We start from the raw sequence: 72,089 nt of genomic DNA, 5'->3' as shown, positions 1-72,089 counted from the left end.
GGATTTCTAAAGTATGAAAGTGCATAAATTTAGCCAAACACTCGATGTTGTGGGTTACATTCTATGATGAAGGTGTGACTGGAAAAATGGTGCGTCTATGCTAATGACCTGGGGTGGCGGTTTTCAACCATGCTTGCGCACATGGAGGGCAATAGTTAGTAAGCTGGTTGAGGCTCAACTCCGTTCCAGTGGTTAAAGGATACCAACATGTGTTTTTATTTGCATGGCTCCTGGTGTGCCCTGTGAGTGAGGAACAAAAAGGCACTGTGTGGTGCAGAGTTTAGACTAGCAGTGCAATTAACGGATATGCTATTCCGGTCCGGACCGGGTTAAAACTCAGTGAGCGCGATTACGAAGTGAATTGGTGAGGGGCAAGAAGGGTTACTCTGTGGTATGTGGTATGAGAGACCTGTGCAGAACAGAACAGTGACTCAGTGTGCCGGGATTTAAAGGCCATAACTTGTTGTAGAGGGCAGCAAAACAGGACTGCATAAGTTAAAAAGTGAAGTGTCATTTAAAATCAAAAAAAGTGAAGTCTCATTTAAAATTAGTGCTCGGGGATAATGCGATCGGCTGGCAAGACCGCATAAGATACCGGTGAATGGGCGTTTAAAATGCAATGAGGTGAAGGCTCCATGACCCTGCTAGCGTTTGCCAAATTGGTGCAGGAAACAGGTTGATGCATGACTCTGTGGGCCGGATGTCTATGCATAGGGGGACGCTCACCTTTCGAAGTTTTGTACTGTGTGGGACATGCAGACATCCGTCCTGCGTTGTGGCAGCATACAGTCAGTGAGTCTTAGTGCGGCTGGAAGACTTCTTATTAGAACAACGCGAGTGCAGTGTCTTTGTGCATGTATGGCAAGTTTGGTTGCTAGGAGATGGAGTGTCAGTCAGTCAATGTTTATTGTGTCAATTAATAAAAATTGTTACAAAATTTCAAACAAAATCTCACGTACTTCATTTCAATTAGTTCGTACCGAGGAAGTTGTGATATGTTATATCTTACTAAAACTGTCAAATATAATTTTTTCTGAACGGAGCAATTAAAAAACAGATGAAATCAGTGAAGTACAGGTGTAAACAATAAATTGGTTCAATCCTGTGGATTCCTTCCCCTTATATGCAGGCTTTGCCAGTCTTGCAGGGGAGAGTTTAGGGTAAAAGAGGCATGTATACGTTCAAACGTTTCTTTGGGATACTCGAACCAAATTTTAAATTAAGAGTTTCGATGTCATTATAAAATACATAGATCCGATGGTGTCATAAATAGGCTAAATGCTAAATATACATAGGAGTTTTCATTTAAATGAGGTGAGAGTTGTACAATCCTCTATAAACCATATGTTCTTCAGGCCTAATAAATACAATTACAAAGGTGCATTATGCTGTTCTTTTCCTAAAAGTTCTTTGGCTTTATATGCAAACTTAGCAAACCTTGCCAATTCCATTGGAATCTCCAGATTAAATAGCAGTTTCATGGCCTCAGTACAGGTTCGCACCCCATGTTTTAAAAACAAGGGCTTTAATAAAGTACTTCATGCATGCAACAAAAAAGGGCATTTGAAAACCAGATGAGCCAAGGATTCTTCATATTGGTGGCAAAGTCTGCAGGTTGTTATTGCTTCCAAGGTTTTCCAGCGCCTATTAATGTCTTTGATCGGCAAGGCCATCAGTCTCACCATAAAGATTTGTTTTAAAATCGCCTTATTTAATGCCGTAGTAAGGTATGGTTGTTGTAAATGGGCTTCATAGGAACTTGAAAGTATCCCAATATTGCTGCTGGAAGAGTTCAGTTTCTTCACGTCCCCTGCCTTTGATAGTAACCTGACTTGCTTTTTCAGTATGGACTTTAGGGTGCCGGGCTGGTGAGTAAAATCCTGCAATTTGGACATGTCAAGGTTCAGTTCATTACAGGCGGTATGCAGGCGGTCATGCCACGGATTGATCCCTTTAATGAAAATTGTCTTTAAAATTGCCTTCATTGTATGCGGGGGGGCTGTGCAGACCCCGCGATAAAACCCCACCATTGAGGCCCAGTGCTCATAACTCTGTTTGTTCAGCCCAAATTCCAGTCGCACCAAAGCGTTGCGAGCGTGGGCAGGAATTTGAAAGATGTGTTTTTTGCATGGCAATTAGCGTGTTTCATAGTGTTTATCACAATTTCTGGGAATGCTATCTGGCCATACATAATTGGCGGTAGTAATTTGGCATTTAAGACCTTTCTCATTGCCTTGGTCGTCGGGCTGTGTAGCTTAGAGTTCAGTTTACGAAGCGCAAATGTAACCGCTTTAATTTTTGTTTCGACTGAGGCGATGTGTGCTGTGGGTTTCCCATTGCTCATCAGCCATCAGAGATGGAGTGAGACCACCAGATCGATTACAGATGGGACGGATGCCTCTCACAATCATTTTCCATTGAAGGCTGGGACTGGAATACTGAGTCAGAGGTTACACAACAATTACCTCTTAGTAGAAAGCACTATTAAATACTAACATGTAAATTGTGCATCTCTCGGTTGAAAACACTATTATTATTACTCGGCAAGACATTCACAATTATCTACTAATCACATGCTCCGTAGTTTAGTGCTAACATTTGGATATGTAACATGTAAAACAAGTATCTCTTTCATCAAACAAATGTAGAGACATCCCTTAAATACAGACTCTGTAGTTGATATGTGACATGCACAACAAATAACTCTACGTTAAAAACACTAGTGTTGGACGAAAAAAGTTTTAAAATATCTCCTAATTACACACTCCGTTGGTGATAAGTGACATGCACACCTGTTAGTTACAAGCACTGTGATTGCATGGCACAACATTCACGACTATCACCTAGTTAGAGTTTATGGCAATTGATTGAGTTCATTCACTAGTGACATGACACATCTCATTATTACAAGCACTGTATGCATGATTATCACCTAGTTAAAAATTGATGTTGTTAAAATGCTAACATTTAGATATGAAACAAGTTCATAAGCAATTGTCCGGCCCCATCCGGGCTGTGGTGGCCGTGTTCTTTCACTAGGGTGAAGTTTTAAGGATAACGTGGGTAGATCAAAATCCAACAGTTATGGCCTGGCGTGGCTGGTCAGGCGTGTCCCATGTGAGATGGACCTGTGCGTGAATCACTAAGTTGGAAAGTGGAATGTCGGTTAGAGTAGCCCCATCTGCCTTGATTACTCTGAGTCTGCTCATGTGCTGGAGTATCCTAGGGCCAGATGTATGAAGCTGAAATGGGCTCGCAAAATTTCGGCGTTTGCGAACTCATTTGAGCAAAATGGTATGTATGTAGCAAATTTCAGTGCAAAATAAGGAATCGCAAATTTGCGATTCCTTATTTTGCGATTGCATTTAAGGAATCCCAAAATTTGAGATTCCTTAAATGCAATGTATGAAACAAAAAACTATTGCTGATTGTCCTTAAGGAATTGCAAATTACCACCAACTTCAAGTTGGTGGTAATTTGCGAATTTCTTGAAAAATTCCAATTTTTCACTTTTCAAAGTGCCATGTGATGCACTGACATGCCTTTAGGGCATGTATGCTCACCACATGTGCACCTATACTTATTTCCGGGGGGCAACAGGGTGTCCTTTGGACACCCCTGTACCCTTGAAATTATTCTCAATTTGCGAATAGCTAATTGCAAATCGCAAATTGAGAATAATTTCACATTAATTCCTATGGGCCTCCTGGCCCATAGAAATGAATGGGAAATTATTCCTTAAGTGCGATTAGCAATTTGCTAATCGCAATTAAGGAATTTTAAGAAATCGCAAACAAATAGCGAATTTCTACATACATACCATTTTGCAATTCTCAAATAGCAATTCCTTAAAAATCGCTATTTGAGAATCGCGAAAGTGTATCTTGATACATCTGGCCCCTAGTCTATAGCACCTGAGCAGAGTCAGATGCAAGGTACAGGGAGCCCCATTCATGGAACATTTCACTACCCAAAACCATTCCCCAGAAAGCATCAGATGGAGACTAATCGAGAAAATAAGCCTGCAGCCAAGAGGTGGGTCACTGTCCACTTCCCTGAACTACAAGGAGTGTAGATGGATTCATTCTTTCAATTCTGTGGTAGACGGCCTTAACGAACACAAATAGACAGCGAGGCAGATGGAGCTACTCTAACCTGCATTCAAGTCCCTGCCTCAATACAGCATGCCTCGCAGAGCAGCGCATGCGCTGCTTAGACTCAACCTCAATCAATCATTCAAAGACATTTATAGAGCGCACTACCTACCCGTAGGGTCTCAAGGCGCTTGGGGGGGGGGGGGGGGGGGTGCCGCTACTGCTCGAACAGCCAGGTCTTGAGCTTCTTCCTGAAGGAGAGGTGGTCTTGGGTCAGGCGCAGGTCGGCCGGGAGGGAGTTCCAGGTCTTGGTGGCCAGGTAGGAGAAGGACCTTCCTCCTGTAGTGGCTCTGCGGATACGTGGGACGACGGCGAGGGCGTGGCTGGCAGATCGGAGGTGGCGTTTGGGAGCGTAGAAGTTGATGCGGTTGTTGAGGTAGCTCGGGCCTTGATCGTGGAGAGCTTTGTGTGCGTGGGTAAGGAGGCGGAAGGTGATTCTCTTGTTGACCAGGAGCCAGTGCAGGTCTCTTAGGTGTCCGGAGATGTGGCTGTGTCGTGGGATGTTGAGGATGAGTCTGGCTGAGGCGTTCTGGATGCGCTGGAGTCTCTTCTGGGTCTTGGCGGTGGTTCCGGCGTAGAGTGCGTTGCCGTAGTCCAGTCGGCTGGTGAAGAGGGCCTGGGTGACGGTCTTCCTGGTCTCTGTGGGGATCCACCAGAAGATCTTCCGAAGCATGCGCAGGATGTTGAAGCACGACGAGGAGACAGCGTTGACTTGCCTGGTCATGGAGAGGGAGGAGTCCAGGATGAAACCCAGGTTGCGTGCGTGGTCCGTCGGTTTGGGTGCGGTGCCCAGGGCGGGGGGCCACCAGGAGTCGTCCCAGGCGGAGGGCGAGGAGCCCAGGATGAGGACCTCCGTCTTATCTGAGTTCAGTTTCAGGCGGCTCGTCGTCATCCACTCGGCTACCTCTTTCATCCCTTCGTGCAGGTTGGCTCTGGCGGCGGCGGGGTCGTTGGTCAGGGAGAGGATCAGCTGGGTGTCGTCGGCGTAGGAGATTATGTTGAGGTTGTGTTGGCGTGCGATGGCCGCGAGGGGGCTCATGTAGACGTTGAAGAGAGTAGGGCTCAGCGAGGATCCTTGAGGGACGCCGCAGATGACTTCGGTGGCCTCTGACTTGTACGGTGGTAGGCGGACTCTTTGTGTTCTTCCGTCGAGGAAGGAGACGATCCATTCCAGTGCCTTCTCCTGGATTCCGACGTTGCTGAGGCGCTGCACTAGGGTGCGGTGGCAGACCGTGTCGAAAGCCGCGGAGAGGTCTTGGAGGATGAGGGCCGCTGTTTCTCCGTTGTCCATCAGGGCTCGGATGTCATCAGTGGCGGCGATGAGGGCGGTCTCCGTGCTGTGGTTGGCACGGAATCCGGACTGCGATGGGTCGAGGGATCCATTCGTCTCAAGGAAGGCGGCCAGCTGTTTGTTGACGGTCTTCTCGATGACTTTGGCTGGAAATGGGAGTAGAGAGATGGGGCGGTAATTCTTGAGTTTGGTGGGATCTGCTGTAGGTTTCTTGAGTAGAGCGCTTAGTTCGGCGTGCTTCCAGCTCTCGGGGAAGGTGGCGGTGTCGAATGAGGTGTTGATGATGTCCCGCAGGTGGGGTGCGATGACAGCGTCGGCTTTGTTGAAGACGTGGTGAGGGCAGGGGTCGGTCGGAGATCCGGAGTGGACGGAGTTCATCATGTGGACGGTGTCTTCGGTGTTGACCGGGGTCCAGGCGCGGAGGGTGGTGGTGGGTGGCGTTGCTGCGGTCATGGCGTGCGTCGGTTGAGTGCTGAAGCTGTTGTGTATGTCCGCGATCTTGTTGTGGAAGTAGGAGGCTAGGGAGTTGCAGAGGTCTTGCGATGGGGTGATGTCGTTGTTTCCGGAGTCGGGGTTGGAGAGCTCTTTCACGATGTTGAAGAGTTCCTTGCAGTTGTGTGCGTTGTTGTCCAGACGGTTCTTGAAAGCCGTTTTCTTGGCGGATCAATTGGTGGTGTTTCCGGGTGGCGAGCTTGAGGGTGGTCCTGTTGTCCGGCGTGGGTTCCTTTCTCCAGGCTTTCTCGAGGGCTCGGCAGTTCTTCTTGGAGCTCTTGAGTTCGTCGGTGAACCATGGGGCTCTCTTACTGCCGGGTCTGCTGGGCGGGATCCTCAGAGGGGCGAGTTCGTCTGCGCATTTGCTGATCCACTTCGAGAGGTTGTCGGCGGCCTGGCTGGGGTTCGCTGAGCTGGCCGGAGGGTGCTGGCTCAGGGAAGCGGCGAGCTGGTCGGCTGTGATCTTGTTCCAGCTTCTTCGGGCAACCTGTTGCTGGTGGTGGTGGATCCACATCACACATGCCCCATAATCAAGTTGATAGAATAAGAAAGGAGAGGGTTTACCATTTTAGATTTTAAGGACAATTTAATATATCCCTGTGAATTGGATTTACTTTGATTTTCACACATCTATATCTTTGATAACATGGGAAGAGCTTCATGACTATAAAAGATGTTCAGTTCTGGTTAATGGATCATGGTCTATTGTCCTTTATCGATAAACTAGCAGCTAGTCCCGACGTTGCCTGTGTATGAATTGCTGCCGGCCAGTAGTATATTGTTTTGTAGGATTTCGTTTTGATAGCATTTCTTATCTGTGACAGGCCTGTGAAGCGCTCCGATTCACAGTACACTGCTGATGCACTTAAGAGTGCGCGTTCAGTAGTGTGTGAACGCGAGTTTCCCTACTTTATTTTTCCTTGCAATATTATATAGCGCAAACTCAACAATATGGTATGAGCACAATTTACATTACAGAAGAACACATTCATTTGTGGTAGGCACGGGGAGACAAAGCGATTTGCCTGGAATCACAGGATGTTGAGCTGATGCCGAGATTCGAACGTAGCTCCCCAGCTCTAAAGTTCGCAATCCTAGAACTTGTGGCGGGAGGTGTGTCTAAAAGTGTATGTCAGTGCTGGCCATCAATGAGAGAGACCTGTGCATTTTTCAAATGGGTGGTGAAAAAATATGAGTATGTTGCTGGAGATGTGGGCCGCCGTGCCACCAATGTACTTACCGGGGGAGGGTAAACACCCATTGTTCCGCAACTTTCTTTCCGCATACCATCACTCCGAATACTTTCATTACCAAAGTACCATGACTCCGCAATGCCATTATAACATATGGCATTACATTTTATATGCTTTTACCAAGCATACTTTTACAACGAAATTCGTTGTAAATGCATGAATGGTAAAAGCATGTTTTTTTTTAAATGTTTGGATAAGGTAAGTATGGGTATATGAGTATATGTTTTGGGGTACTGAGGTATATATTTTGGGGTGTTTGGGTATTTTAGGGGTTCAGATATAGTTTTGGGTTATGGGATACAGGAGTAGTTTTAGGGTTTAGGGATAGGTTTGGGTTTTGGGGTACGGGGTTTTTTTAGGGTTCAGGGCTAGGTTTGGGTTTTGGGGTATAGGGGTATTTTTAGGGTTCAGGGTTAGGTTTGGGTTTTTGGGTACAGGGGTATTTTAAGGGTTTAGGGATAGGTTTGGGTTTTGGGGTACAGGGTATATTTATAAGGTGAAGATGGGTTAGTGTTTAAGGGGGTTGGAGTATTTTAAGGAGTAAGGGTGGGTTATGATTATGGGGTGCAGGGGTATTTAAAGGGAGCAGGGTGGGATTAGCACACGATATGAGACATTGCATGAAGGGCAGAATATACCACACGCCCCTAGCATTTGTCACGCCCCCAGCACACGCCCACAGCACAACGCAGACACGCCCACAAGGGACTACTTTGCTGGCACGGTTCTTTTACCTTTTAAATGTATATGGTGTGCGTCTGCATAGCCTGTGTCCTTCTGCTGCAACTGCCCTTTCCAATGCTGTATTGGGTGGTGTGATTTGTGCTGTGGTTCCTGAGATTACCCGTCTCAAAGGTTTGGGTTCTCTCTTTATTATATTAGTATGGATGAACTTTTCCACTAGCATCATTATTTATATTGGGTCAAACTGGACGGACCTGCCTCAAAATACAACTTTCTCCATCTTCATCAAGTTGCGCTGGTGTGCAATGCATCTACTGTAGGTGAGTCGGTGTAGAAAATGCAACATTCTGCGGGCAAAGACAAAGAAGCATACACAACTGGAGCCAGATCAAAAAGACTCATTTGAAAAACTACAGAGGCGACCTAAATTCGTGTTGGGACATGTGTCTTTGGATGGAGTAACAACAAGTCGAAACATATCGTGCTAAACCCACACACACACACCTATTTCACACAGCGTTAAACTGTTGAATCTACTGAAACACATGCAAAGTCAGAAAGCTAATGTAGAAAGTGGTGAGGAGTATTGGACCCAGCCATAATAATTATAGCCTGGATAATCAATGTTGCTCTCTTTTTATTTGCTTTGTTTAACTTCGACTTCTTACCTATAGATGGATGCTCTAAATATACGTTGTAACTAATTAAGCTGCTTAATGCCATCATGTTAATTAGCTTATTAGCATAAATAAATATACTGTTCTTGGTCATTGGCTCCATGCACATTTTATTAGCGGAAATACGGTAAAAATATGTGAAGTACAATGATTTTGAAAGTAATTGCCTAACTGTGGATAGGCCTTTCCTCCCAGCCTCCTGCCTCACATATGTTCATAAAAAATAAACTATATTGCAACCGTTGCTCTGTTTCTGTGGATACGAGAACGTGTTTGATGCCAATACTTATTTTTCATGTTTCTACAAAAGGCCTTTGCTTTGACTCACTCTCAGGCATGAAATAAATATAAAACAAAAGCAATCCCTTCTCTGTTGAAAAATCTGAAAATAATTAATGCCCTGGTGAAGCAAAGGGAGGAGGGAAAGAATTCAGAAAGGAACTTACTTGCATGCAGACTTTTGTTAAAGGAAAGCACAGAGGGATAACATCTATTTTCAATCAAACGCGCCGTCTGTTTGCAATTCGTTCATGTAACATTTGCAATCTGCTTGATAAAGGATTAAAATGGATTATAGATGATCAGCGAAGCCCTGCAAATAGCAAATTGCTGACCTTTCATCTGCTGTACCTACTTTTTCGCATATTGGCTATCGGCACTTGGAACAAGTTCCCTTTGATGATAAAAGTAATTATACAGTAATTGTGGAGATTTAATCTATAGTAACCTTTATATGGATTATGGAGTTCATGGGACGCCATAAACAAGGAATCTTTCTCTGTGAACTAAGGGCCATATGTATCAAGCAAATTTGCGATCACAAACGCTGAAATTCGCAGAATTTCATCGTTTGCGATCGCAATTTTTCTTTGTGGTAAGTATGAAGCAAATCTGTGTGCAAAATAAGGAATCGCAAAATTTGCGATTCCTTATTTTGCAATTGCATTTAAGGAATCACAAATTTTGCGATTCCTTAAAAGCAATGTAGGTGACAAGATTACAAGCAGCCTTACCTGTAGGATGCCTGTAGATGATTTCGCAGAGACGTTATGGACCAACTTCCCCAAATTCTAGGCAACACCTAGTGACTGTAAATTCACACAAAGGTAATTAAATAGAAATCAGGGAGGTAGGCCGGATCGTGGACGCTACCTGCTTCCTTGATTGTCGACCTGCGAAGCAATAAGGAGAACTTTTGTAATTACTGATTACTACTCAATCTGTCTAGTCCTAACTGGTTTCTATGAGTGACTATGGGCTTTAACGAGTCCTACCTGCGACTGGTTAAGATTTGGCGTCGCGTCCGTGTTGTCGTCGTGAAGGGAGGGTTAGGCAAGATGTCGAGATGTGTAGAAGATGGCTTGTTCTGCGTTAGTTCTCTGTAAGGGGAATATTCAAAAGGGAATGATGAGTTACTGCTTTACTGTAATGTTTGCATTCTTCATACGTCCCTTCAAACTTTCTTTAACTTACTCTGAATTAACACCATGCTGTTCTTCACCTTCACTTCACTAATAAGAATCAAATTAAAACAAAAGACAAGAAAATGGCAAAGCAAACTTAAGTATAAAACATCTTCAACATTCTCTCTTTGATAATTCTCAAAGTCTCTATTACTTTTCCAAAGTCCTGGTAATTGTTCTTATCCTCGGGATTTCTATAAGTTCTAAGTCTTTCCAGGTAAGTCTTTAGCTTTTTCTGGATGCTTGCTTGCGTGGGGCGCCAATAATCCAAACAGAAAGAAAAAGACGGTAACTTAGCTTTAAATGTTTTCTTCTTTCTTCCAGGTGCTGTGCGCGGTGAAAGAAGACCTTCAAAAAGACAGCAGACCTTCAAGCTGAACGCTGTCCTATCCGGAATGCAGGCCGTCGTGGAGGGAGCCAAGAAACATCCTTCGGTGAAGCACGGAGACTGAAGGCAAAGCGTCAGTTTGCGCTGGGTGTGGCCTTTTATAGGGGAACCACACCCAGCCACACCCAAGGAAGGTTGACGCATCGCGCGCCAAATCCATGCGTGCCGTTTTTCAGCGTGCGCGCTGAAAACGGCAGCTCCACTCTCAGCTCTCTGTTCCTCCTGCGAGGCGAGTTCAAAACCCTTCCTGCAAAGATATCTACAATACCCTGGCAATCACGCTTCAATACGAGTATTAGGCTCACAACAAGAAACTCGTGCCATGAATCCAACAACCCTTGGTAAAGACAAATAACATTACAGTTAAATACACGAAAGAAAGACCTGAAATAAAGTATAATCAGTTCCTAAGTTCCTGCACAATCACACATTTACACATTGGCGTGCTGGCTGCACGGGACAGGGGTGGGTTTCAAGAATGGGAAGTCTACATTTGTATGTGTGTGCGTGTATGTTCAGGTGAGGGGGGTGTGCATGTATGTTCAGATGAGGGGGGTAGAATCATGACAGTACTCCCCTCTCAAGATCCCTCCCAAAACTTGTGGTACAGGTTTTGGTTTATTGGGATAACGTAGATGAAAGTTCTTGATCAATCGAGCAGAATTTTGAACGTTGGAAAGAGGTTCCCACGTCCGCTCTTCGGGGCCATAACCTTTCCAATGTATTAGATAAAAGAGTTTACCTCGGATTCTCTTTGCATCTAAGATCTTGTGAACCTCAAATTCAGGAACACCATCAACAAGGATGGGTGGTGGATTTTTAAGAAACCTAGTCTTAGAATTACAGGGTTTGATCAATGATACGTGAAATACTGGGTGGAACTTATACCTACCAGGTAGGGTGAGTTTGACACTGACAGGATTTATGACTTTTTCTATTACAAAAGGCCCGATATATTTGGGACGTAGTTTTTTGCAAATAGTCATTCTAAAATTTTTTGTAGATAACCAAACTTTATCTCCGATTGAGTATTCTGGTGATGGTTTTCTATGTAGATCTGCTGACTCTTTTTGACTCTCTTTTGCTTGAGCTAAATGAAATTGAGCTTGTTTTTGAACATGGACCAATTTAGTAATGTGTTCCTCTAGTGATGGTATGGCTGATGGGATGCTTGTATTTTCTGGGACATTCTTAGGGTGGAAACCATAAATGCAAAAGAAAGGTGATAGACTAGTGGAAGAATTGTCTAAATTATTGAAAGCGAATTCTAAAACCCACAAGATGTCTGACCACTCTTTTTCGTTCTCTGCTAAAGCACACCTAAGAAACTGTTCTATAGTTTGATTCGTCCTTTCGGTTAAACCGTCAGTCTGAGGGTGATAACCAGAGGACATGCGAATGTCCATGTTCAAAGTCTTTCCTAATTCTTGCCAGAAATGAGAAATAAACTGTGGACCTCTGTCAGAAATAATTACAGAGGGGATCCCATGTAACCTAATGATTTCCTTAGAGAAGGTGTGAGTCAATTCTCTAGCGGTAGGGATGCCTTTTAAAGGAATGAAATGAGCCATGCGAGAGAAATGATCTACCACAGTCAAAATGGTGTTGAAACCCTCTTTGGTCTCTGGAAGCTCCACGATAAAGTCCAGCGATATTGTGTGCCAAGGTTGAGGCGAAATTGGAAGTGGTAGCAAGAATCCACTAGGTGCTTGGTGTTGTGGTTTTTGTTGGATACAAATCACACAAGTTTCTACATAGTTCTTTACATCATTCAACAAGGTTGGCCACCAAAACCTTCTTTTGATTAACTGACTAGTTTTAACAACTCCTGGATGTGCACACATAAGAGGATCATGATGCAATTGTATTACTTTTTTTTGCAATTCTTGCGTTGGTACAACAATTTGCTCATTCAAATACAATAATCCTTCTCTATTTTGCATTAAAGGATACAAAGTTTTCCATTCTTGAAGGGTTTTATCCTGTATTTCTAGTTTAATGTCTTCTATAACATCAGTGACCACCACTCCTACCTTGAAGCAAGTTTCAGGTAATACTGGTTGAATTTCTTGGGGAGAATTCTCCTTCTCTTCAACAGTTCCCAATCGTGACAATGCATCTGCTTTTAAGTTCTCTCTTCCCGGACGATAAGTAATTACAAAATTGTAATCATTAAAAAACATTGTCCATCTAAGCTGTCTAGCTGTGAGAGCTTTTACAGAGCGTAAAAATTGTAAATTCCTGTGGTCAGTGTAAATGGTTATTGGATGTCTCGCCCCTAACAAGTAATGGCGCCATTCTTCGAAGACTGCTTTTATGGCTAACAATTCCTTGTCAGCTATGGCGTAATTCTGTTCGGTAAGGGTTAGCTTTCTAGAGTAGTATGCGATCGGGTGCATTTGACCAGTGTCTTTGTGCCTTTGCGATAAAATGCCCCCTATAGCAAACTGTGAAGCATCAGCCTCGACAATAAATGGATTTGAGGGATCAGGGTGCATTAACACAGGAGCTGAAGTGAACTGATTTTTTAGATTTTGAAAAGCTTCTTCAGCCTCAGTATTCCAATCAAATTTTGTGTTCTTCCTCAGTAACTTAGTAATTGGGGTCACTAATTGTGAAAAATTACGTATGAAACGTCTATAAAAGTTTGCGAACCCCAAGAAGCTTTGTACCTGTTTAACTGAAGAAGGGCTGGTCCAATCTAGAACTGCCTGAATCTTCTTAGGATCCATTTCAATACCATCAGGGCTCAGGACATATCCCAAGAAATCCACTTTGGTGGTGTGGAAGACGCTTTTTTCCAGTTTTATGTACAAGGAGTTATCAAGTAGTTTTCGGAGAATGGCTCTTACTTGTTGTACATGTTCTATGGTGTTTTTAGAATAGATGAGTATGTCATCTATGTACACAATGCAACAGATGTCCAAAAATTCCCTCAGAACTTCATTTATGAAAAACTGAAAAGCTGCGGGAGCATTACACAGTCCGAATGGCATGACTTGGTACTCGTATAAACCAAATTTAGTACGAAATGCTGTCTTCCATTCGTCGCCACTGCGGACTCTAACCAAATGATAAGCTCCCCGCAAATCTAACTTAGTGTATATTTTAGCATCTTTTAATTGATCCAGAAGTGTCGGAATCAGAGGGAGAGGGTATCTGTTTTTGATGGTGACATTGTTTAGGGCCCTATAGTCGATGCATGTTCTCAACTCTCCCCCCTTTTTCGGAATAAAAAAGAGGGGGGAGGATACAGGAGATTTCGAATGTCGGATAAACCCATTGGCCAGATATTCGTCCAAATATTCTCTCAAGTGCTCGTTCTCCTTTTCGGTTAGTGCATAAATTCTACTACACGGCAATGTAGCCCCCGGTACCAAATCTATCCGGCAATCGAAATCCCGGTGAGGGGGTAGAGTGTTAGCCTTCTTCTTGTCGAATACGTCATGGAGATCAGAATATTCTTCTGGGATCCCTTCCAATAAGAGTATACTCTTTGTAGTCAAAGGAAAATTATTTCCCAGAATTATCACTTGGGAGTCTGATGCGGTTAAACAGGAAGATACACAATGTTCCGAGTCAAATAACAAAGTTCTTTCTACCCAATCTATTTTAGGGTTATGTTTGACTAACCAAGGTATCCCTAAAATCAGGCAAAACTGAGGAGCATCTATGACGTCAAATGTGATGTTTTCCTTATGTTTTTGTAAACAAGTCATTGATAGTACTTCTGTGTGAAATTGAATTAGTCCTGATGATAATTCCTTACCATCTACAGCCTTAACCACTTCAGGATGTTGTTTGGCTTTAGTTTTGAACTCTAACTTCTGCAGAAACTTAGTATCTATGAAGTTGCCTGTAGCTCCCGAATCAATCAAAGCATCAACTGTCCATTCCTTCCCTTTATCAGTTTCAGATTGTAGGGTGACTGTAATACTAAGATGATGGGAAGTAAACTCAGGAGTTGTGGAGGCCAAGCTAGATACCTCACTCGACAATCTGACCTCTTGATTAGTCGAGCCGGTTAGTTTTCCGACTGTTGTACTAAAGCCACCTCCGAATTCTTGCTTTTAGGTTTATTTGGGCGTACTGGACATTCTTTAACGAAATGACCAGGTTTGCCACAATATAAACACTGATTCATTTTTCTTCTTTTGTCCTTCTCTTCCTTGCTCAAGGGCCCTTTAATAGTACCTATTTGCATTGGTTCGACTCCTGAATCACCCTTTGATGAACCTTCAGATCTCACTGAGTTGAACCTTTCCTTAAAAGTGAAGACCTTGACTTCTGTTTTACCTTTTTCTCCTCTACGTTCTAAGAGTCTATGATTAAGCTTTACTACTAAATCTATAAAGTCTTCGATGGTGTCTGGTGGATCTAGGATCTGAGTAACCATATCCTTTAACTCATCTCTAAGCCCTTTGTAAAAAAGAGAAACTCTTTTTTCCTCTGGCCAGCGAGCCTCAATGACTAGTCTATTGAACTGAGAAATGTAATGTAACAAGTCCGAAGACCCTTGTTTAAGATGCAATAATTCATGGTCTGCGGACTGGACAAAAACGTGTTTAGCAAATAACTTTTTCATAGTATTCTTAAAGAGTCTAAGGTTATATAACATCGGGTCATCGCGTTCTACAATCGGCACAGACCAAAGGGCTGCATCCCCCCCTAGATATGACAAAATAAAGGCTACCTTAGAGGAATCATCAGGGAAGGCAGTGGGCTTAGCGATGAAATGCAAATGACATTGATTTAAAAAGATCGAAAACTTATTACTATCTCCCAAAAATCGTTCAGGAGGTGCTAAGGGCACTGTAATAGGAGTAACTACCTGAATCTGAGTAGGAGCAGAGGAAGAACTGGAGCCTGAATGTAAGGTCTGAAGTCCTGGCTGAAATGAGGCTGGTTTCAGAACCGGTTTTTGAGTTGAGGGATACCCCCACTGACTAGAAGCAGCTTGCATATTGCTCTGAATGTCTGTGATATCTCTACGGAGGGCAGCGTTGTCGGCTTGAATAGCCGTTAACACATTTGCAATATCTTGCAAAGAACTTGTGATAGAAGGATCCATAACGTCTGGGCGAAAATATCGTCGTGGGCTTTGCCTTCTGACAAGATTACAAGCAGCCTTACCTGTAGGATGCCTGTAGATGATTTCGCAGAGACGTTATGGACCAACTTCCCCAAATTCTAGGCAACACCTAGTGACTGTAAATTCACACAAAGGTAATTAAATAGAAATCAGGGAGGTAGGCCGGATCGTGGACGCTACCTGCTTCCTTGATTGTCGACCTGCGAAGCAATAAGGAGAACTTTTGTAATTACTGATTACTACTCAATCTGTCTAGTCCTAACTGGTTTCTATGAGTGACTATGGGCTTTAACGAGTCCTACCTGCGACTGGTTAAGATTTGGCGTCGCGTCCGTGTTGTCGTCGTGAAGGGAGGGTTAGGCAAGATGTCGAGATGTGTAGAAGATGGCTTGTTCTGCGTTAGTTCTCTGTAAGGGGAATATTCAAAAGGGAATGATGAGTTACTGCTTTACTGTAATGTTTGCATTCTTCATACGTCCCTTCAAACTTTCTTTAACTTACTCTGAATTAACACCATGCTGTTCTTCACCTTCACTTCACTAATAAGAATCAAATTAAAACAAAAGACAAGAAAATGGCAAAGCAAACTTAAGTATAAAACATCTTCAACATTCTCTCTTTGATAATTCTCAAAGTCTCTATTACTTTTCCAAAGTCCTGGTAATTGTTCTTATCCTCGGGATTTCTATAAGTTCTAAGTCTTTCCAGGTAAGTCTTTAGCTTTTTCTGGATGCTTGCTTGCGTGGGGCGCCAATAATCCAAACAGAAAGAAAAAGACGGTAACTTAGCTTTAAATGTTTTCTTCTTTCTTCCAGGTGCTGTGCGCGGTGAAAGAAGACCTTCAAAAAGACAGCAGACCTTCAAGCTGAACGCTGTCCTATCCGGAATGCAGGCCGTCGTGGAGGGAGCCAAGAAACATCCTTCGGTGAAGCACGGAGACTGAAGGCAAAGCGTCAGTTTGCGCTGGGTGTGGCCTTTTATAGGGGAACCACACCCAGCCACACCCAAGGAAGGTTGACGCATCGCGCGCCAAATCCATGCGTGCCGTTTTTCAGCGTGCGCGCTGAAAACGGCAGCTCCACTCTCAGCTCTCTGTTCCTCCTGCGAGGCGAGTTCAAAACCCTTCCTGCAAAGATATCTACAATACCCTGGCAATCACGCTTCAATACGAGTATTAGGCTCACAACAAGAAACTCGTGCCATGAATCCAACAACCCTTGGTAAAGACAAATAACATTACAGTTAAATACACGAAAGAAAGACCTGAAATAAAGTATAATCAGTTCCTAAGTTCCTGCACAATCACACATTTACACATTGGCGTGCTGGCTGCACGGGACAGGGGTGGGTTTCAAGAATGGGAAGTCTACATTTGTATGTGTGTGCGTGTATGTTCAGGTGAGGGGGGTGTGCATGTATGTTCAGATGAGGGGGGTAGAATCATGACAGTAGGAAGCACAAGAAAAGTGCAATTTCGCCTTGAGGAATCGCAAATTACCACCAACTTCATGTTGGTGGTAATTTGCAATTTCTTTGAAAAATGCACTTAGGGCATGTATGTGTGCCACATGTGCACCCGTGCTTATTTCAGGGGTGCAACAGGGTGTCCTTTTGACACCCTTAAAAATTGCATTCTCAATTTGAGATTCTCTAATTGAGAATCACAAATTGAGAATGTCTTCCCAGTCATTCCTATGGGCCTCTAGGCCCTTAGGAATGAATTGGGATGTATTCCTTAATTGTGAATAGCAATTTGAGATTCGCAATTAAGGAATATGTAGGATTCTCAATTTTTTTTGCAAATCTTACGTACATAGCATTTTGCGATTCTCAAATAGCGATTCGCAAAAAATCGCTGTTTGAGAATCACAAAAGACGATTTTGATACATATGGCCCTAAGTCACGCTTAATGTCAACGGGATGTAGTCATGGTAATCCAAGTACACTTAGCGGCCCAGACCTGGTGGGTGCATAGGGCTGCCTTGAGGAATCATAAAGAGGGTGGACAGTGCAAGGGGTACAGAGAGGAAGGATCACGAGGATTGGTCTGGATGCCAACCAGTGCCCAGGGTGAAGGCACCACGCATTGTTTGGCAAGGAGAAAGAAACAGTGGTTGTGATCTTCAGCAAGAAGAAGCCGAGGCCCAATTGCAGAAGACTTTCAGGAAAAGTGATACCAAAGGATGAAAACAGAGGCTTCCCAATAAATAAGATGCACAAACAGACAGAGGTGTTGACTGGGGCAGAAAAAGTAAAGCTCCCCCTCCCCCCCAATGGATGCGAGGTCTGCTCCATCACCTTGACAGTATTGGGGGCACATTCATGACCTGCCCAGTGGTCTCCATGCAGGCCATTTACAAACAGAACAGACAAAGCACCATGCACCTCTGGTGTCTGTGCGTTTCTAATCACCCAGAATGGTTTACACCACCAGGGAGGTTGGAGAGAGTGGCGTTGGGTGCTCAAATCAGGAACTATCTCTGGAAGTTTGGTTTCCTAGACTTCCCACCACCAGTCTGAAATTCAATTCCCCCAGTTGCTCAATACTTGTGCTATTAATACGAACTGCAGTGAGACCCGGCCAGTCTGCGTTCTATGCCATGCTGTCACCGTCATAGCGCCCAGAAAGTCAGGTGGCGTTCAGGCTTCTTTCCTTGAATGCTCATCCCACATTTACACACGGGGGAATTCGGGGAATAACTACCACAAGGATTGGAGGTGTTGATTAGTTGGCTTCTTTTTTGTCCTCGAGCACAGAAGGCAATTTAACAAGGAGACATTTCTTTTACTCCAGGATAGCAGAGAGGAAAATCAATAAAGGACTGTGGTCATTTAATGGTGCACACGCATGTTGGTGGTAGGTGGAGAGGGTGCCATAGAAGTGTTTACTATAAAGTGGTTGTACAACAGAAGAACGCATTCCATTGTAACGCATGGCTTTATCATGCATGCGTTACAATGTGAATGCCTTTACTACGATTAACCTTTACCACTTGTGCTTTTACAATTTATTTTGTTGTTTAGGATGCATGTTAAAGGCCTATGCGTGAAAAACCTTTTCACCTTTAAAAAAAAGTACCGGACCCCTGCCCTAATCCCAAAATCTAGACCCCCGGTGCGACCCCTTCGTGAGCCCCAGCCATTTAAAAAAAACCTGGCCCTTGCTTTGAACCCTAAATCTGTACCCTGGTGCATCCTCCGACTTCCCACAGTTCCTTAAAAAAACCACATCCAGTCTCAAGCCCAAAATCCATACCCACCCCCACCCCAGGTCCAATCCCCCTTAACGAGGCAGGTTTTGTGAGGCGCGGCACCGGTCAAGAGGAAGCAGAAGGATCTCTTTGCTCCTCTAATGATGCTGATAGTCTTGACCACACAGGTAGGTGCCTTTACCACCTTTACAAGCATATGTACTCACGACATATACCAGCATATGCCATAACCACATACACCTGCATATACCTTACCACTTTTGTTGTAAAAGAATGTGTGGTGAAGGCTTTGCATGGGAATTGAAGTGGATTTATTTTACCCTGTAATGCTTATGGGATATGTTTTTAAGCGTTGCTCTTTTCTGGTCATACCTGTTCTGCTCATGTCATTGTTACAATTTTAAGTGAGATTTGCAAAATAAAATCTATCCTAACAAGCAGAAGGTGAAATTTGTGCTAGCTGGTCAGATCATTGTGGTGTGAGAGAGCACACATCTGAATCAGATATTTATAAAAAAAAATGGTTCTATTTCAGTAAGGGAGCAATCCATTTGCCACCCAATAATACCCATTCAGGGACCTCAGACTTGACACAGAAGTTCTTATTTACAAGCCTCTTTTGCCGCAGAGGGTCACATTTAATATAGGAAAAAGTGATGTACAGGCTATGCAAGAGGCTTGTAAAGAAGTCCCAAAGTGTTTTGAGATACTAATTTGTCATTTTCCATGTTCCTTTTCTGCCCTCTTATCCCATTCTTTTCATACATCCCCAACAAGGGCTGGTAGTTGGACCACTCCACTGCTGGAGATTCAGAATGTTGGTGTGTGGTAATTTTCCTAAGGAAGCTGAACTAAGCAGAGTGTGTTCCTCCTGTTTCTGTGTTTGATGGTGAATTATAAACCTTTGGACTTTTTATTAGGCCTGGGCGGTAAATTCCGTTCCGCTCGCGGAATTTGGGTGATTTCGCATTCTGCGGAAAACGCGAAATTGCCCAAAATTCTGCGTTCTGCGACTTTGCAACATTTTTTGCTTTTTCGCGTTCTCAAAATGCATGTTCGCAAGATATTTCCCCACGACCATTCAAACAGCAATTGCAAACAGTAAAAAAGCATCGCGAACAAGCATTTCCGCCTGTTCGCGGAATTTCTGCGTGTTTGCGGAGATTTTTTACTGTTTCGCGGAGATTTGCGTAACGCAAATTCCGCCCACCCCTACCTTTTATACTCTAGTCACTAGAGTCTAGTGTACTGGCCTTTGCTCTACAACACTGGATGCTATTGTTCTTCGTATAAAGGGTTTAGGAATTTCATTGTAATAATGTTGAGGTTTTGAAAACTCCTTTGTTGTTTTCAAAAGAGGAAACTGTGTCATATACTGTGGCCTCGATTCACAAACTGCACTTTTTTGTATGTTTTGCAGTACTACAAAACGTACTACAAAACATTCTTAAACATATATGTGAGAAGTTGGCCTGATATATGATGTTTCCAATTCTGGAACCACCTTGTATCAGTCCAAACAACCCGTATGATGATTGGTTGTAAGTCAACCTTATAGACCAGTTATCCTAGTGGTAACGTGGACAAAGCAGTATTAGGCTAAACTCTGAAAGGCATGTGAAGCCAGCTGTATTACCATACACAATCCCCTTGAATACCAAATGAAAGGACACCACACAGATATATATTGAAAATATATATAGATTTATTAACTACAAATATCCCCTGGACTCTTTAAAACTGAGAGCATTGAGGAGGAAGCAAAAATCTCCCTTCCACCAGACTTTAGGAAAGGATCAGCCTCCTCAGGGAACTGATCTTACCCCTGATGAAGGAACTGTCCCAGAGGTTGTCAGGCCTGGCCTGACAGAGCCTCTGATGGCAGGGGACCCTTCTCAGGTGGGACCCAGTCTGGAGCAGGTACCCTGCCCCTCTCTACCTTGCCTTAGTCAGCCCAGGGCTGCAGAGGACAAGAACGATAGTGAGCCCCAAAGGGCCCCCTGTCAAATAAAGCACCCCATCAACAGATTAGGGGCACCGAAACTAGTAGCCCTAGTGAGGTGAAAACTTTAAAAACTCCTGAGGGATCCCCCTTAAACTCTTCGATGCTCATGACAAGGTCAACTCGTCATGGGTTTTACCTGCGCTGTGCTTATGGCGAGTTGACCTTGTCATGAAGACTAGGATTTTAGGATTTTCAGCACCCAGCGGGAAAACCCCCTAGCAGCCAAGGTGTTAAAAGTAGTTAGGGACCTCCCCCAGATGGATATTGTTGGGCACAGCCAAACCTGGGACCCTAAGGGCCCAAACCTGAACTGTCCCTCCAGTAAGCCAAACAGAGGGACTCAGCCTCCAGCTTTAGGTAGCCAGAGGTTGACCCCGAGAGCACAGTGCAACTCAGTCAAAGAAAGAAAGGCACACATGGTGGAGAGTGATTGGAGGAAGCTGAGCCCTACAGAGGAAACTCACTTCAGTACTCCATCTCAACATCAGCCTTTGACTTTGCAAAGACACACCACAGGTAGAGATTCCCTATGGTGGAGACCCTCAGATACCCTTAGGGTGAGGGATTGCTTAGTGGGCCATGAGACAGGGGGTTACCAAGCCAGAGCTGGTACTTCCTTATATGGCCACTTTGGCAAAATAGGCTTACCTGGTCAAGGAGAGCCTTATCTCCTTTCGTTTGGGGGGGGGTTATGTAGGAAGGTGGATATCTGACTATGGTTACCCCCAAACTTTTTGCCTGGTGTTTAGCCGGTGTTTGACATAGTTGGCCTGGGATCCTGCTATTCAGGGCCCCAGGCTAATTGCTCTCTCCTTAAAATGGACTCCATGTACCTTAGGTGCATACACAATTGGAACTGGTTCACCTTATTGGCCCCTGTAACAGTGTACCCTAGGTACCCAGGGCATAGGTGTTTCCAAGGCCTACCAGAGGCTGAAGCATGTATTGTGCCACCCCTGGCCTGGCCTCCATATTCAACACAACTGGCTGATCTCTCAGCTGGGGTAAGTTGGTGTAATCACCTCTTTCTTAGGTGTAGTATCCCTATACCTAACCTAAACTGGACACATATGTTCCTATCAGCCACTCCTATGGAAGGCCTCATCAATCCTGGAGGCAGAGTGCTTGGAAATATGTGAGATGGTGCTCTAGCATGAGCTGAGCCTGTCTGCAGCTGTCGGGAACCACTCCCTTAGCTGTTCCGGGATATTGCCATGCCATATACTCTTAAGTACATTATAATCCTTGCGGTTATATGCTAACGTTGGTTTGGCTTTATCAAAACAGTCCAGTAAGGTGTCATACGATTTGGAATACTATCCCCTCTACAGTTATGTCGACAGGGATAGCATTCCACCCTTCTAGAGGGACACGACATGTACGTAGCCTTAACCCCGGTTAAAGTAAACCAGAGCCTCAGCATCACAAAATGGATGCTGCCACCACAGACACAAGTCTGACCTCCTGCTGCTGGGAGTCCTTCCAGCGAGGGAGGCTTGGACTAAGGGTTTCCTGCCTTGGGAGGTGCGAGCACCACCCCAGACAGGATTTTGTGTATTGGGTAGGACAGGGCTGAATAGATTGAGACATGCCCGGGGCACACAAGGTGTCCCCGTGCATAAGCCAGTCCAAACCGGTCCTGGGACTTTCCAGACCCAGGCCTGGCGAGGAGCTGGACAAAGGAAAGGGGGTGTAACCCCCCCCTTCCTGGTCCCACCCAGAGGAGGGACCTAGCAGGTGATCCACCCCTCAGATTGGGAATAAGAGTGGGAGCAGTGCCATTGCACCTCAGATCATCCTGAAATCAACTTTACACGAAGAAGACGACTGAACTTCGACATTCTGCTGCACAGAAGACTGAAGAGAATCTCCCTTGTGGCCTAGGAGTGGCCACCCTGTGAAAGCAGGTACCAACCAGTGAATCGACGTCTGCTTTGCCGCCGCCTCCCGCCAGAGCCCAAGCCCAGAGCCTGACAAGACCCAGACTCCTAAACTTCTCACAGCCCGATCCACAGTCCCTGCAAAGAAGGGACCCGTGGAGGCACAGAGAGACGTGGAACCGGACATCTTGGAAGACACTTGAAGAGCTGACTGCGCAGCATCAGAGGCATCCTTGACGTTGTGCTTTGGGGACTAAGAACCCCCACCACCGAGCAGCCTTTGCACCAAAGATCAGCCCTCCAGCATCTCCACGATCTGCGTGGGGCCCTTTTGCATTGTGCTACTTGACGCGCCATCCCGGCCATTAGCCACGAGGTCAGCGGCCATCTTGGCGACAAAACCGAAGAACTACACTGCGTTTCTCGTTGCTCCAGTAAAAAGGAGCACCCGCTCTGACCTTGCTGGTCCGAGTGATAAGCCTATTTCAACTCCTGCGTGGCTTGCATTAGCCAAGGCTTGTTTAGTCCGAACAAGTTGCCAATACCGCCAGCAGCGAGAAGCCTGCGTGGGACAGCTAGTGACCGACTCCTGGACGTTCTCAACCCCCGGTGTCCACGTGGCTGCAGAGAGAAGCTACACCTCAATGCCTGTTTGCACCCGACATCGCCTGGTTCCAATCTGGTTCCACGGTAGTCACTGGCTAGTGACTTCGAACATTGTCCCCTCTGCTTTCAGGTCTTCACATCTTCAGATCCACCCTTGGATCCACCGGAACTCTTCACATCGAGCCGCCTGCAGCATCTTCAGCTCCAAGCACCATCGACCAGCGTGACGAACCCCCACACTACTTCGACCCTGTGCACCCGCTTCCTGTGGGTGAGGTAAATCAGCAACGCCGGTGTTCCTACACTGGTACACACCTCTAGAGCCTGTCTCTCAGGTTTCAGCTTTCTAGGTCACTCGGAATGTTCCGAACTAACTAACTTTCTAACTGTTGGTGAGTGCGTGCACTTTAAACACTGCACCCGAGTCCCACGGGCCTTTCCCGACTTAGTCACTGCTAGTCCCGATCAGCTCCAGCGATTACCAAGGCCCTAGGCCTGTTTCCTTTCAGGTTGGTATCTCTTATACCACTTTCTTAGTATATGGTTTACTTTAAAAATATTAATTAAATATGTTGTCATTTAGAATGCTGAAACTTTTGCGAGTGAGACATCCAGGATTCCCAGAAATAATTAAGTCTCAGAATGAGAGATTATTTTTCAGAAAACAGTCATTTAAAAAATAGTAAGACGCGGGCAGGCTAATTTAATGACAGTAAATACAGTCTGTTGTTGTGAAGGGAAGTCAAACTTGAAATGGAGATCAGCAGTGAAAATGCAATTGAATTTAATATAGAATCAAGAACTGCAAATATCAGGAAAGGTATATTCAATGAATTAGAAATAAATAAATAGAGTGACTAGAAGGGCATTTGATAGGCAGGCAAGGGAGGCCTTAGTGAATATAGACATGTGAGGAGGTTTATTACAAAGGGGCTTAAGCAGCAGCGACCCACACAGGGAATAATGTTGGAGTCAGGTTGGGGGTATTCGACAGACTGCCACGAAGGAAAATTAAATAAATAATATTTTTTCTCTTTTCGTTGTTTGACGAAATCCCCCCGAAACCGGCCCGCCCTCCCACTCAGGGCGGGCTCTCAACAATGAGCAGTGCGGAGATTCTGCACAGAGGGCATTAATTCCGCCACAAGAGCTGAGACTCCACACTCATAAATTACTAGCCATAAGTCCCTTTTTGAATTGTGCCTTGGGTTGCTTGTCCCACATACTTTGAAACCCAGCATGAAAAATATATTTACAACCCCAATTTCAGTTAAAGGACAATCACAGGGTGGTATTTCAATCAACCGAAATTGAGAGAGTTTTTTTTCAGAACAACAATATCCTTTAAAATAAAACACGAACAGACTTTAAAGCAAGGATGGACAGAGTTGTGCACAACGGCATGCACCTGAAAGATTCAAAATAACACTTTTGTTTAAAATAATACACTTGGAAAAGTGCCCAAGCTTATGTGATGCAACAACATATTTGATACTGAAAGGGAATTGGACTAAGAAATCCCCCCAACTACAATACCATCTATTAACAGGGGAAGATTTACGAGTGTTACACCATTGCCTTTACTGCAAATTTGTAGTTATTGTGAGTGATATTGACTTTCATTTTCAAGCTACTCTCTGTGAAGCAACGACCAGTAGCATTTCGCAACTAGCACTACGATCAGGATGTTGAGCAAGTACAGAAACTGTTTTTGACACATGTACGGGCCTCTGGTTAGAAATGTACAATGATAAATGCACAGTTGTTCACAGCTGTGAAAGATGAATCTGTTTATTTGACTCAGAAGTATAATACTGTTGTAAGGAACCTGTGTAATTAGAACATTGGGTCTGTGGTTGGTTTATCTAGCTCCTACTGCCCCCTCCCTTCTCTCATTGCACTTTCCACCACCAGTGAGCGCTTAGGATATTGGCAATCTCATCTCAAATTCCTCTGAGGAACGCTTAGATGAAGTAAAGTTCTGCTGTAAATGAATCTAGGACCCTAATGTAATATTCCCGATTCATGCCCTTATATAGGTATACTTTATCATATCCTTAAATAGGCATGGAAATCACTACAATATTTGGCCTAAGCCATACAGCCCAAATAAGGCATTTATTTATTTATAGGTTTATATAGCGCTGTGAATAAACTCCCGGAGGAGTATCTCCGCGCTGATGACACCAGGTATAAAACAGGTATTAGGCTACAGTAGTGAAGAAAATATCCGGGGACTTATACAGATCCAACAGGATGCATATCAAAATGAGCTGAACAGAAAGGTTTTCAGACATTTTCTGAACTTGAGATGATTCCTGCATTGTTTTAAGAAGAGCGGAAGAGAGTTCCAGAGACTAGGGCTTACCACAGACAGAGCCCTGCCTCCTAGCCTAGCTTTAGTTATTTTAGGAATGTTAAGCAACAGCTGATCACTAGACCTGAGGCTACGGGTGGGAGCATATGGAACAAATTTAGTAGCCAGGTACTCTGGGCCCAATTCATTAAGGCCTTTGTGAATAATACAGCAGGCCTTAAACTTTATTCGTTGCCGAATAGGCAACCAGTGCAGTTTGTGAAGAAGTGGTTTCGAAGGGGACATAGGAGGTGCATTAAGCACTAACCTAGCTGCTGTATTTTGTACCACCTGTAGGCGGTCCAGAACCTCTTCGTTTGCTCCCATCAGAAGTCCATTACAGTAATCAAGACGGCTGATAACAAGAGCCTGGCATGGCTTCTTCCACTAAGTTCCGAGAATAAACAACAATTTCTTGGAAAAACCTGCCTTCAGCAGCTAGGGACTTCCCCCTGCTTGAATATTAAGGGCCCCATTACGATATCGGGCGGATTGCCTCCGCCAGGGTGGCGGTGGCCACCGCCACCCAGGCGGAGGCAATCCGCCGACAACCACTCTTGTGTTCCCCTCCGCCTGATTAGGATGGCGGAGGGGACAGCGGCGGACGGAAAGACCGTCCGCCACTTTACCGCCGCGGTCGGCTTGCGACCGCGGTGGTAATAGATTAATATGGTGGCGGTGTCCAATGGACACCGCCAGCCATATTACAATGGCACAAAGCAGAGGCCTTTCCGCGGCGGCAATGCCGCCACGGAAAGGTATGCGGTGATTGCTGCAGGGGCCCCCTGCAGGGCCCCCAGGTTGGCACCACTGTCTGGGGGGCACATGGGAGGTACCTATGGTACCCCCCACATTTGCATATGCAAAGCGGCAGGCACCGCGCGGTGCCTGCCGCTTTGCATATGCAAATGCAAAACAGCATTTTTTACATTGTGGCGGGCGGTGCAGAGTGCACCGCCCGGCACAATGCAAAAACTACAGGATGTGCCCGCCACTGTGGCGGGCACATCCTAATCCCCCCCACGGGACCCCCGCCCTTATGGCGGGCGGTCCCGTTCTACGATAGGGTGGCAGGCGGACAATGTCCGCCCATCATCCTAATGGGGCCCTAAGTTCTCCAAGAACTCCTGGCGTTTTCCAAGAATTTAACCTTTGAGTGACGTTATTAAGTCCAAATATGCGTCAAACTCGGCACCTTCAAAGTATAAATATGCCTAGGTTTGCCCAGACAAACACACGGTGGTTTTGAGCAGATTGACGATCTACTTGCCCAAGGCCCTGCAGCAGCAAGTGCCGAAGGAAGCCGTCCCTCCAACTGACGCACTGAGAAAGACGCTGTCTTTTCTCTTGCCGAGAAATCCAGCTCCAGTGTTTCCGGCTTACCCTTGCGGGTATCTGGGAAATCGAGTCCTGAGAGAGAGATACAAGACCTCCTTCATTCTAAAACCAAGGTACGGCTGGAAGACTAAGAGGTCTATTCCAAGACCTCTTAGCGAATTCTTGGAATAGATTCCTGGCAGAGAACTACTAAACTTAAGCTACTCCTCATTTACTTCTTCCCTTGTACTAGACTTAGGTTAGGTACACCGGGGTAGGCGTATTTTAGAAGCACCAGTTGAGTATTTTTAGTCATTATTTATTACTGTATTTATTTTATACATTTTATGCACTTTATGGCTTAGAAACCATATCATGCTTTTGCAGTACTACTTTATAATACTGTGTGTATTATATGCCTTGTACTTTATAACCAGTATTACGATTGTAGAAGTACATTTCTTATGCTTGAGAAAGAAGACTGTTCAATAAATACTTTTATTGAAAACGCCCGTCTCTCTATTTCTCTGCATCTCTGGTGAAACGAAGCATGTACGATTGCCTGAGTAAAATAGTTATCGATTGTTTCCGCGACACTAGAGATTTGATTTCTTATTCTTGGGAAACAAAGTTGTCATGTTTATGCAATTGTCAGAAATGAATCCCTTCTTGTTTATTCGAGAAAGTTTCTAGTGACCTCTGAGCTAGCTGGCACTCACTATTAAGTTTAATATATTCAGCAGAGACCTAGTCGACCTCAGTCCTACGTCTAAACTACAGTATATATTATTCCAATGCGCAGAGCCTATTGGGAATATAGAAACTACATTACAGTTCTTCTTACCTCTGTGTTTCTGGACTATAATAATAGTGCTAAGGATGTGTGAAACAGAATCATCTTCTACCTCGTTGACGCGGCGCCATGTCGCAATATCTCCAAACTCAGAACCCGATCCTACAGCGTCCCTGACAACCCAGGCTCCACCCCTCTGTCTTCCCTTACAGGAACCACCAATGGGGACAAGCGGAAGACCGGAAGCACCCTCCCGCGATCCCGGAAGTCCCTCCCTCCACCTGGGCCCGGAACCCGAAAAAGCCGACAGCGGAGAAGGAGGAGTGTTCGATGCGGTGGACTCGTGGCAGGAGACAGCGTGCGAAGAACCTTGGAAGGCGACCGAAGGAGACGAGAATGAAGGAGAAGTCGAGCGGAAGATCGGAGGGGAAGAAGAGGACGTCTGGACCGAGTACTGGTGGAGTCCCCAGGAAGTAGCTGGTGTGCGGCCGCAACTCGCGGAAGAGTTGCAGCAGGGCATGTGAGTACCCTCTCTCTCTGTCCCTTGGCAGACGTGTATATTGTTGTAAATAGTAAAGCACCCCACCTTGCCACCACTGTTTTCACTGTGTATATATATTTATTAGCAATATCACTTTACACGCGCACTGTTGTATAGAGATTCCCACACCTACCTCTCACCCCTACACCCCTCTTCCTTCCCACTCTTCGTGTCTCAGCCTATCCCCTACCATACCCTCCCCCCTCAGACTCGATTTTACCCTCCACACCCTGGTGTTGGTAACAGGACTCAGTCAGTCCAGATCTCGAGGACTAACAGCCCTCTTTTTCTCTCTCATTCACCATACCTCCGAGGACACCACCCGGACCGGCCTACGAGCGGGATCCTTCCCCGAGAAGACGACAAAGAGAACGAGAACAACCTCCCTTCCGACATCCCGACAAACCAACACCCAGGACCCTTATCCTTCTACTCGATCCTTTGGTTTCCTCGTTATCCAATACTACCTCTGTACCAACAATAAACAAAGCTATACCATAGCTCACTATATTCGGCCTCCACGACTGTTATTCTGGTCCGCCCTAACACCACGATCACAGGATGTTTATAGGATGTCCACCCATGTTGGCCTTTAACTCTTCTCTATGACAGCTGATTCCTGCACACTGCACTCTGTGGGGATGGCTTAATTATCTCACTACTACTGCTTTATAGTGTTCCCAAGAGCCCTTGTGAGTTCTTGCTGTTTCCTGAAAAGTAAGACTCTTTGAAGTAAATGAGGCAATTTTCCCATCAAAACTGCGATCAAGTGGTCGGCACCTGTTGCACTTTTGTTCCAGAAGCCGAAATGTATACCAATCCTGCATTAGTAGTAATGTGGGGAACCTTTATGCTCTAGAGATCTTACATGCAGGTGCGAACGCGCAGCGGTCACGCGCAGCGGGCGCGCCGATTGTGCGCCGAAGGCGCGCCAAAGGTAAGCCCGTCTGCGCCCGTCCGCGACCGGATCGCAACCAGCGCCAGGACCCCTGGCCCCCGAAGACCCCGACCGACACCCTCATCGCACTCAACTCCGGCCGACTCCCAGATTGCCATCAAGCCACTCCACGACGTACCCACGGACCTTTCAGCTGCCACGCCTGCAAATTCACCTGCATCCGGACCTGCCTCGCACCAGCTCCCGCCAAGTCGAACACCAGCAGCAGCCACCTCAAGTGCATCCTGCTCAACACCCGCTCCGTCCACAGACACGCCATCGAACTCTGGAACCTTCTAGACGCCACAGCCCCTGACGTTGCCTTCCTCACGGAGACCTGGATGAACGCCTCTTCAGCTCCCGACATCGCCATCGCAATCCCAGAGGGCTACAAGATCGTCCGGAGGGACCGCAACGCCAACCAGATGGGAGGAGGCATCGCCATCATCCACAGGAACACCATCCGCCTCACGACCAGCACCGACAACACCCTGACCACCGCCGAACACCTGCATTTCCAGATCCACACCAACCCGAACACCACCCTCAGAGGCACCCTGATCTACCGACCCCCTGGACCACGCACACAATTCAGCGAGGACATCGCCGACTTCGTCAGCCCGCATGCCCTCCCCTCCGCTGACTACATCCTCCTGGGGGACCTCAACTTCCATCTGGAGAACAACAACGACCGCAACACCAGCACCCTGCTCGACAACCTCGCCAATCTTGGACTCAAGCAACTGATGTCCACCCCCACCCACCTCGCTGGACACACACTCGACGCAGTCTTCTCTTCCAGCACAGACGTCGACTTCAGCCACGCCACAGAGCTTCAATGGACGGACCACAGCTGCGTCCACTTCACCTTCAAGAGAACAACGACCCACCACCACCAGCAACAGGCTGCCCGCAGAAGCTGGAACAAGATCACAGCAGACCAGCTCGCCACCTCCCTGAGCCAGCACCGTCCTGCCAGCTCAGCGAACCCCAGCCAGGCCGCCGACAACCTCACGAAGTGGATCAGCATCTGCGCGGATGAGCTCGCCCCGCTGAGGACCCCGCCCTGCAGACCCGGCAGCAAGAAAGCCCCGTGGTTCACCGACGAACTCAAGAGCTCCAAGAAGAACTGCCGAGCCCTCGAGAAAGTCTGGAGAAGGGAACCCACACCGGACAACAGGACCTCCCTCAAGCTTGCCACCCGGAAGCACCACCAGCTGATCCGCGCCACCAAGAAAACAGCATTCAAGGACCGGTTGGACAACAACGCACACAACTGCAAGGAACTCTTCAACATCGTGAAAGAGCTTTCCAACCCCAGCGCAGGAAACAACAACATCACCCCATCGCAAGACCTCTGCAACTCCCTCGCTTCATACTTCCACAACAAGATCGCGGACATACACAACAGCTTCAACAACCAACCAACGCACACCATGACCGAACAACCACCCCCCACCACCACCCTCAACGCCTGGACCCCGATCAGCACCGAAGCCACCATCCGCACGATGAACTCCATCCACTCCGGATCACCGACCGACCCCTGCCCTCACCACATCTTCATCAAGGCCGACGCTGTCATCGCACCCCACCTGCGAGACATCATCAACACATCCTTCGACACCGCCACCTTCCCTGAAAGCTGGAAACACGACGAACTCAGCGCTCTACTCAAGAAACCAACAGCGGACCCCACCGAACTCAAGAACTACCGCCCCATCTCGCTCCTCCCGTTTCCAGCCAAAGTCATCGAGAAGACCGTCAACAAGCAGATGGCCGCCTTCCTCGAGACGAACGGATCCCTCGACCCCTCACAGTCCGGCTTCCGAGCCAATCACAGCACCGAGACCGCCCTCATCGCCGCCACCGATGACATCCGAGCCCTGTTGGACAATGGAGAAACAGCGGCTCTCATCCTCCTAGACCTCTCCGCGGCATTCGACACGGTCTGCCACTGCACCCTAGTACAGCGCCTCAGCAACATCGGAATCCAGGACAAGGCGCTGGAATGGATCATCTCCTGCCTCGACGGAAGAACACAGAGAGTCCGCCTACCACCGTACAAGTCAGAGGCCTCCGAAGTCATCTGCGGCGTCCCTCAAGGTGCATCTCTGAGCCCCACCCTCTTCAACGTCTACATGAGCCCCCTCGCGGCCATCGTACGCAAACACAACCTCAGCATAATCTCCTACGCCGACGACACCCAGCTGATCCTCTCCCTGACCAACAACCCCGCCTCCGCCAGAGCCAACCTGCACGAAGGGATGAAAGAGGTAGCCGAGTGGATGACGACCACCCGCTGAAACTGAACTCTGACAAGACGGAGGTTCTCATCCTGGGCTCTTCACCCTCCGCCTGGGACGACTCCTGGTGGCCTCCCGCCCTGGGCACCGCACCCAAACCGACAGACCATGCACGCAACCTGGGCTTCATCCTGGACTCCTCCCTCTCCATGACCAGGCAAGTCAACAACGTCTCCTCGGCGTGCTTCAACATCCTACGCATGCTACGGAAGATCTTCTGGTGGATCCCCACCGAGACCAGGAAGACCGTCACCCAGGCCCTCGTCACCAGCCGACTGGACTACGGCAACGCCCTCTACGCCGGTACCACCGCCAAGCTCCTGAAGAGACTCCAGCGGATCCAGAACGCCTCAGCCAGACTCATCCTCGACATCCCACGAACCAGCCACATCACCGGACATCTGAGAGACCTTCACTGGCTCCCCGTCAACAAAAGAATCACCTTCCGCCTCCTCACCCACGCACACAAAGCCCTACACGACCAAGGCCCAAGCTACCTCAACAGCCGGATCAACTTCTACGCTCCCAAACGCCACCTCCGATCAGCCAACCACGCCCTCGCCGCCGTCCCCCGCATCCGAAGAGCGACTACAGGAGGAAGGTCCTTCTCCTACCTGGCCGCCAAGACCTGGAACTCCCTCCCTCCCGACCTGCGCCTGACCCAAGACCACCTCTCCTTCAGGAAGAAGCTGAAGACCTTGCTGTTCGAGCAGTAGCGGCACCCCCCCCCCACCCCTCCCCCCAGCGCCTTGAGACCCTACGGGTATGTAGCGCGCTATATAAGTGTCACTGATTGATTGATTGAAACAATTGCCTGTAGGCGTCTCGGTGCTAGAAACTGTGCATGGGTTCCCAAAGGCTGAGCCAGTAACTATTCTTGATCAAACAGCCAGGTCTTTATTTTTCTGCGGAATTGCATCAAGGACTATGCTGGTAGGGAGTTCCATAATCTGGGAGCTGCCACTAAGAAGCGTCTATCGCCCCAAGTGACTGTTTTAGTTCGTGGGATCAGCAGGAGTTTAAGGTTGTTGGATCGGAGCGATCTTGTGGAAGAATGGAACCTGAGTTGGGATTTCAGGAAGTGCAGACCATAGTTGTGCAGTGCTTTATAGACTATGCACAGCGCTTTAAACTTGATCCTATTCCGAATATTGAGCCAATGAAGGTCCCTTATTGTCTCAGAGATTGGTGAGAACTTCGGAGTTCCAGACAGGAGGCGAGCTGCAGCATTCTGGATAGTCTTCATTTTGTTGGTCACTCTGGCTTGGGCATTGATGAATAAGCCGTTACAGTAGTCAAGGGATGACAACACGAGGGAGCTTACCAGCGTCTTACCTGCTGCGGTTGGTAAGAACGGCATGATTTTCTTGATCATCCTGAGTTTATAGTGGGCCGTGGCTGCTATTTTGTTTGAGTGGGCCATAAAGTTTAGTTTATCGTCAAATGTCACCCCCAGACACCATCTCTTATGCGGATGATGCACAGCTCAACCTGGTGCTGGATGAGAATTCAACAGAAGCGGAAGAAAATTTAAAAAACGGCCTCTCAGCCATTTTCAAATGGATGAGTAATAATCACCTGAGGTGTAACTCAGGGAAAACCGAAATCCTGCCTTTTGGCCCATATAATTTTTTCAGCCCCAAGCAGTGGTGACCTAAAGATGCTACCGTGCCCCCTAATACAATAAATGTAGTCAAGAACCTAGGAGTCAAATTCGATGCTGCCCTGTCCTTCAAGCAACAGGCCCTGGCCGTGGCAGGTTCTTGTTTTAGCATCATCAAAGGCCAGAGGAAATTCTTAGATTTTTTACCACTCCCAGCCAGGCGTATGGTAGCAGTGGCTCTCATAACATCTCGGCTAGATTACTGCAACAGTCTATATGCAGGTACAATCAAAGCGGTCATGCACAAGCTGCAGATGGTGCAGCATGCAGCAGCCAGACTGGTGTTGAGATGGCCCAGGAAATCATCAGCCACTGCGGCGATGGATGCCCTCCACTGGCTACCAATCCACAAGCGAGTACTGTTTAAAGTCCTATTAATCCCGTTTAGGGCTTTTCTTTCACGAGGGCCTAAATATCTTCAAAAGAGTTATAAACAATACCTCCCATCACGAACTCTGAGATCCTCAAACGCAAACCTGCTGACCAATCCTTCCTTTAGACTGACCACCAGGGGAGGGAAAGCTCTGGCAGTTCTAGGGTCAAAGGCTTGGAATAAACTCCCCTTGCACCTTTGTCAAACCAGCTCTGAATCAGTGTTTAGGAAATTACTAAAGACCTGGATCTACAGCCTGCCCGATACACAGTGTAAAAGCCTAATCTGATTTGTTGGGTGCACCACGATGAGCAGTTGAACCAGCTCCTCCATCCGTCTGTTTTTTTCTTAGCGCCAAGATGCTCCTTGGAATGATAGTCGCGCTTTACAAAAAAAACCTTACATTACATTACATAATGGAGTTTACCTTAAGGATGTTGTACTCTGTCTATTAGATGATATGTTTTACTGGTTGCTAAACAAAGCTGCTCTTGCCATCTGAAGAAACAGAAAAAATACATTTTTTGAAGTTTATCTACTGCAAATTGTATGAACATTTATCTTGACCAGTTAAATTGCATGCTGACACAATATTGGGCAGTAAGCGATGCATTTCGCTCGAGACTTTGAATCTCATCTTGCATTTGACAAAAGGCAATTGCTTGGTTTCAATCAAAACCTAACAAAAGTTACAATTACAAAATATTGAAATGTTTAAAAGATGCAAGTGTTTTCACAGTGATGATGAGATATTGTTTGTGTTTGAAAATTAAGTATTGGAATTCAATTGGCCTAACACAGAGCATGTTCGGGGTTTGTTTTCACAATCAGCGCATTTAAACTATGTAGAACTGCAGCAAGGAGATAAGGCTGACCAATAATCAGACTCCTGAACTCACAAATAAGGATTGGCTTAATAATCAATTTTAGCTACTTCTAAAAGTCTTTAGTTACAGTGTAATTTACGCCTCCTCCCTTTCCCGTCCTTTGTGAGTTAAGCATCTCGGTGGAAGTACTTGAAACAGATTGTTATGAGAAGTGATTATTTTCTGAATCACTTTTTCTAACTACACACTGACTTCTCTGTGGAACAACTTAATATAATATGAACAACAAGCTACTCTGTCAATATGATGTACTGAAATCTATTGTACAACGTTTTTAATTTCGAAATACAATTATTGAATCAATTGATATGGGTATGTTTAGTGCTGTAGTCACACAGGGCCAGGTCTACAAAGCATTTTTGGGGTCACAAATGCTCTGATTCAGAGTTTGTGAACACTAAAGAGTTTTTTGTAATTTAGAAAGCCCATGTTGTTATTCAGTAACAGAGTAACAAATCAAAAAAAGGGTAAAAAGGGAATAATGAATAACTATTTGAAAGAGGCGTGTTTAGAGCATCACTTCCAAATAACAATTCATAATGGTAGTGGTGTGGCTCACTGGTTAGAGGCGGCAGACCCGAAAGCAGAGGACAGCCCGGGACCAGGGTTCAATTCCCGACGCGGCAGGGTCGTAGACCAGTGTCAGCGGACTCGATAATTCTCGCCTCGGTGCCTACTCTAACCAGGGATCGCACTCGGCAACTCTGGGCATTAGCTTGCCTCATCTGCACAACGGCCCCCCACATATGCCGAGGATGCCTGGTTTCACCTTGGAGATACCCAGTAGGGACCATCTCACAGGAAAAGCCAGGACGGGATCCCCAGCAGTCTACAGCGCAGAGATACCCCATGTGGGGTGATTCAGGCGCTTTACAAGACATCATTACATGTATCAATGATTTACGATGAAAACTTGCCTCAAAACTTTTACTGACTCACAACATGGTGTGGTAACTCATTCGCCAAAGTGAATGAACTCCCTTGGCTCCCCCTTACCTTTGTTAATATGAAAACAATATTTGGGGAGTAGGAAATGGTTCATCTGACAACTATTGTCTCTCAAATGAACTTTTCAGAAGTTACATACTTTTTTTTATACATAGTCCTGTTTCCTTTAAGGAAATTGGGCTGCATATGTTAAGGAAACATTTTTATTTAAAAAGTGATCACAGACATATTGGCCTGCTGACCTCAGTAGGCCACCATCCATATGATGACCAATAAGAGGAGTGAATTGCAATTTGTGACCTACTTCATCAATATTGATGAAGTAGTTCAGAATTGCAACTTATTATGACCCATAGGTTTGTCAACTGACCTACTAGAGCTGTTTGGTTCACAAAAATTCTATGGTCACAAAAATACTGGTCGCAATAAGGGATTAGTAATTGCACAAACAAACGTTTGTACATCTGGACCTATAAGTATTATTTACCTCCTTATGGGTTAGAGGCCATTTTGCTGGGCAGCAGAGATACTGCTTCCATGAGTCCACGATGATCAATCAATTGCATTTATAAAAAACGTATCATGACTGTTCCACAAAGGAATAAGGCCAGTGACAATGTCATTCAAGAGGTCACCTTAAGTAGGGTGGCCCTCTGATGTCATGATTGCTCGCGGCTGTGCAATGTTGAGGACTATTGGAAAGAGGATTATGAGTATAGATCGCCAGTATAGCTAAGTAGTGCCTAATCACCTATCACTAGTGTGAGAAAGTCATACTTTTGCCTTGTTCACCCCCATGTAATGCTGAATGATACTGGTGCTGAATGAATCTGACTGTACCCTGGGCTCCACTAACCATGCCTAGTGTGAATGCTATGTGTGAAAAGGTACAATTAATAGGGCATGGAAGTTTAGAGGCCCAGCAGATTTCCTGCACTTGCATGTGTGTTGCTGTCATTTTAAAGGCTTTGGAGACTGGTTTGAAATGGAACTTGTGTACAAACTCAACTTTGGTTGTATGGGCATTTTCAAAAGTGATAATCTATCTTATTGCTACATATTAGACACCCCCAGGTCACCCCTAGGTGTCCCAGGGGTGGAGGGCATGGTATGATAAGCAGGTACCCTATAAAATAGGTGTTATAAGCTGTGGTGAGGAAAACTGCCCATTTCATTTTCCCCATTGTAGACACTTAGCTCCATAGGTTAACATTGCCGTATTTTATTTAGATATAACTATTGCCTGGAAAGAACTGAAATTTCACCCATTCCAGGATGGGGACTTCTTGGTGGAGATGATGCAGGTGGGTTCAGTTAACATGCAGATTGCAGAGGGTACCCTCATTAATCCTTCTTCAAGCACAGCAAAGTCCTTGGGTCTGTAGTCCCAGATTATGCAGCAGGTGCAGTCCTCCAGAATGCAGTTGTTTGGGTGCAGATCCAGATTCCAGTTTGGAAGTCCTTATTGTTCTTGTAGTTTCAGGCAGCAGATATGAGGACCTATGCAGCTCTCCCATATTTATTAACAGTTTCTGGGTGTCGAGCAGGTGGGCATCACTGACCAATGGGATGCAGGGTGCCACCCAGCTGTAAGACCACTTACTCCAAAGTGTGGCATATTCTTGTCCCAGGAAGCATCATTCTTCTCAAAATCCAGCATGGAGAAAGTATCTCCTTTGGACTTAGGTCTAGCTAAGCCAACCCAATGGCGTGGCTAAGTTTAATTAACACACCCCTTCCAAACCCCTAACTAATCTAGTTAAAGAGGCTCTTGTGTGGCTGGGGATGCAGGATGCGGGGGTCAGTCTGTGTTGGTCCCAAGCAGTCTTGCTATCTTTGAAGACCAGTTTGGCTCCCCTACCCTCTTCCTGCTTTTTTAGCTTCTGCAGCTAAAGTTCTCCACCCACAGGGAATCAATTGCCTACTCTGAAAGGACACTTCACACCTCATCAAGCAACTCTGGCACACCTGGGAAAGACTGGCTAATCAGGAGGGGACAGCTGGAAAGCTGGATTTTTGCTCACAAAAAAGAAAGTAATTGTTATTATAAATCTAACAGTGACAAGTTGTCTGACATATAATAATTATCAATTAGATACATGTAAGTCTATTTTAAGGTGGCTCCTGTCTTCAGTCTTCATAAACTTTTATTCGATTATAAAAATTTGCATAATCATAAAAAGTACATTTTTATAAAAAAGCATCGGGTTCACACAAAAGTACACGTATTACAGTTTATAAAAACATGCCCTTGCGAATTTTTAGTACAGTTTTTAGAAAAGTCACTGTCATTTTAGCTTCATGCGGATTTGCCGGTGACTGGAGATATGCGAGAGCTGGGTACGTGTTTCTGAGGCCGCTTGACCGAAGGAGAGGAAGGATCCATTTTTTCCTGGCTTCTCTATAAAATTTGCAGAACAATGTGACATGGACCGTGGATTGTTTGGAGACTCCGTCACACGGACAACAGGTCATATCCCGAGACCAGTTGTGCTGTTCCGGGAATGAAACCAAGCGGAAGAAGAGATCGAACCGGAGCCTTGTCAATAAGTACTTTTCATAGTTCGAGAGAAAAAACGACAAATAGGGCTGTGCCAATTTTGCTGGTTGCAGTGGGCAGATCTTCCCGTTTTGTGCTTTTACGATTTCTGCCTGATTTCGGAGTTCTCTCAGGTGACCCATGCATAAATCTTTGAATTGTTTCTTTGAAATATCCTCTATTGAGGGCGGGTCTGAGAAGTACTGCTCCCGGTCAAGATCTTTGAAAAATTTGTAGATGTAATTAAGCCAGGGTATTTTTCTCCAGTGGGCAAGGCTGAGGCAATCGGTAATGAGAGAACGTGTTATATGGCTTTCTGGATTACACCATATACGGTGCCATAAGATGAGGGGCTGGCAGCGTAAGGTGTCTGTCACAAATTCCATCCCTAGCTCCCGATGTGATGCTAAAATAGGGGAGCTTTGGGGAAGAGCCAGAACGTACTTGATGAAGGCGTTCTCCGTTACCTGCAGTTGGTTAATGCTTCCATAGCCCCAGATGCCTGCTCCGTAGCTAGCCACGCTGTGGCATTTTGCATAGTACAGCTTTCGCAGTTCCGAGGGGGCTGGCTTGCCGAGTTTCCTGGAAAAGGCACATAGTGCTGATGTTGCTCGCCTAAAGTTAAGATTTCTGGCTTCGATGGCTTTGCGCCATGTCATTGAGTCGTCTACTAGTATGCCCAGGTAAGGATACACTGATGTTTTTTCCAACTTGGTATTGTTTATGTATATGGGTTTTAGGGTTCCGTGTTTGGGGCCTATGATCATCGTGAAAGTTTTCTTTGCGTTTACTTTTAGACCCAGGGAGTCCATGAATGTCACATATTTGTTCAGCTGATGCTGGAGTTGATTGGCTGTTCGGGCCAGAATGACCGAATCGTCGGCGTAGAGGAGGATGGGTATAGGGCGGCGTGCTATTTGAGGAAGGTCCTGACTCCCTGCCAACATGGCTTTTTCGATCCCATTGGTATATAAGTTGAATAGGAAGGGAGCCAGCACGCACCCTTGCCTTACTCCTCTTGTAATTTTGAAGGGACGTGATAGTTCGCCACCAGTGCCATAGCGCACTCGGCCTTCTGCATTGGTATATAGTCCCTGAAGAAAGGCCAGTATGGATGGATCTACTCCGAGATTGGTCATAATGTCCCACATCTTTGCGTGCTGGACACAATCAAAGGCCGCGCTTAGGTCCACGTATACCAGGTAGATTTTTCCTTCTTTTGCGCGTGTGTATTTCCCGACCAGAAGGGTAAGGTTTAAGGCCTGTTCCACCGTCCCGAGCCCCTTCTGAAAACCATATTGCAGGTCTGTGAGGATGTTGTTTTCCTGGGCCCAAGATTGTAATCGGTCCAGGAGTAATCGACCTGCAATTTTACCTGTGGAGTCCAGAAGGGAGATCGGTCGGTAGCACACGGGATCATTTCGGTCCCCTTTCTTAAATATTGGCACGAGGGTGGATGATGACCATGATGGGAGGAGTCCGATTTTGGTGACTGCGGTCATTACCCGAGTTATTATTAGTGACCAGTATTCGTTGTTGTATATGAACAGGTCCATGGGTACCCCGTCGGGGCCGGGAGCCTTGCCGGTTTTTGATGCTTTAATCGCTTTTCTAACCTCGTTGACCGTGAAGCGTAGATCGATGGGGAGAGGGCTTTTCTCTGTTTCATCCTCGCCTTCTTTTTGAGAAGTGTCTGTTGTCTGGCCGAAGATTTTTGTAAAATGTTGGACCCAGTCGTTCTCAGTTATGGCTACGTCGAGGTGATGTGTGTCAGTGTTGTTGTCTAGAAAAGGTGATCTAATAACCTGCCAAAAAGTGATACTGTCCTTTTTTAGTGCACTCTCATGCAATTGGGACCATAGATCTTTCTTTATCTGGAGCCTTCGGTTTTTCCTGGCATTGTTGTAAGTTTTTCTTCGGATCGAGATTAGTTGAACATCTCGCGGTTTTTGTCGTAGGGCTTCTTTTAAGGATGTGAGGGCCTTTCTGCAATCTGGGTTGAACCATCTCTTTGTTTGGGATTTTGGTTTGTTTGCCGTTTGCCTGAATAGTTCATCTCTTATTGCCCCTTGGATGTTATTGAAAGAGGCAATAATTTGTGCGGGGGAGGCCTCTGCTGACAAGCAGTCCCTTTGCCAGGGATACGTTTTTTCGAGTATCCTTTGCGAGATGACTTCGGGGTCGACTTTCGCCCATTTGATGGCGTATCCGTTCTTCTTTTTTAATGCTAAAGATTCTTGGTCTAAATGGCTGATTTGTGTTTTGTTGGGGCCTAATTCTTCTATGATGAACTCTACGCTTAGGGGATAGTGGTCGCTGATCGGGCTGGACCCTACTTTGTAATTGTTTAGCGATCCTTTGCAGGTGTTAGATGCTAAAATGAAGTCGATGGTAGACATGCAACCTCGCCCGTGGAAAGTGGATAAGAATTCCTGGGGCGGGTCGACTAATTCATTTACGAAGTCTAGGTCCAGAGAGAATATAGTTTCGTTGAGTTTGCTTCCACTTTGAGAGTGTACGAAGTGAGGGATGGAGTTTCCGGATTCCGATTGCAGGCCACAGATTCCGCTTTTATGGCTTGGGCATAGTGGGTGGTTGAAATCGCCTCCCCAAATAAGTTTCATTGTCGCGTTAGAATTCGTGCTTTGTAATGTAGATATGTGGGTCACCATTTCGTCTAAGTAGGTACAGCAGTCCTGAGTACCCATGTTATTGTAGTAGTTTATGAGTATGATTATGTTTCTCGTTGCTGTGATCTGGTGAGTGATTTGGATGATTTGGAAGATGGGTGTTTCTTTTGTTAGCTTTACGGTGGCTGCTATGGTATTAGAAAGGTAGATCATGAGCCTGCCTTTTGGTCTACCCATTGGGCTTGGCGTTGCTTTAGTAAAAAATTTCTTGTATCCTGCTAGATGGAGGGGGGATGTACGCCAAGTCTCTTGTAGGCACAAGATTTGGTAGCTGCCTACTACTTCCAGCCATTGAGGGCATGCATTTTTCCGGTTAGGCCTGCGACATTCCAGAAGACTATACCTATAGTCCTGGCCCTTTTTTCTATCGAGGTAGCGGGTGCTGTATTGGGGTTGATGGGGATTTCTGCAACTGACAATTTTTCGTTGGGTGGTCTTCCTCTCGTGGCCAGTGCGACAGGGGGAGTGCGGGTCAAAGGGTTATTTAAATGTATCTTTGGTGTCACTGAGGTATCATGCAAATTTGGTGGATCTATCAAGTGTATGTCAGAGGCAGAATAAAGTGGGGCATCTGCTGCTGTATGGTGGCTGGGTTCGACCATGAGTGGTCAATCAACCATATCGAGGCACTCGAATCGATTTTGGGTCGGAAAACCCTGCCAACCATCGTATGCCGTATGGGGTCTGTCCTGCCAGTATGGGACCTGGCCATCGGCGTACCTGTCTCTTGGTCCCCCCCTGTCTAGGTACTCAAATGTGTAATCCCTCTGGCTCCATGGTGTCTGACGCCAGGGGTCCTGATTGCGCTGGGCTTTGGGGTGATGGTGCCATTCCCAGGGTGGGAAGTTGTGGTGTTGTTTGGCTGGGGGGTAGAAGAAAGAGAGGTGCCGGGCATCTATTCCCCCTTTTTTCTCAAGTTGTGGCCAGGCACAGATGTGGTCTACCGTTGCGGGGTCCCTGCATGTTACAATTATGCAGTCGCCGCGTATTGTTTTCTTTGTCTTTCCTATCCAAGCTACCCTTCGTGCTGACGTGATCCCTCCCGATAGATGGGATTCGAGAGGTCTGTTTATGCTGAGCCACTGCATGGCCTTGTTTTTAAGTGACCATGCAGTTTCTGAGATGTCCTCTACTAGCTCAGGTACTCCTGTTAGGACTATTGTGAAGGGCGTGGCTTCGGGAGGCAGATGGGCTGGGCGTCTAACTGAGGGAAATATTTTCGGGGTTGCTTCCGGAGGATTTTTTGGTGTTTTTTGGGAGGGTAATGGTTTCGCAGACTGGGGATCGGGTTTCTCTGGAGGGACTCTGCTAGAATCTGTATTTTGCGTTGGACGTGGGATATGTGTGGTGACCTTGCCTGTAGTAACTGCTTGCTGTGCAATGTGTTGTACTGGTTTCTCTTGCTGAGGAAGGGACGTGCTTGCAGTTGATTTGGGTTTGGTGGACGGCGGATTTGAGTTCTTCTGTACTATAGATATTGCGTTTGGGATATTGACTGCCTTCTGCGTGTGTTTTTGATTTGCTTTTTTAGGTTGATTTGAGGCAATTCGCTGACCCTTTACATCTATCCTGGTGTTTGAGTCTAGGAGGGTGGCCGATATTATTGTCATTTGAGCTTCGAGGTTTCTGATGCTCAGTTGGATTGGCTTTAAATATTGATAAAGTAGATCTTTGGTGGTGGTGAGCACTTGTGATGTAATTCTACAGGTCTTACATTGCTCTGATACGTTACTGTTGGAAATTGCCTTATGTGGGAGGATAGGGTCGGGAATGTACAGTGTGGTGTTGGAAGATGGGGAATTTAAATGAATCGTGGGTGAGCTGTGTGTTTTTCCGCTAGATGTTAGGCAGGTCTCAGATATTGCCCCGTCCCTCTCACTAGGCTGGGGCCAATTTTCGATGGTTTCGGTGTTTCCTTGGGTGTGGCATCCCTCTAGATCGGGAGTTGCTTCCAAGTCTTCTGATGTTAACGAGGGGTCCGACTCAGAGTGCGTGACTGACAGGTCGACCACTGAGGGAACGGTGTTTGGTTCTGTCATTAATAGAGATACTGGGAGTGAGTTGTTTTGGGAAATCAGGTTAATTGGGGATGCCGCGCTCGCTATAGCGCCGAGTGATGAGCGCTTGGCGTTTGCGGCCAAGAGGTCCATTGAAACTCTCTTTTCTATTATGGCTATACTTTGGTTTATTGTTTCATTGACCCGTGATAGGAATAGGTCAATGGGACCTGTAACTTGTGCTACCTCCTGTGCGTGCTTGGATTTCAGTTTGGAGGCGCTTCTAGTTTTCGGCGGCATGCTTGTTTGTTACTGGATTTTCGTTCTTAGAGAGGTGGCCCGGTCCGGTCTCTACCGGGCACTAACGGGCAACAACGGGCCCGCCCTTGGCCCGGGCTTCGCCCCGGGCTCCGACCCGCGCGCGTCCCGCGATGCGCGTTGGTGATGCGGTTAAATGGTTATTGGGTGAGAGGGGGCGGGCACTGGGAGGGGGCGCGGCTCGCACGGGAAGAGGCAACAGCTGATGTAGCTGATAGCTGAGCCTCGCAGTCCCGGAGCCGCGCCTCGCGCCTCCTCTGCGGCCACGCAGGTGTTATTCCTCCTCTCCTCCTCCTCTCAGGCTGGAAACGGGTAAGACAACAAGCTACTCCTGTAGCGTCGTGGAATGAAATGCAACTAGCAAGGAACCTCACTGCGAGTGGCGCCCGCGTAGCGGGAGCCGCGAGAGGTTGTAGGCGATTTGGTGGGGGCGGGCACTGGGAGGGGGCGCGGCTCGCACGGGAAGAGGCAACAGCTGATGTAGCTGATAGCTGAGCCTCGCAGTCCCGGAGCCGCGCCTCGCGCCTCCTCTGCGGCCACGCAGGTGTTATTCCTCCTCTCCTCCTCCTCTCAGGCTGGAAACGGGTAAGACAACGAGCTACTCCTGTAGCGTCGTGGAATGAAATGCAACTAGCAAGGAACCTCACTGCGAGTGGCGCCCGCGTAGCGGGAGCCGCGAGAGGTTGTAGGCGATTTGGTGGGGGCGGGCACTGGGAGGGGGCGCGGCTCGCACGGGAAGAGGCAACAGCTGATGTAGCTGATAGCTGAGCCTCGCAGTCCCGGAGCCGCGCCTCGCGCCTCCTCTGCGGCCACGCAGGTGTTATTCCTCCTCTCCTCCTCCTCTCAGGCTGGAAACGGGTAAGACAACAAGCTACTCCTGTAGCGTCGTGGAATGAAATGCAACTAGCAAGGAACCTCACTGCGAGTGGCGCCCGCGTAGCGGGAGCCGCGAGAGGTTGTAGGCGATTTGGTGGGGGCGGGCACTGGGAGGGGGCGCGGCTCGCACGGGAAGAGGCAACAGCTGATGTAGCTGATAGCTGAGCCTCGCAGTCCCGGAGCCGCGCCTCGCGCCTCCTCTGCGGCCACGCAGGTGTTATTCCTCCTCTCCTCCTCCTCTCAGGCTGGAAACGGGTAAGACAACAAGCTACTCCTGTAGCGTCGTGGAATGAAATGCAACTAGCAAGGAACCTCACTGCGAGTGGCGCCCGCGTAGCGGGAGCCGCGAGAGGTTGTAGGCGATTTGGTGGGGGCGGGCACTGGGAGGGGGCGCGGCTCGCACGGGAAGAGGCAACAGCTGATGTAGCTGATAGCTGAGCCTCGCAGTCCCGGAGCCGCGCCTCGCGCCTCCTCTGCGGCCACGCAGGTGTTATTCCTCCTCTCCTCCTCCTCTCAGGCTGGAAACGGGTAAGACAACGAGCTACTCCTGTAGCGTCGTGGAATGAAATGCAACTAGCAAGGAACCTCACTGCGAGTGGCGCCCGCGTAGCGGGAGCCGCGAGAGGTTGTAGGCGATTTGGTGGGGGCGGGCACTGGGAGGGGGCGCAGCTCGCACGGGAAGAGGCAACAGCTGATGTAGCTGATAGCTGAGCCTCGCAGTCCCGGAGCCGCGCCTCGCGCCTCCTCTGCGGCCACGCAGGTGTTATTCCTCCTCTCCTCCTCCTCTCAGGCTGGAAACGGGTAAGACAACAAGCTACTCCTGTAGCGTCGTGGAATGAAATGCAACTAGCAAGGAACCTCACTGCGAGTGGCTCCTGTCAAAATTTCTACTTATTAAAATATTCCGATTTTAGCCTATGGAGCAAATTATCTACAATTGGGGAAAACAACATTGGCAGTCTTTCCCACACTTGGGCTTTTAAACATCTTTTATAATGTCCCTCTGTACAGTTTCATGGCACCCTACACATGGGGTACTAGGGGGAGACATAAGGGGGGACGTATATGTAAAAATAAGGTAGGTTACTTTGAAGTTACTTTCATTCCAAAGTCGAATTTGCATATAATTACAATTTAAAAGCTCCCTGAAAGGTACGGCTGGCTTCTAAAATGGCAGCAGGCAACACAGTAGTGCAAACTCTAGTGCATAAAATCTCCTGTACCTCTGAATCTTCCTGCCCTATTATATATTAGATCCTTGTACATAGTTTAAACCTCTTCCTTATTATATACTAGGGACTTACAGGGGTCTTTCACTGCTAAATATTGTTATACCTAACCATGTACTTTTAATCATTTAGCATAGCCCGGGGCACAGTCAGAGTCAGAAAAAAAGCACCAAGTTGTCAAAGTGGGGGCAAAAACAGGAGGGGGCACTGAAAACAAGTCCTGATTTTTCACAAGGATGCTTTCCGTGAAAAAGCCAGCAGCAGCTCCATTGTTGGAAACACGCCATACCCTAACCCTTGCCTCAGAGAGCAGGATAAAGCAATTGGTGTCATGAGCACAAGCCATTGTTGCCATGTCTTGTATTACCTGCCAAACTATATATGACCAACTATTACTTTTGAGACCTGTAGGTGCAAACTCTAGGCAAACCTGTTTACACCTCTTACCGAAGTGAATTTTCATTGAATAATTGTGAAAATCCTCAAGAAATATGAATCTAAAAATGGTGACTATATTGTATTATACCTTGGCAAATACTCCCAGTGATAATCCGTTATGTAGTCAGTCTTTGTACCAGCATTTCACCTTTACAACGAGGCAAAACTAAGATTGTTTTGGGGATGACTCGCTTATTTTTAAAAGATCATCGGAAAGATGACCTCTCTTTGATAGCTGCAGAATAACTATGAATGCAGCTACAAAACCTCACTTTAGGACCAAGATATGATACAAGAAAGTGAGCATGCTCCACCTGATCCTTGTTCTAAAAAATGTGGCTGAACTCTCAGATTTACAGACATAAATGGTTGAAGTATAGAAATGTAAAGGAATAAAAGGGTGAAATATTTGAAACATTATGCAAGATGAAAAGCAATCCTGTGTATGATGCAAGTGAAAGAGTTATCCATTAAAAGTGGCATCATTGAAGGAGAGACAGACTTCAATAATGCTTATATGAATTTTCTGATCACATTGTCCCAAATGTGCAGATCTCCACACACATATGCCTATGTTTTAGTAGCACAGGTGAGAGTAGTGTGGAACTGGCCATAAAATTAGATCTCTGTATCTTACCCAACCCACGTGTATGTAATGTCGGACCACATCCCTCTAAATCTTTTTATGTGTACTGCTGATTTTCTCCAAATGCACCTTTTACTTGTCGAGCTGCTGCTAATTAATTTTCTCTGTTGTTTTAAAACTGCTATTAAAATTGATTGTCAAAAGAAAAATTAGATCTACTAAATTGGAGGGGTTATAGGAAGAGAACAGAGGTGTGTAGAGTAGAACATGTACCCACCCATAAAATAGTAAACCCATTGCTATTCACAAACTGCTCCTCATAAAAAACTACTGCCAAAAATGCCCATAGAGATTTGTAAAAGTACTGCAGGTAATACCTTGAGTAGGTCCAGTACCAAAAATGGCCAATCACTGGTACTGTAACACCCACCCATAGAAAATAATGGAAGTAGAAGAACTCATAGGAATTGCATTTAAACTAAATAAATATATTTCGAATTTTCAAAAAATAGAAACAAATGTAATTTAGTGTTTCAGAAACATATGCAAATAAAAAATACATTTTATTTTGTTGAAAATAATGTAGTAGTCTTCTCATGTAAAAGTAAATGTAACTTAATTTTATTTAAAGACGACATACTATACTGGAATTCCAAGCCCAACTTTTTGTACATTTCAATACATAATACATAATACATAATATAAATAATTTGCTTTAAGTGGGCATTTTAAAATAAACATTTTATAATTGAGTTTATTTGGAATTTAGTTGTATATCTAATTTAAAATTAAGTTAATAGTTCTGTAGCATTATTTAATGCTTTGTAGAAAATGTGTTAATAGGTTTATATTTTGTTCTACATTTAAATTAAATATCTAAATGAATTTATCTTAATATGTAATAACAGTATTTCTAGCATGTTTTTAAGTTGAATCAACATTTAGAATTGCCCTTTACATTACCATAGGCAGATCTTTGTTGTGATGGCAGAGACCTTTGCCTACCTTTGTATGAAAATTTACTAGTAGTAAGTCTACATTTTGAAGAAACTTTACATTTGGAAATGGTGAAAAGCGAAACGTTGTAAAGTTACTAAAAAGTGTGAGAATACATTAGTAACTCCCCCCACAGCATTTTTCAGATTAACAGTGGGAGCTTTCAGGAGAGGTATAAGTTCCCCTTCCATGCAATGGAATTTGAAAAGAGCTCTTCTAAACTTTTCTGCATAATAGAGAAGCAGCTTTGTAGTTTCAATGTGAAATTTAGCTTTCCTCTGGAACTAAATGACGATAAGCATAATCTTTTGCTGATTGTCTGGAATGCTGAGCATGTGTATTGATTGAGTTGTCCTTCCTTTGCCCTAAATTGATTGAAGGTAAATTGGCTGAATTAGTAAATAAGGCACCCAGAGGATATGTTCAATCCATTGCAGGTGTTTCCAAGTCATACACATTCACAGCTGTGGAGAGACTGCCTTCTATTCTGGTCAGAGTTTGAGATGAACCGTTCATTCAAGATTGAGAGGCATCTATCACCAATGACTGGATTCTAGATGTAGTCCATAAACAGAGTACTGTATTTAATTCCACCAGAGTTTAGGTCAATGGTCTGCAACGTGTAGCTTGCAAGTAGTAACATGTTGCTCACAGCACGCTAGAATGTTGCTCACCAATGGTTCCATATGTTAGTTTTACTGTTTCTTTCTGCTATACTGAATAAAGTTTTTGGGGTGAAATGAGCCTTTCCAGATATTGCCCTTTCAATGGCTACTCAAATAACTGTTTCCCACGATTATGTTAAAGCAGAATAACAGACTTTCCAGCATCATAGGATCAAGACACTATGGTCACAACCTCGCTAGTAGTTGATTGTGATCACTCAGAGAAAACCACCAGGTTCCTGCTGCAATTCTCGATGGAGTCAGCAAGATCAATAAGATCAAAGACAAAAAGATACTACAACTCGCTTTCCTGTTTTTGGTTAGTGAAGTACTACTGATGTGCATGGATTTTTTTCAACCTCCAAGGTGCACAAGCCAATCTTTCTGTTTCTCCTCAATACCACACATTACACTTCAGATATGCTCTATCAAAGCATCTAGTGAATGAAAATCCTTCTAGTCAGAGTCAGAAAAATTCCATGCAGTCCACAATGTCAGCATTATGAAATATGCAAAGTGTACACACTAGCATCTTCATGAAATATAGCAAAATGTCCTTGCTGATGCATTATGAAACTAATGTTAATTTGAGTTTTTGGAATGTAGGTTCTAATCCTGGCTTTAGAGTTTGATATAACATTGTGCGATGATCCTAAAGTTGTAAATATGTGAAGTGTAATGTTATTGTTCAATTTAAATATGTAGAATCTCCAGCTGATCTACATTATCCAGTATAATATCTCAGAGTGTCCTATTAATGTGGAGCATACTTTCTATCCAGCTGCATATGTGTGTTTGTGCTATAAATATACCAGTTCATTCACCCAAGGCCCTCATTATGTGTAGCCTGAAAAATTCTGATATGTGTGGCATCTCCTTTTACTCCACATATTGCAATTCTGATATGTGCGGTATCTCCTCTTACTACACATATTGCAACTGAGGGGGATATTCTCAAGAATGTGCGATAATCATTGCCAAAATCGTTTAACACAATGTTTCATACCGTCGTCTATCACGGGAAAATAACTCTGTGTGAGCGTCCTATTCACAACACGGCGGTAACATGCGATTGTCTTCCGATAAAGCGTCAAATGAATGCGATAAAGTCACAGGGATGGCGATAAAAATCTCAGCCCCATTGTGAAAAAAGTTGCAATGGGCCCAACCGCAATAAAAAAATCAGTGATAATCTGTGCCAGGCCTGCAATTCACACACATCAGGAAGGAAAATCATTATAAACATAGAAAGCGAAATACAAACAAAAGACAAACAGCTGCAAAGTACAATGGAGGTAGCCGGAGCAAGTACAGAGGACAACCAGAACCCCACAAGCCCCACGGAGGCCCAGGCTGGGACCTCGGGGTCAGGAAAGAGCAAGGATAAGAAGAAGAGGAAGACGTAGTTCAGTCCGCAGGAAAACAGGATCCTGATAACGGAGGTGATAGAACACCATCAACTCCTGTTCATCACCTCCACTGTGTCAGTGGCAACAAAAAATGTAATATGGCAGTCCATCGTGGACAAAGTGAATGCAGTCGGAGTGCTGAGGAGGACAATGGAAGAGGCCAAGAGGCACGGGAATGATATGAATCGCAAACCAAGCGTAAACTTGCCAACAACCAGACTGCAGCAATGCTAGAGGTGGGAGTCCAGAACCACAGGATGAGCTGGATGAGATGGAGGAAATGGTGTCCACAGTCATCAGTGTGGAGACAGTGGCAGGAGTTGAGGGACCAGACACTGCTCAACGTGACCTGACACGATAGCAACAGGGTGAGTAATGACCAGGGACTGGGGCAACCAGGGGTGATGGGCACAATGGCACACATGCACAATTAATTAGTTTCCAGTGCACACCCACAATGACTTTGGAGCATGTCTCTGATCCCCTAGGCACACTGCAGCACACCTAGAAACAGCAAGTAGGCCCCCGTTGACAATGTGCGCAGAGGGGGCCCTTCCCACACACTACCAATCTCACAACCAACCTATACAAATGTGTTAAACACTGACAATGTAAGTGACACTGCATGACGAATAGCATTGCTGCACTCAATACATCATGAAATATAGCACGCCACGACACTAAGGCGGCTGAAAGTGGACCCTATCCGTAAAGGAGCAGGTCAAACTCTGACACATCCACGTGCACAAACAACCCCTAACTTCAACATCACATCTGCAGACAAACCATGCCCCAGACTCTCAACTCCCACCAAGAGACCAATGTACCCAAGTCTGCAACACCTCAGCACTGTATAAGCACAGAAGTCAAAGGCACACCGCATGAAAGGGATATGGGGCAGCAAAATCAGAGCTGCAGGCGTGATTCGCTCAAAATGTAGCACACACACATAACATGCAGAGCACATTGACATTGACCACAATGTGGTACAAATCGCAACACATCCACAACAGAACAGAGGACACAACTGGTGCCTCTTGTGTGTAGAAACTGGCCAATCACATTTGGCATAGCAGGGAAATGTGATTTGATAATGTACAAGTACAAACATGCATCCGTGATGTTGTCAAAATGTCCATTGTCCTGCATCAGACAGGCAGCTCATCCTAAACAGTCACAATGTACCATGTCATGCAATCTGTATGTAAACATGTTTAATGCTACAACATACATGTGAACACAATGTTAAACTGCATGTCCACTTCACTTTGCAGAGGGAAAACCAACACCTTCTCAAGAGCAGACCAAACCTCTCTTCTCTAATGACAAAGAGGACCTCCACACCTTTGACACCGACACCCTGCAAGAGTTTATTGACAGCTATGTTAACCCACCTCCAGGAGCAGGACAGCCCAGCAGCTGCGAGGAGACCCCACCCCCTGCATAGACCACACATCAGGCAGCACTCATCACAAGGGCTGCCTCCCAGGACCACCACGAACAACACATGGCCGTCCAACGCCGTGTGTTGGGGTGCCAGGATCAGATGGCTGAACAGGTGCGGGTGGGGTTCGACCGCATGGCAGCCAAACTAGATGCCATACATGGGTGTCTAAGTCCCATCAGGGACAACTCACAGTCCCTAACGGACACCCACAGTCCGCTCCATGCTCTCCAACAAACCATGGCTGACATCGCTGGAGTCTTGACTCTGAGACAAGAACAACTGTCTAGTCAGAGTGGCTCCAGCCTTGTCACCCAGGAGTTGGGACATATGCGAAGGATCATGGAGAACATGGAGCAGACGCAGGTGGAAAGAGCGACTGCCCGGGCTGCACATCAGTGAGAGGTAGCTGGGTTCTTCAATGCCCTCAGACCCTCCGCATTGGTGCCAAAACGCCTGGGGCGGATGAATGCTGCTGCTACCTTTCCATCTACATCTCCGCCCCCTGAAGTGCCAGTGCCACACAGTGCAGCAGACATTCCAACTCCGTCCCCTGAGGTGTCACTGCCACATAGTGCTGGAGACAGGACGCCACCCACATGTTCGGCACATGAAACAGCAGAGGACAAAGATGTGGCTGCATCTGCCTTCCTGGTCAGAAGAAAGCAGTAACATTCATCTCTGCCATATGGCCTGTTTCTGCTTGGTTCTGCCCTCTGCATCATCACCTTCCACTGTCCCCCGATACACTCTGCGACACTCACCTTGGATCTCGACATGGACTGCCGTATTCTGTTTGCTTACCAATGACACAACAATCAGACTGCGGACTGAACTCTTCCTCTTCCAATGAACTTGTCATTCCCTAAAGGATTCTGGCTGACTGTCCTCAGGCCAACAATGTAAAGTGGGATTTGCATGGCCCTGTACTGCTCCAGCTACAACACTCCACTGAATGTGCAGTAAACATTCATATTCACACAGATATGTCATGTCGGTGATCATTCAAGTGTGGGAATATGGATAAATCTAGGGTCAGTAATTCTCCCTTATGTCCATGTTGCACTGAAGGAATCAAATTTTACAGGTATACTTACCAATAGCCCATATATAACATAAAAGAATAATGAAGCAGTCGGCAATGGAGAAGGCCGAATTGTTTATTCAATCAAATGCAAGCCCTGGCAGGGGAGCCTCGGTCTACACGACCCATGGTTTTGCGCAGAGGAGACTGACTACGTACAAGTGATACAAAGCATATATACATTTTCACACATTCAGGTTAACACCCTACAAGGAAAAATACAAGTTGTCAGTGAGCCAGCAGGAAGAACCATATAAGGCACTATTGATTGCTAGTAGTTAGGCCGGAGCTATTCCGGGGGCAGGTCGGTGAGGTGCCCTCTTGTCTATCTGGAGTCCGGGGAGTACAGGAACGGGCTCTGCTAGAATGCACGCATCCCACAAGAGGGGCAGGTGTGACCTTGGGTTTCCCTGAGCTACACACAAGGAACAGAGAAGGAGGCTAAGCCTGGCAACATGGTTTCGTACTAAGAGCTAACTCACGTGACTTCTGGGAAGCAGTACATGAATACAGAGAAACGAAACAAGATGGCCGCAGTTACATCAATAGGTCTAAATAGGCCTGCATGAAATAATCGTAAAACATACATATATTACGTGATACTATATAGTTATTCAGATGCATATATAGTTATATGGTGCATAGTGGGCCAATCATGAGTTTATATAATTTTATATCCCAACAGCACATGTTGTGGGACTTGAGTTAAAGGGTGCAACATTACCATTTGTAGTCCGGGTGGCACCGACACTACAACAGAGACACATGCATTAGTTAGTTCCTTGTCCAGCCCAGGACGGAACCAAGCCCAGAGCCCTGTGGTCATTGTTCACACCCCTATGCTGGACGGGCACACGCAAGCCCAGCCCACTCCACTTACGCTTACAGGGGGGCACAACAACACTACATGTCTCAGATCTTCCCTGTAGTGAACTGCTGATCACAGGTCTAGATTTCAGCATGCCACAGTCACTCCCTCATGGCTGGTTTACACCCACACCACACCCATCCAGCACACGCGTCACAGGACATGTGACCCTGCCAATAAAAAGGGCAGAGCGCACAAGCTCGATGCCATTTCCACTCTCTATCTGGGTGCATCTGTGTGGTTATTATTTATGCATGAGGGCCTAGGGCCATACCACATCACATTCCCCACTGCCGGAGGTGACATGATGGCGTCCGCACCACGAGACTCAATCATAAACGGTCCATGACTTGCGTTGCACAGAGTTGGTGGCACCGGATACACTGCAGCCGGCACAGGCTACTGCCACGGGACAGTGACTTTCGGTACACTGAGGTAGGGCCACCTTAAGAGCTGAGTGTGTGTGCAGCCTGAAATGATGCGCTGTCCTGGTGGTCCGGACTGGTAAGGATTTGTGTGAGTCCTGCTGGACCACAGTGTAGGCCTGAGCCAGCACGCAGCGCAGGTCTCCCGCCACGTGGCGTTGCCTTGTGGTTCACAGAGTTCCAGGCACCTAAACAGCTGAGCGGGTGTGCAGCCTGTGATGATGCCGTGTGCACTGATATGATCTCTGCCAATGCGAAATCAAGACCCAGAATCACATGTGTGACCTGGTGGCCCGCGGTGCGGAGATGCATGATGTGGAAGCTGCCAAGGTCGCGGGCCCCGGGGTTGGAGCTTGCACCGGCACGTGGCCGACACTTATGGAGACACGAAGGTGGCAGGAGGTAAGCAGTGAGGCTTGGGTGCACAGGGGTGGGCAAGCAAGTATGGCATGTGCAATTATATGAACTTTGCATTCATAAATCTAGACTCTCTTTCAGATAAGGGAACTGGTGGACTGCAGTGCATACCGGCACATGGTTGGAGACACACCGGTGGCAGCAGGTGAGCAGTGAGGCCTGGGCCTGTAGTGCCGGCACTCTCTCTCCCTCTCCCTCTCTTCCTTTCACTGTCTCTCTGTCACTCCCTCTGTTTCTCACTCTCTTTCTCTCTGTCTCTCTCTCTCTTTCTCTCTCTCTCTCTCTCTCCCTCTCTTCCTTTCACTCTCTCTCTATCTCCCTTTCCTTCTCTCTCTCTCTCTGTCCTTTGATGAGCGCATGACACACCTTCTTATCTAGAATTTGGTCTTGCAGGCTGTGACTTACAGATTTTCCAGAGAAGAACCGCCTTGACTATTCCAAATAGTTGTTTTGAGTTTAATTTGAATAAAATGATTTGTTTGGAAATTCAAAGATGAATCAGTGATTTCCTTTTTCTGACCACACATGAATGTTAATTTTTGTGATTGTGCGACATCAAGCAAATTGTTTTGTTCATGATTTCGTAAAGTTGATGTAACATATCTTTGTTCGGGGGAGGGGGTGCCGGGGAGGGGGTGGCAGGCCTGTGGATGGTGGGTATTGTGGCCCTCTTGGGTGTCTGAGCTGCATGATCAGTATGGCATCTGTTGTTCTTCAGGTGTGGCTCTGGGCTGGGCTCCCTTTTATGGTGCAGGTTGTCGTCCGACTTGACACCGGGTAAGAGCAGGTGTTAAATCCCTGCTGCTAACGCACCTTAACGCATGTTTTGTGATTTTATCGCCGATCTGGCTGGTTGTTGAGAATGTTGCGGATTGGTGTTTTTGCAGCTTTTTGCACGGGAACGCCTACTCTGCATATCATTAGAGTTAGTTGCCGGGGTCATCTGTGGTGATGATTTTGCGGCTTCTATCGCAAGAAAACTGGTGATGTCGGCTGTTAGCACCAGCTTGTGAATGGGGCGATAAGTCCTTCAGAATATGCCCCTGAGAGTTATGCATGTTTTATTGCACCTGATAAATAACTTGTGCAACAAAATCTGCATCTTCTGTTTTCATGTTGGCCCCACATCTGCTGATATATATACTTGGAGACAAATGTCTTTAAAATGCTTAAACAGGTGGATTTGTAAACATTAATCACAAACAAATCAGGATGTTACGCCCTATTTTTAAATATGTGGTAATTATCATTCTCAATTTATTCCAAACACCCCAGTGTCAGATTTTACTGTGAGTAATAATAAACACTCGGGAAAGCAAGTCAGTCTTAATTTAGGGCAGCTTTTATGATAGTGCTTTAAAAAGGCAACATCTGCCAAAACATCTTCAACTTTACCTGAGGAGAAACCCAAACCTTCTCTGTATAACAGTATTTAAATCCTAATACGTGTAACCAATGTTTTTGACTAAATCATTTGAAGAGCAAAATAAGTCCCTTTGTGCCTATGTTTCCCCAACAAGACTTTGGTAGAAACTATTACCCTTTGTAAAGAGGTCATATTTACTTCACAATTTTACAAAGTTACCCATTTTACATATTTTAAAAGGCACTTTGGACACTTAGGGCCAGATGTAGGTAGGTCGGTAACGGGCGAAAATCGGTATTTTCGGCCGTTACCGACCGGTATTGAGCGATCGGTATGTAGGTGATAGAAATTGGGCGAAATCGGTAAATTTACCGAATCGGAAAATATACCGAATCGGTAAAATACGGAATCGGAATATTTACGGAATCGGAAAATATTCACTGAATCGGAAAATATACCGAATCAGTGAAATACCGAATCGGAATATTTACCGATTTGGAAAATTTACTGAATCGGTAAACTTACCAAATCGGTAAAATACCGATTCGGTAAAGAAAAATAAGAAAAAATGAAGAATGAGATGTAGGTAAGCTCTGAAATACCGAATTTGCTCCAAATTCGGTATTTTTTGAGTCGGTATTTACCATGGATTCAAATCAGGTGGTAACCAGGTGCAGCCTATAAAAATGGACCCAAAATGCAATGCTGTTTGCACAATGGCAGCGTTTTATGTCATCGCAAGACGGCTACGGCTACAGGAGGAAGGAGAGAGGGAATGGCTGAGACAGGAGCAGGTCTACAGGCAGAGGGTGACCCTGTTCATGCTCACGGAGGCTGAGATACTACAGAGGTACAGGTTGGATCCAGACACCATATTGGAACTAATTAGGGACCTCCAACCACTGTTGCAGCACACTACACCAAGGGCACATGCAATTCCACCCCATGTACAGGTGCTGTGCTGCCTCCCCCTGCTCGCGTCTGGGATCTACCAGAGCGTGGTTGCTGCGGTGGGTGGGTTGACCCAGAGCAGCCTCTCAAGGTTTTTTTACAAATTCCTTGACGCCATGTTGCAGAGGATGGAGCATTACATTTCTTTTCCTGCCACCCATGCTGAACTGGTTCAAACCAAATCTGAATTCTACCAGATGGCTAGATTTCCCCATATCATCGACTGCATTGATGGCACGCACATCCCCATTTGTCCCCCTGCTGCCACAGAATACATCTACAGGAATAGGAAGTCCACACACACCATCAATGTGCAGGTGATCTGCAATGTAAAGTTTGTCATCACTGACCTTGTAGCGAAATTCCCTAGGAGTAGCCACGACTCCTATATTTTCCATTACAGCGGCATCTATGCACGGCTGTCTGCAGGGGAATTTGGCGAATGATTCCTCCGAGGTAAGACACAGTGTGCGACCCCACCCACACCTATTGCAGTAAGAAGTACAAGTATGCATGTGAATAATGTATTCCTATTTCCCTTTTAGGAGACAGTGCATATGCCCTACGTTCATTTATCCTCACTCCCTACCTCAACCCCTCCACACCCAGCCAAAGAAGGTATAACCGGGCCCACAAAAGTACACGGAATGTGGTAGAACTGACCTTTGGCATCTGGAAGAGCAGATTTAGATGCCTTCACAAGAGTGGAGGTGCAAGGCAGTATACCCCATCACCTGCTGCAAGATAATTGCTGCCTGTGCCATGTTGCACAACTTGGCTGTGAGGAAGGGTACTGAGGTGGAGTTGTCTGACTACGAGGATCATGACGACAACTATGCTGTACCTGAAAGACAACCTGCTGGATTGACAACACCAAGTGATGGCAGATACAGACATGAGGAAATTACAAGCAACTATTTCTGAGTAAGTAATGAGACACAGACAGGTAGTGTATGGCACCAACGTATGTTTATGTAGCCACAACGTAAATCCACATAAGTGCAACAAATCAAAGTTAAGGAAGATGGGGACAACATGTCCTGGGTTACATCACCCACACCAGCCAAGTCATTTGTGCCCGCTCTTTATGTAGCCACAACGTAAATCCATATAAGTGCACCAAATCAAAGTAAAGAAAGATGGGGATAACATGTCCTGGGTTACATCACCCACACCGGCCAAGTCATTTGCGCCCACGCTTTATGTAGCCACAACGTAAATCCACATAAGTGCAACAAATCAAAGTAAAGAAAGATGGGGACAACATGTCCTGGGTTACATCACCCACACCGGCCAAGTCATTTGCGCCTGCGCTTCCCAGAGCCACTGGGGTGTTGCTCACTGCTTCCCTCATGGCCTGCAGTCTCAGCTGGGCGCCTGCTGCTCCTACGTGGGTGAACCACAGCGCTTGACATGCTGCTGCGGCTGCTGCTATCATTTCCCTCAGCCACATCCAGGGCTGGATCCAGTGCAGTGTTTGATATGATCATTGCCTCGAGGGCAGTGGTGATCCTAGACATGCCCCTCGTGACCTCAGCCGTGTTCTGAGTTAGGCTTTCCTGCATGTTAATGCCTCTGTGGCAGAGCTGTGATGTGGCAGTGGCTAGCAGATTCATTGCCCTATTGTTAAAACGGGCGTCCCTGCGCCGTGTGTGCTCAAGACTGTCCAGTTTTGAGCACAGCTGGTTGATTGCAGTGCCCATTTGCTGCATTCCTGCAGCTAGGTCAGCATTGGTTTTTGATATCTCCCTGTTGCTTTCCACCATGTCTCTGATGCCCATCCCCATTTCTCCAATTTTTTCGTTTAGGACACGAAATTGGCGGTGGCAGGCCTGTATTGCTTTCCCCTGCTGGCGTTGGATTTGCACCATACTCCACTCCAGACCACGGAACACTGTGCCTTCTCCACGAACACCTGCACTGCTGGGCCTGCCTTGCCGTCTGCGCAAGGTGAAAGACTGTGGTGGGCTGCAGTGCAGCAGGACTCTCAGGTGCAGTGGCTTGGGCCTCTCCCTCAGCTGCCTCCATCAGTGGCAGTGTGGCCACGACTCGCCTCCTGGCTGGTGAGGTTGCAGGTGCAGGCTGTGACAGTGTTGGGGAGGTCTCAGGAGAGAAAAGCAATGAAGGCGATTGTGAGAGGTGTGGGGAGTGGGGAAACTCGGGTGTGTGGAATGTGTCCTCTTCCTGGGAGGTGACAGTTGTGTGTTCTTCCTCCAGCGAGGCATGGACTTGGCTTGGCCCTGGCACGTCACTCTGCTCCCTCGCTGGTGCAGTCCCTGCTGTAGCTGTGGCTTGACTGGCTGATGTTGCCCCTAGGTATAAATAAGCGTATGTCAACTGAGTGCTACTGTGTCACAGTCACTAAAATAAATGCATTCCACATTTTACTGTCATTATTCTGCATTACTTTCACTGCCTTCCTGATGTCTGTGCAGTTACACATGGTCTTATGTTAGCTGACTACATTTCCCATAATGCATTGTCTTATATGGAGCTAGCAGTACTGGACTGGGGTTGGCCTGTGCACAAAGGGTTAAGGGAGGCAAGTTGGTATGGGGTGACATGCTGCGCATGCGTCTTACCTTTTTTTCCCCAGCTCTGGCTGTGCTGTCCACATCTCCCAAGCCCACCACACTGCTGGCTCAATGGTAGACGCCACCAACTCCTCCAGGTCAGTCAGGGGGGGCACTGGGTTCCTGCCTCCACCGGTGACACCAGCCTGCTTATGTAGCTCTGACATCTTTCTCTTGGTGGGACTCCTGATGTCGTAGAAGCGTTTCTGGAGGTCATCTAGGCTCCTGCTTGTCACTCCCACAGCATTCACCCTTTCACCAATATCAAGCACCAGCTTGCATTTTGCTGACTCAGCTACTGTGAGGGAGTGTCTGCCAAACAGTTGTTTGTGGTTTCTCACCACCTCCTCCACTAGTACTTGCAGCTCCATGCTGCTGAACTTTGATTTCCTTTTCCTTTCTGCCTTCTGGCTCTCACTGTTGCTGGCCATTTTCACTGAGGTAAAGTACAACTAATCACTCCCTGCAGCTCTGGGTCTGTGCTGTGCTCTGACTCCCTCACAGAACCTTCTAATTAGTTGCAGCTGCCTGGTTAGCTACTTCCTGGTTGGGAGGGGTAGGGTGGTGGCAGCTGATTGGCTGTTTCATTAGTTTCACTTTTGCTTGCTTCCCGTTTCGGAATTTAGCGATTCGGTATTTAGCGATTCGGTATTTACCGATTCGGTATTTCCAATGCATTCCATGAATGGGAATTACCGAATCGGAAAATACCGATTTGGTAATTACCGAATCGGTAAATTCCGAAAGTCAGATACCGACTTTTACCGATTCGGTAAAAAATACTGATTTTTTACCTACATCTCATTTACCGATTTTTGAATACCGAATCGGTAAAATTCGGTATTTAAAAATCGGTAAATGACTTTTACCTACATCTGGCCCTCTGTGCCTTATTACAATGTCGGTCGGAAAGGAAACTGCATTTGGATTGTCTGAATCTGTTTCGGAATCCGCGTATCTGACCAACTCAGAATCAATTCCAACTGACCGATTACGATTTCTGATTACGACTCGTACGGCTCTATGGACCATGTTTCCAGCCAACAGATTAAGATAACGATTGTTTGTCTGACACAGATCGGCTGTCAGAAACTGACTTTGGGGGCCTGTAGCAGAACCCCCTCCACCTGGAGGCCTCCAATTGGGGCCCATGGGGTACCCATGGATCCTTGCTTTGCAAGCATGCACAGTGGGCCCAACACAGGGTGCAGGGTTTTCCTGCAACCACCCTTTTTTTAAATCAGAGCCTGTGTTGTCGGTCAAAACACAGGCTCCCATTGAAGTCAACGGGAGTCGGTCCGAACAGTGTTCGGAAACATCGTATTTGGTCAGTCGGAAACCTTTCTGACACTGAGTAGGTCTGAATGCTTACAGACTGACATCATAATGAGGCCCTTGATGTTCCCAATGTTGTCCATTTCCTGCTAGCCATACGTGCTGTATAAATTGTAAGCTATCATTTATAATTTGGCTTTATATACTTCAGCATGTTGTTCCTTGATCTTTGAGACTCCGAAGTAATAAAGATACTGCATGTAAAATTCCTTTGTGAATTATGAAAAATCGATGTCTTACACAAAAGTGTAAGTTTACCTTTGTGAATCAGGCCTTGAGTATCTTCTAGTTTTAAATCATGCTTAAATTAAAATAGCAGCACCTCTCCATCAGTAGATCCTGTTTATTTTCCAATGGTGCTTACCATTTAGTTATGGGGTTCCCTGTTTCAGGATGAGGCTGACGATTTTTGTATAAAATTTATGCAAGCTTCAGGTGCTGTTAAAGGGTGTTCACAAATGATTACTTTTGATATTAATATCAGAACTTTTTTGATATCCATCTTATGAAAGTGAAATACGTTAGAGATGCAAACTATAATTGCTTCAATCATTTAGGGTGATTGCATGATGGTGTAATTAAATATTGAAAATCATTGCTTAAATCTTTTTGGGTGACCATGTGATGGTGGAAATAAATGTTGCATGACTGTCCATCCATTCTTTAGATGCTTAATTAAGGGACAACATTATCAATAAATTAGCCCTTAACCCCCGCCTATGGAATACCTTGCCACTAGAAATTCGGCTCTGTCAAGATCTTCTACCTTTTCGGAAAGCACTGAAGACTTGGCTTTTCAGACAAGCTTTTTAAATCCTACTTTTTTACCTGTTGTGTTACTGTCAAATTCAGCGCCAAGAAACTAATCAGTGTTAGTGCGCTTAATAAATAATTTAATAACATAACATAACATAACCCCTGAAATATGTTTTACGTACTTACTCAGTGAGAGGAATCCCACAGATACATAAGTTTATTTTCTCAATTTTTTATTTTTGCTAAAACGTACAGCTCATTATAAAATCCAAGCTTAAGCTGAGGCTTAAAAGTGTGTTTCTAACGTCAGCGGCCCCAAGATAGTTAAACCATTCTCTTTTCAATAATCAATATAAAACATCATACTGATAGTGAAATACAGTTGTCCCCACTTTTTCCACGTGAGCTTTTAATGGTTGATGGAGGTTATTCCACTTTTTTTTGTGCAAACCAAACTCCTTCATACAATTAACAAAGAGTTTTTCTTTCTGCTGTTGTTAATCTCAACTGGATACTCTTTCCTCACATTTAAGGGATAATTCCTGGAGTCCATTTTCAATTTTACAGATCCATATGTGCCTCATTTTGCAAGATAACTAAAAGGAAAGATGAAGTTTGTCCCTAGTTAGTTGAACCATTACACATTGAGAATGCCAGTTTGCACACGTTCCTTCCAACGTATCTAGATGTTAACTGTCAATAAGGTCAAAAAGATCTAATGCATAAAGAGCCAAGAATTCAACATTATGGAAAGGGACAGCAGTCAATATTAACTTTACCTTACCTTAATTATTGCTTCCATGCAGCAGCAATACCTAAACTATTGATACGTCCTGATATTTGTATTACTTTATGCTTAGGCCTCCATCCATTTTTGCCCAAAAAAGATATCTGGGCCAAAAAAGTATCCTTTGTACCCACTTATTCAGTATCCTTCAAGTACCCCAGGGTTTGCATAGTCTTGGAGTGAACCAATAAACAAGCCAAAATGTAAAATGTTATTTTTAAATGACAAAAACTGTTTGTGGAGGTGTGTGGTTTACTTCTAAGAATGGCATTAGAAAGGTTTGCTGTGCTAAGATCATATGTAAAGTTGTAAAACATTATTATTTTACAATTACGATGTTGTTCGTTTTAGTCAATATTTTCCTTTTTGCAGTTTTGACCCCCTCCAGTGTGCTGGAGAAAAAGGCATGCAACTCATAGGTGAACCTCAAAAGCTGCACATTTCTGATAAATAGACAAAATATTCATTTCCTCAAGGGGGCAAAACCATGCACTTATTTCTTACAAATCAGCATTGTTTATAATCATCAATTTAAAACAATCCAACACAAATCAATATGTACTTAAATCAAGTGCTATCCTACACATAAGATATGTTTCTGTAGAGGCCGTTTTCATATCACCATGTGTTTTATATGGGTTTACATCTCTTGTTTATTCTGGTACTTTTTAAGGAGGAACCAGGTTCCTCACACAATGTTTAATAAGTACTGTGTTTTAAGGATGCTTCATTATTGATTATTAACCAGTCACCAATATGAAAATGTGCATATATTCACATGGCTGTTTCGATAATAGGCAACCTTTAATAAAATATACCTTAGGTTGTAGGTTAGCACTTGATTTAAGAACATATTGATTTGTGCCTGACTGATTTAAATTGATGATTATCAATAATGCTCTTATGCAAGAAATTAGCATATGCTTTTGGTATAAAGCATTGATTTTGATTATTTAATTCAATTGTTAAATATTAATTTTGATAATTTAATATCAGGAGTCCTTTTGTGGATTCTTGATAAGTGTATGAAAAGTACATTCAGTCATACACTTAGGTTTGCAACTAAATTTTCCTTATAAAGAGCGACAATAGTTTATCCACACAAGGATAAGTAAAATGGGAGTGTTGCATGGCCCCTTGGTTTGAGCCACTGCTGGTGCATGCACTAGGTTTAGTCACAAAAGTCAGGTACCATTTTATCAGGAGAAGTGTGGGAATGCAGGTTGATAGACATTGTGAAACTTGAAAAACATTTGGGATTTTAGCCAAAGTTTACGATCTGCAGGGCATTATGAGTAAGAATACAAAGTGGGATCCACACACGTCACATCACCCTGGACTAACCTGGGTGTATGTTTTTCAGAAATGTCTGGATTTGGTTGGTTGTGCTCGTAGAGACTGAATTGTGCCTCCCTGCATATTCTGGAACTTTCCTTCTAAGAATTATAGAAACATACATGATTTTAGCCAAAGTTTGAGGTTTGCTTGGGACTGTTGGTAATAAAACGCAGACAGGACTCCCCTGCATGTCTAGTATTAAAAAATGTCAAGGTTTAGTATGTTTCATTGGGTGACAGCCGGACTTGAAAGCAAAATGTCAAAATTTCCTCTTGCTTGCCATCGGGATCCGCTCTACCCTAGGCGGGCAAAATAGCTGTTGGGGACTTAGAAATGGAGGATAGGCCTAATGTTGGGTAGCCTGCCCACACCCAATTTTTTTCCTACAAAAGATATATGTTCCTGGTGTCCTTCTGTCCCACTTAAGGCAGAATTGAGATAAACCACCCAATCTACCCTTGGGTGGCAAAAAGACCATGGGGACATATTCAAGGCAAATGCCATCAACCTGCCCCCTAAGAAGGCAGAAAAGCTATTGGGCCCATTTGGGGCAGGGGAGCTGGGCAATGCTTGGGTGGGCCATAATGACATATATTCTTAACATATTTTTTTCTGGTGTCAAGTTATATTCTGCCCTGTCCAAGGGGAATTTTAATAAACACTCTCTATTTACCCCCAAGAGGGGTAACATGCCAAGGGTGTGCCTCCCAAATAAAAACAGTAAACAAACATTCCTGGTGTTCTGTTCTAGTAGCTTTAAATACCCCAATTGTGGGTGGGGGGACTAATTGGAAATAAGCAACCACTATCAGTCTCCTGGGAGACAGAAGGACATGTGTCCAGGTTTGGGGAGGCAGGGAGTCTAGGACCAGATCCCCTCAAAACAGTAATCACAGCATTTCCATGGTGTTCTGTTTGGCTTTCTGCCCACCAGGGGCATATTTGGGGTAAACACTGCCTCTGCGTGCCAAAGGGGGGAGAGCGATTGCTGTGCAATGGTTGGGGATCACAAGCCCATGGTCAGGGAGCATTTCCCCACATAATCAATAATGTCAACATTTCTCTTTCTAATGATCTTCTTTCGCCTTGGAAGTAGATTGGGGGTAAGCACCCCCTATGCAGTAAAATAAAGGAGGAGAGAGCACAGGCCCATGTCCAGTAGGCATCCTCTCCCAAAAACGGAACAATTCCCTGGTGCCTAGTGGGCTTTATGTGCCACAGGAGGAGCAGGTGCGGCTAAACATTCCACATCTGCCCTCCCAGCCTCTCAGATACGGACGAAAAACTGTTGTGCCTATGAGAGGGGGGAACAGGTCCATGACCAGAAGGGCACATTCTCCCAAAACAGTGAACTTAACAAGTCCCTTCTGCCTAGTGTGCTTTCTGTTAAAGAGGGAATTTAAATACACCACCTATTAACCTCCCAGGGAGGGACAGAAAGACTTATTTGCCAAGGGGCGTCACAGACGCATGCCAAAGGGGGATGCTCCTCCCATAAGAAAGCTTGTGTGGTGTCTAATTGGATGGATCCCAGCTTTGGGATTGTGTATGTAGTGTGATCACATAGCAGAAATCCATTAACCCCTTCAGTGCTCATGATGGCATGGTCTGTCATGAGCACCAGTGCTTGTGCACTCATAATGGTACCATTCTGTCATGTGCACACTAGCACAAAATCCCTCTGCTGTAAACAGCATAGGGATTTCCTTTTCCTTTTTTTTTTGCCTCGGGAGGTGGGGAAGAGGTTCACAACGTCCTGCTGCATTTTCTTTATTTTCAATGTAATGAAGATCGTGTGCATGGTGCGCTGATGCTATTACATTGAAAATAAAACTGAAACTTAGTTTCAGTTTCACTGTCTCAGTGCTCGTTGAGGTATCTCAGCCGCCTGAACACCGAAACACACAGGAGAGGTATAATTGGAAAGGAGATAATGCCCCCTTTCCAATGGTACCCCTCCCTAGTGATCCATGCTTGGGGATTTCTGCAGGAGGGTGATGTGCCCACCAGGGGGGCAGAAAGACAGCTAGGCCCCAAGGATTTTTTTTTAAAGTTCGATGTTGGGGCTGCCCAGAATGGGCAAGCCAATGCCTCCACACCCAAAAAGGCCACAGCCTTTTTGCCCCGCCAGGAGACAGGTGGGAGAAATATCCCTTGATCTGCTGACCCCCTGGGGGGGGGAGAAAGCCTACTGGGTACCAAGGATTATTTTTATTATTATACTTAGAGGTGGGGGCTGCCTAGAATGGGCATGCCACTGCCCCTAGCCCCCCTAAAAAGTAGCCATAGTGTTTCTGCCACCATGGGGGCATATCGGGCAATTGCCCCAAAGCCAACTAGGCACTGACCTTTTGTTGCAATGTCCCTATCCTCTCACCTAGTTCTGTTACCCAGAATCCTTTTCTAACCTCAAACTTTGTACACGCTACATTTTTTCTGTAAAAATGTACAATTTTTTTGCAATGTACCTAGCTGTTCATTTTGGACACTAGCTCAGCCGGAAACTAGGGAACCCTAGCAAACCTATACATGTTTTAAAACTAGACACACAGGAGATTCCAAGATCAGGAGACGTCTGTGGCTCTCACTAGAATCTGTTTCCGGTAGTCCATTGCTAACCTCAAACTTTGCCAAAAAAACAAATGTTCCTCACTTTTCTGTAATGGAAACACTGTGGCTAATTTATTTTGGGAGGGGGCAATCTGGGTAGCCCCACCCCTATGTATAAAAAAGCCAGCATAATCCCTGGTGTCTGGTGTCCAAAATCGACAGCTAGTACAAAAGGGGGTGGTGATGGACGGAGCATCTGAATCACGTCTCAGTCTGACTCACGTCTGAGCATACCCTGCCACACTTATGGCGGCCAAAAGCGGTACAAAAGGGGGTGGTGATGGACGGAGCATCTGAATCAATCAAACACTCACACCCAGTCAAAAGATCTGGGTTTAATCCATCACCGTTCTTTAGCCCACTCCGCCACCCCAGTTCAGACAGGGCTATATGCAAATCAGTCTAACCCTGTGCCTTATGGGAACAGTCCAGCCTTTTGTACCGCTTTTGGCCGCCATAAGTGTGGCAGGGTATGCTCAGACGTGAGTCCCTTGCTCACTTTGCCACTGGATTCAAGCAAGCCGGCTGAAGACGGCTGGAATGCCAGAAACCAGTCCTCGGAAGCTTGTTTCCGGTCCAGGGAAGACATGGCTTTGCAGTTCGGGCTGGACCTGCGGATACTGTTATTGCCCCCCCTCCTGTACAGTAGGAACTTTCCCCCATCAAAGGATCCAAGAGTTGATCAAAGCCCCCACCCCATGAGATCCGATCAACCTCACACATTCCGTGAATCGGCGGAATGTCCAGCTGCGCGATAATCATCACCTGTTGTGACCGGGGTGGGGACTTCAACTGTAAATGTGTGTGGGAACGGGCCTGAAGCGGGGATTCCGAGGATGTCTTTCCTTACATCAAAGTAAATGACAGAGATGTGTTTAACGTAATAAAGCAATAAACTTGTGTATAAGAGGCCAGGCCCCAGAGATGCGGTTAGAGCACCTCGAGAAGATACCCTGTTGTCTGATTTGATGTGTTCTGCTCCGTCGGAATAAAACTTCTGTTTTCCTGCCTTCCAGTCTCCAGCGCCTGCCTCTTTGTTTGGTAACTTAAGTAGGTATTGAGGCGGCTAACGCCGGGCAACTTCGAAAAAGGTCTTCTGCCTGTACCTTTTTCTACAATTGGCGTCCCAAACGTGGGGCCCATCAGCGACTCGTGGATCCAGTGGGAGAGGTCCCGACGACAGAGTGAACGACTGCAACGATCGGGAGAGCTCCTGTCCGATAGACCCTCGTCTGACAGCCGATCATCCGAAACTTCACTGGTTCCGAACAGACCTCTCTCGAGTGATCTACGGTCCTGACTGGGAACCATCAGGAGTGCCGCGAGAACTACGAAGAATAGAGGACGATCGGGCGCTGGATTTGGAAGACAAGAAACCATCCATGCGGTACGGGTAAGGTCGTGTAAACACGACGAATTGCGAAATGATTGTTTGATTGTTTGGAAAATACTAGTATTAATCTTTGTTGATTTGTTTGGAGATTCGCTGTCTGCAAACGGAGAAACAACAGGCTCTCCCTTTGCAAGCAGTGAAGGATAGGTAACGCAGACTTTTGTCCCCATTGTAATCCGTCGTGCCTATCTTCCTCCCCCACTGATTGATTGTTTGCCCGAACTACTGTTCGTGGATTGTTCTCTGGAGATTTCCTTCTCCCCCACTGATTGATTGTTTGAACCCAAACTACTGTTCGTGGATTGTTCTCTGGAGATTCTCTGTCTGCAAACAGGAAAGAACAGGTTCCCTCTTTGCAGGTAGTGAAAGGGTAGGTAACGCATACCTTTGTCCCCGTTGTAACCCGTCGTGCCTACTTATTCTCCCCATTGATTGTTTGATTGACCGAACATTAACTGTTCGATATTGGTTCTTGAGGTATTCACTGCCTGCAAACAACGTAGAGTAGAAATATTCTGTCTAGTCTTTGCACGCAGTGATAAGATAAGGTAGTGCTGACTTTTGTCCCCATTGTAATCCGTCATGCCTGTCTTCTCCCCACTGATTGGTAGCCTGTTTAGCCCGGACCGCCTATTAGAGATGAACCATCCGGCTCCATCGGAAGGCACCCCTAATAAGGACATGTTCACAAAGCATGGATTGATCGCTATAGCTTATAGCAAGCTGTGGCATGAATATACGAAAAAAGATCGAGAAAGTCAGTGGCCACTGATAGGATCCTTCGATGATGATAAAATGAGCACGCTAGAAACAGCCCTTGGGAAACATAAGACGACGCCCACTATGCTTGATAGTTTCGGCATGTGGCACAAAGAAACCGAACAGCGTAAGAAGAGAAACGAGAGTAGGTTGGGAAAAGAGCTGCGAAAGGCAGCCCACCTAGCTGCTAAGAAACTAGAAGAAGAGATTAAGGAAAGAGAGGAAGCCAACCAGAAACCAGAGATAGAAACATCAAACCAGTGTCCGGTTAGGACGCCCCCTACGCTCTATCCTGAATTGCCCTTGAAACAACGAACTAACGATGATCTTTTGTTAGGACCTCCGATCATCTATATGCCCCCTCCATATGCCCCTTCCCAACCCTTAGCGCAGCACCCACCATCCCCAGGCACAAACGAGAGTAGCGCCACAGCTTCGGCCCCCATGGCCTCTGTGCCGGCCGAACTCCTTGTATTAGATACTACACAAACGACAACGTTAGGCGACCCTGAGACCCGAAGGGCTGGTTCTGCAAGAACAAGCAGATTAAGCAAAGATGAGCGAGCAGGGATTGACAAGATAGCAAGGACACTGGTAGAAAGAAAGGAAGATGAAGAGTATATCACGGATATGTTTAACTCGTATACAGGAAGTCACAGACGACATTTTACAGTTCGACTGTGTTATCATGTCTTGAACGCATACGAGGACCGATATCGAGACAAAGGTCCCGAGAGCCTAACGACTCTATACCGGAAGGTCGATATCGGGGATGAGGGCGAGTGTGATGTGACGGACCTCCTTATGCGTACGCTTGAGGTTTTCCGCCACCTCACTGAACAAGAATCGGGAACTAAAACCACGACATCCGCAGTGACCGAACCACAAACTGAGCAATCTAACACCATGATGCCGATATGAGAGGCTGCCCCTTACTGGGTTCCTCCACGAGGTGAAGGGACTAACGATGATGCAAACCACAAAGATGCAAAAGGAAGGGTAGTGTACAACTGGGTCTACCAGCCGTGGGACCGGCAAGAGATTCTGACATTCCAGAAATCTCTGCCTAATCTACGTAAAAACCCCACTGCCTTCTATACTGAGTTAGGAACAGCCCTAGGTTCAACGATTATGACCCTGGCTGACATCGACTTGTTTTTCGGGTTATGTCTACCAGCTGATGGGTGGAAGCAAATCCGGAAAGTCGACCACCTTGAGCTGTTTGGACATACCTGGTCACAACTCAATGGCATTGATAAACAACGAGAACCTGGACAAAAGCCTTTGAAATCCATTTTAGACCTCCCAGACAAAATTGTACAGAAATTAAAAAACCTGATTCCAGAAAAGAAAGTGGACTGGTCGATAGTAACGGCCTGTCGCCAGAAACCCCAGGAGGATGTATCGGACTACTTCTCCCGGTTCGAAACGGTGTTCTCCGATTACAGCGGCCAGGACATGACCACTGCAACCGGACACCATCTGTTTGTCCAGAATTATGTTAAGGGTTTGTCACCAGAGGTCTCCCAGAAACTGCAGGCCAGCGAGAGTAGTTGGGCAGCCTCCAAACCTGCGGCTATCCTCCAGATGGCCCAATACTACGAACATCAGAAAAATGAAAACGATAGAGCAACAGAGAAAAAGAAGAAAGACTTGAAAGAGAGGGTGATGATTGCACAACTGCAAGGGGTGACTATAGGACGAGACCAATACAGGGGAAACTATCAGACGAACGTCCCTAAGACTGCACCTCCCAAGGACCGCACTTCGACTCCCCACATTGGACGTACAGACTTTAGAGAGGACCAGTGTGCTTTCTGTAAAGGAACCGGCCATTGGAAATCCCAGTGCCCGGTTCTTTTGGAAATAATCAGAAATAAAGACCCCAAGGACATAGCAAGTGGACCGAGAAATAGGGGACAGCTACAAGGGCCCCCAAATGACACGACTAACGATAGATCAAGCAGACCAAATACATTTGATCGACCCAGACAGAACCAGTGCCAGCAATCTGACTACGACGACGCCCACGACTTTGCATAGGACTGCCAAGGGCAAGGGAGGGATCCAGTCGAGCTCCATGTTGACCAGCAAGGCCCTTATGTCACTGCTAAGGTCTTGGGTACAAAGTCTCCATTTCTGGTAGACACTGGCGCAACACGTAGCGCGTTATCTAAACGACTGATTCCAAGGGCACCCTTGTCTGGCTCACTTATAGCATCGACAGGTTTCGATGGAACGCCCTCCACTAACCCTTTGTCCGCTCCGATCCTCTTCGACTTAGAAAACAACACCACTGACACCACGTTTTTGCTTTCCTCCAATAGCCCTGACGCCATTATGGGACTTGACTTATTGAAACACTTCCGAGCGACAATCAGATGTTCTCAAGACGGAGTTCGAGTTTTTCTTTACGACAACCCCGTTCTGCTTAGACATTGTCCCTCCCGACGCATGTTTTCCATCACTGACGTTGACACATCCCTGCTTGACACTCTGCCTCCGTATCTGTGGGCCAAGACAGATTCGGACGTAGGGCGCATGATGATTGACCCAGTACACATTACTGTCCGACCGGACGCGATACTCCCAAAACTTCCACAATATCGGATATCGCCCGAGGGCGAGAAGGCATTGGTAAAGATCATTCAGTCACTGATAGACGCAGGAGTGGTAGAGGAAGTGGTTAGCAACATTTGCAACAGTCCTATCTTGCCCATCATCAAGAAACAAGGAGAGGGAGATGAGAAAGCATACCGCTTTATCATTGACCTTCGTGAGATCAACAAAGTGGTTGTACCTCAGTACCCCGTGGTCTCAGACATCACCACCATCCTGACTTTGATTCCTTCTACTGCCACCACCTTCACTGTCATTGACCTCAAAAATGCATTTTTCTCTATCCCCATCAACCCAGACAGCCGATATCTCTTCGGCTTCACCCTAAAAGCCCGCTCATATAGGTTCTGCCGAGCACCCCAGGGCTACACAGAAAGCCCTAGCATCTACAGCCAGGCCCTCAAGAGACAGCTGGATCAAGTCCAGTTACCCGATGGAGTGGTGTTAGTGCAATACGTCCATGACATTCTTTTGGCAGCCGACACCACTCCATTAGCAGTCACAGCCACCATTCAACTCCTGCACTTCCTTGCGGAAAATGGCCACAAGGTCTCCAAGAAGAAGTTGCAATTCTGCCAACCCCAGGTCACTTACTTAGGCCACCTTTTGTCCAAAGACGGAAGGAAACTCACTCCCGACCGGATCCAAACAATTCTCGAAACTCCTGTCCCTAAGACTCAGAAACAGGTTCGCTCCCTACTAGGCCTCACCTCCTTCTGTCGACAGTGGTTGCCAAACTTCAGTCTCATTGTAAAACCACTGCTTTCTCTGTTAGCCAAAGATGTCCCTTCCCCCCTCCCTTGGACTGCTGAATGCCAATCCTCCTTCACGGAATTACAAGATGCCCTTTGTTCGGCCCCTGTCCTAGGCACCCCTGATTACACAAAGCCCTTCTCCCTTTACACTCACGAAAGGGAGGGGTGCGCTTTATCTGTCCTGACCCAGTCCATTGGCCCAAAGCAACGACCATGCGCTTACTTCTCTGCCACTCTTGACCCTGTAGCCAGAGCCTTACCTGCCTGCCTTCGAGCTGTAGCTGCCGCTGCTATCTCTATGCGACAGAGTGAGGGGATCGTACTCTCGAATTCCCTCACGGTACTAGTACCCCATGCAGTTGACACCCTTCTGAATGAGACCAAGACCCAACACCTGACGAGTGCACGACTGACTGGATACGAGTTGACTCTGCTTGCCCCCCATATCACCCTGAAGCGATGCACCACCCTGAACCCAGCAACTCTGTTACCCCTACCAGAGAACGATCCCGATGCTTCCCCTGTGCATGACTGTGTGACCCTTACGGACGAACAGACTAGAAGTAGAATTGACCTCAGAGACACAGCTTTTCCTGACCCCGACGGAGAGCTGTGGGTGGACGGCTCTTGCATCAAACTCCCCGATGGCACCACTTCAGCTGCCTATGCAGTCACCACGGCTCGAACTGTAGTCGAGACAGCCCGCATCACGCAACGATCTGCCCAGGCAGCGGAACTGATTGCCCTCACACGAGCCTGCATCCTAGCAGCAGGAACCACAGCAAACATTTACACCGACAGCCAGTACGCCTTCGGGGTGGTTCACCATTTTGGGCTCCTTTGGAGGGAAAGGGGATTCTTGACCTCACACGGCACACCCATCTTGCATGGAGATCTAGTCTCCGCCTTGATCGAAGCTGTCCTTCTCCCCAAAAGGCTTGCGGTCATCAAATGCCAGGCACACAAGAAAGTGACAGACATTATTGGACAGGGAAATGCACTAGCCGACATCACTGCTCGAACAACAGCTGAAAATAGGACGACAACACGTATGTACGTGACCAGGTCACAAGCAGAAAAATGGACTGACGCTAGGGACACTATTAGAGACATTCAAATGGCTAGCACACAACACGAATTGACTGAATGGACACGGGTGGGATTAAAAGACGACGAAGGCTGCTGGCGGACAAAAGACACAAACAAATGGTTACTACCTGACTCATACCTGATTCCCATACTGACTATGGCACACTCCCCTGCCCACATAGGATCAGCCCCCATGATTGAGCTTGTCTCCAGAGTTTGGCACAATGATAAAATCACAGACTCTGCCAAACGTCTGGTCCAACAATGCTTGATATGCCTGCAACACAACCCCGGGAAAGGAACTGTAGTACCCCGGGGAGGGTTTGGGGTCCCAAATCACCCATTTGAAGTCCTGCAGATGGACTACATCCAGCTAGACAGATGCCAAGGCCTGAAATATGTACTTGTTGTGGTATGCGCATTTAGCAAATGGGTGGAAGCATACCCAACCCGCGACA

The sequence above is a fragment of the Lissotriton vulgaris genome, chromosome 3_2 (genome assembly GCF_964263255.1).
Source record: "Lissotriton vulgaris chromosome 3_2, aLisVul1.2, whole genome shotgun sequence".
Taxonomy (NCBI): Eukaryota; Metazoa; Chordata; class Amphibia; order Caudata; family Salamandridae; genus Lissotriton; species Lissotriton vulgaris.
The sequence above is the reverse complement of the archived record's forward strand: the minus strand, read 5'-3'. Positions refer to the sequence as shown.